Source organism: Rattus rattus, chromosome 14 (assembly GCF_011064425.1).
Source record: "Rattus rattus isolate New Zealand chromosome 14, Rrattus_CSIRO_v1, whole genome shotgun sequence".
In the NCBI taxonomy this organism is placed as follows: domain Eukaryota; kingdom Metazoa; phylum Chordata; class Mammalia; order Rodentia; family Muridae; genus Rattus; species Rattus rattus.
The window spans coordinates 457,041-528,362 of record NC_046167.1 but is presented as its reverse complement, the minus strand read 5'-3'; the positions used below and the strand labels follow the sequence as shown (position 1 = coordinate 528,362).

Sequence of the window (71,322 nt, the reverse complement as noted above, 5' to 3'; positions counted from 1 at the left end):
GCAAAACAGCTGTCTACAGGGAGCTTAAGAAATGGCTCAGTGGTTAGAGCACTGCCTGCTCTTCCAGAGGTCCTGAGTTCAATTCCCAGCAACCACATGGTGGCTCACAACCATCTGTAATGAAATCTGATGCCCTCTTCTGATGTCTGAAGATAACTGCAGTGTACTCATATGAATAATATAAATAATCTTTTAAAAAAAACCCAGCTGCCTACAAGCTTGACAACCTGAGTCTGATGGCCACGACACACCTGATGCCCAAGACATACATGATTCGAGAGAGGACCAGCTCCTACACGCTGTCTGCTGATCTCCACACATGTGTCGTGTCACACTCACCCTTCATCAAAGAAATAAAAATATAAGCAAAAAAACCCTAAAATAACAAAAATAAATCTTTAAAAAATCCTAACTATCATAACCAATAAGTGTGGAAAACATTTTACTAGAGAATATGAGCAATATTTATATTAACACAGACTGAGGTAAGATGCCAAGGTAGAAAAATAGGAGAAAAATGAATTTCCTTGTAGAAGCTGAGTTGAGGTAACCTGACTCCCTGCAAACTATACCCAGTACTGCCTGAGTGGGTGCAAGGGGCTCTCAAGCCAAAAGTTCCTCTTAGAGGTCGGGGGCTACTCTCCAGACAGGCAGGAAGACCCTGTGAGAGAACAGGCCAAGTGCTTAGAAACTGCAGTTTATGTCATATTTACCAAAACAAAACGAAATGATACTCTGATATTAAAAAAAAGTCTGGTCTGGTAGTGGTAGTGGTGCACACCTTTAATCCCAGCAGAGGCAGAGGCAGAGGCAGAGGCAGAGGCAGAGGCAGAGGAGGCAGAGAAAGAGGCAGAGAGGCAGAGGCAGAGAGGCAGAGGCAGAGGCAGAAGCAGAGGCAGAGGCAGAGGCAGAAGCAGAGAGGCAGAGAGAGGCAGGCAGAGCAGAGGCAGAGGCAGAGGCAGAGGCAGAGGCAGAGGCAGAGGCAGAGGCAGAGACAGAGGCAGAGCAGAGGCAGAGACAGAGGCAGAGGCAGAGAAAGAGGCAGAGGCAGAGAAAGAGGCAGAGGAAGAGGCAGAGGCAGAGGCAGAGAAAGAGGCAGAGAGAAAGAGGCAGAGGCAGAGGCAGAGACAGGGGAAGAGGCAGAGGCAGAGGGAGAGGCAGAGACAGAGGCAGAGGCAGAGGCAGAGGCAGAGGCAGAGGCAGAGGCAGAGGCAGGCAGATCTCTGAGCACCTGAGTTAAGTTCTTAGCACCCACTTAGTGGAACACAACCATACAACCATTTATGACTCCAGTTCCAGGGGGTCTGATGCCCTCTTCTGACTTCTGTGGGCAACAGGCACACATGTGGTACAAACGCATTTAGGCAAAAGCGCTCATACACATAGAATAGATAAATCTAATTTCATTTTTAAAGACTTCCACCCCATTACATTACTACTTAACTATAGAAATGAGTCTAAACTGCTTCTCTAAGCAGTAAGGCTTACATGAATTTAAATTGTTCAGTTGGTGAAAAGAAAAACCGAACAGGTGTAATCAAGGCCCCAAGTCTACACATTTACAGGAAAAGAGGAACAAAAACTACAAGAGTGAAAATGGGAACCTTGCAAGAAAACCACCTTGTTTCTTTAGTAGGTAAATTTCAAGTGAGTGAATGACTTGGGGGTTGGGGGGTGGGGGAATGACATGGGGGGGAGCTTCAGATCTAAACAAACTGTTACAAACACTTATGTCAAGGGAATTTTAACAGATGGGACATTAAATACTAAGGAATTATAGTTAGTTTTGGAGGTGTGTTTATGATACTGTGATGTTATTATAAAAACATAGTCATGATCTTTTGAAGCACTAAAATGCTTACACGATAAAATCGTAGGCATTCTGAGATTTGTTTCAAAATAATCTGGTTGGGGATGTAGTGGATAATGACCCAAGGTTAGCTATGAGTAGTCAATGACATGTGAGAGGTACCTGGGGGGGGGTTGCTGTGCTGGTCTATGTCATTTGTATGTATCTTATATGTTTCACATAAAAGACAGAGGTAAGCACATAAGGATTTAGAGAAATTCAGAGGAAAATTTGCTTGTGCTTAGTGATGATCTAAATCAAGTACACTGGCAGTTTAACGACAGATGAGATAGTATTGCTCATTCTTAAGTGTCTCAGTTTAGGCCAGATATGGCCTATCTAATGAAGGTCATATACTGGTTATGTAAGTGGAATAGTTGCTCTCTGAGATGCATCTTCTGTTAATTCTGGCCAAGGGCCAGCTGTATTCTTCAGGCTGATTAATCAACAATAGCCACAATGATTATAAATATTTTATAAAATTTGGTTGATATTTTTTGGAATCTTGTAAAGTTTGAACTTTTAAATATGGAGTTCTAAACTTATGAACTTCCATACTAAAATTTAAAAATAAGTAACAAAGACCCATGATACAATGCCATAAATTAATAAAATAGAATTCATCCAGGATTAGGGCATTCTGTGAATTTAGGTGGTCTTTTACCTGTACATTTACATCTGTATTGATGCTTCCATACACCTGTGAGCACTCTTTACAGTTTTGAATATTTTTTTTTCAGAGCTGAGGACCAAACCCAGGACCTTGTGCTTGCTAGGCAAGCGCTCTACCACTGAGCTAAATCCCCAACCCCGGTTTTGAATATTTTTATTCCTCTTGCGCCTTAATATTCTGTCATGTTGCATTAAGGCCCTCAGAGCCTCTACCCCGAATGGCTGGCTGCACAATATTCCATGTAGTGAATATTAGTTACTCTGCCATTTCTATGTTACTCTATTATTCAGAGTTCTCTAAGGGAACAGAACTGATAAAAAGAATGAATATATATATTAATAAACATACTCTTACATTTACGAACTGTTCTAAAATTTAAAGACAAATGATACATGGATTATAAGATTGAAAATTTATCCAACATTTGTTCAGTAGATCGGGCCTGTGTGTGTGTGTGAGTGTGTGTGTGTGTGTGTGTGTGTGTGTGTGTGTGTGTGTGTAATCAGTTGTTGTTCTACATATCTTGGTAGTCTTAATCTGGTAGTTTTAACCTAGTCCCTGAGGATTCCAGGAGAGCTTCTGGTTTTCAGTCAACATTGGAATCAGGAGGAAGTAGGTCCTAACTCTAGTGAAGAAATGCCTGAGGATTGGCAGAGTTGACAGTGAGAGAGCAAGGGCAACCCTGGGAAAAGCCAAAGCTTTTGTCTTGAGTGGCCTTTCATGTGCACTGGCACCAGAAGGTATCGGCCGGATTTACGGTAGGTGTTCCCACCCCAAATGATCCAATCAAGAAAACCTCTCACGGGTGTGCCCGGGTGCTTGGGTTTTAGTTGATTTTAAATGCAGTTAGCAACCCAAGATCAGTGTACCCCTTGACACACAAATCACATATCCTTCTGTTACGCTTAATTTCCAAAAGAAAACAATAGTCAGGTCATAATTCTACCTAATATGATATAACTATCACAAATACAACTGAAAATGCATTATGCATTTTGGAGAAAGGTGGTGATGCCCCTTGAGTAACACTTAAGTCTCTTGGTGACTCATAAGTTACATATGATAATTACCTTTGATACCATCTCAACTTATGTTACACTACATGATAAAGGAACAGAGGAATGAAAACACAAACATGTGCTCTATGTACCAATGCACAGACACATCCATAACAGAATAAAACAGGAGCATCGTGTCTACAGCTTTGCTGTTTCCGTGCTTTCCACAACCACTGCTTAGAACCAGATCCAAGTCTCTTTCCAGATCACATGGGTTCCTTGAGAGTCTCTGTAAACAGAGCGTTCTTACTGAGAAGTTTTACAAAGAAAGTACAATTTCCAGGGAATGTTATACTAAGTCTAAAACGTTTGAGCGCCCCCCTCTGGAATCCAGGTGCGAAACGCTGGCCAGCCCTGCGTAGGCTTCGCTATGCTGGGAGAACACTTTAGATTATGAAAGCTTCGCTCCCAAGGGCAGAGACAGGCTGGTGGACTTGCCACGTGGAGCTGCCCGTGCTTGGGCTCTGTAGATGCATGTTCCTAATATTCTAAATGAGGTGAGAATTTGGTAAGACTACCACAGAGCATCGTTGTCCTTACCTTCTAGGCCTTACAACTGAATCTCAACCATCTAGTCTAAAAAGTGGGTACGAGACAATAGGAGAGAATTGAGAAGGTAGAGAAAAGTCGGATCTGTCTATTGCCTTTGAAATAATAAAAATAAGTCACCGGGCATGATGATACATGTCTTTAATGCCAGAACTTGGAAAGCAGAGGCAGGAAGATCTCTCAGAACTTGAAATTGGTATATATAGACAGTTCTAGGTCAGTAGGGGCTCTATACATAGGGAGACCCATTTTAAAAAAGAATACAGCTCCAGTGTTCTGATCTTTGTCTTTTTGTGTTCATGTCAGTTTCCCTCCTCCTTCTGTCTTTTCTTTCCCCTCCAGATCAAACACACACATTCAGTATAGTTATGACCAGTCTGAGTTTATCTTCTTCTGTCCTTTGCATTTTAATAAGTACAGGAATTGAGATTATAAGTAGCCACAAAATGTCCTTTTGCCAAATTCAGAAAGAACAATATTTACTACTGGGCTCAAGTTCTATTTCCTGCCTACAACAGAAACTAAACTCAGTCCTCGGGAAATGCTTGCCGCAAAGTTGGGCCACCAGAGGTAAATCCACAGTGCCACCTGGTGGCCTCCAGGAGAGTGACACAGAGCCTGCCATTCATCCTTTGACAGCTTTCAGCCACCTTTGTAGCTTGTCTCAAAGCAGGGTCAGGTCATGGGTCTGCTTGAGGTCACAATGGAGCCCCCAGTTCAAAACAGTGGTGTTTGCCAGACACTCAGCCTTACGGACATCAGCCCACACTCCACATCAAGTTCTAAATACTTCCCTGTTATGGAAGAAAAATTTTCTAAATATGATTCACAAGGTCTAGGGAGCCACCCAAGAGCAAATAGCAGTCCTGATAGGAAAGCATTTGTCTCTAAGTGCCCGCATGTTTAAAAACAAGAAAACAAAGAAAACTCAAATAACTTAATGATGCACCTTAAAGCCTTAGGAAAGTCAGAACAAACCAAACCCCAATAGGAGATGAGGAGAAATACTTAAGGGCAGAAATTCATGAAATAGAAACAGTGAATACAAAAAAGAATCAGTGAAATGAAGTTATTTCTTTCAAAAGACTGACAAACCCTTACCTAAATTAACTAAAAGATAGAGAAGACCTAACCTTGTAAGAGCAGAGATGAAAAGGGAAGACATTGCAATAGATTTCACCAAGATACAGAAAATCGTTAAGAACATACCTTATAGTTTTAGTTGTGAGCCTAGCCTTTAACAGCTGAGCCATCTGTCCAGCCCAAGAACATACCTTATGAACCTATATTCCACTAAAATTTAAAAATCTAAAAGAAACAAACGAAATCGGTAGTCATATGACCTATCAAAATCAAATCAAGATTTAAAAAAAAACCAACTTAAATAGTCCTATATATAGCAGCAAGACTGGCACAGTCATAAAAACCTCCCAAGTGAAGAAAAACCCCAGGTTCAGATGCATTTACTACACAGTTCTATCTATCCTTCACAGAAGAATTCAGACTAATATATTGCAAAACACCCTATAAAGTAGAAAAGGAAGGGAAACTTCCAAATCTTTTTTTTTTTTTGGGGGGGGTTCATGCTGATACCAAAATCAGGCTGAGACAACATTAAGAAAATTATAGACTGATCTCTCTGATCAACACAGATGCAAAAGTTCTCAATGGAATACTAGCAAACTAATTCAAGATCATATCAAAAAATATCATTCACTGCCATCAAATTGACTCCATTAAAGAGAAGATTCAACATGTAAGTGGACTCAAGGATACAGGCCAAATAGATTCAGGAAAGATCTTTGACTAAATCCAGTATCTCTTCATGAAATATTTGCTAGATGGATACAGGGGACATAATACACAACATAATAAAGTCAACACACAACAAACCCACAAACAATGTTATTCTAAAGGTAGAAAAAGTTGAAGCATTTTTACTAAAATGAAAAACTTTCTCCATTCCTATTCAACATAGTGCTTGAAGTCTTAGAGCAGTAAGACAAGAGAAAAAATAGATATAAATAGGAAATAAGTGAAAATATTCGTTTGCAGATGAAATGCTTTTAATATAAAAGATACTATCCACTCCAATAGAAAAACCCCTAGAACTTTCAAAGTGTTAGGTTACAAAATTAGCATGTAAAAAAGCAGAAGCTCTTACACACCAATGCCAAGCATGCTGAGAAGTCAATAACCTCATTCACAACATATACACACTCACACACAGTCACACACTCACACATGCATTCACACATTCATACTACCTTGGTTGGAATAAATTTAACCAAGTGTCTTAGGATCTTATTGCTATGAGCAGACACCAAGACCAAGGCAACTCTTTTAAGGACAACATTTAATTGGGGCTGCCTTAATGCCTTAGTGGACAGAGGTTCAGTCCAGTATCATCGAGGGGAGAACGTGGCAGCATCCAGTCAGGCATAGTGCAGGAGGTGCTGAGAGAGTTCATCTGAAGGCTGCTAGCAGAATACTGACTTCCAGGTTGCTAGGACTAGGATATTATAGCCCACACCCAGTGACACACCTACTCCAACAAGGCACACTTTTTAATAGTACCACTTACTTGCCCAAGCATATTGGAACCATCACACCAAGTAAACAAAAAAACTTTCTACAAGAAAACCTTTAAATAAGGACACTGAAGAAAGAAACTAAGGAAGAAATGAGGAGATGGAAAGATGTTCTATGTGTATGTATTAGAATTTAATATTGTCCAAATGGCCATCTTACAAACAGAACAGATGTTTGCTGGCTAGTCTTTATGTCACCGTGACCCAGAAACTAGGGTTATCTGAAAGGACGGAAACGTAGCTGAGGAAACGCTTCCGTAAGATCCTGCTGTAAGACATTTATTTTCTTCTATTTTTTTTTAAAAAAAAACTTTTTTATTTATGTATGTGAGTACACTTTACCTGTCTTCATGCACACCAGAAGAGGGCATCAGATCCTATACAAATGGTTGTGAGCCACCATGTGGTTGCTGGGAATTGAACTCAGGACCTCTGGAAGAACAGTCAGTGCTCTTAACCGCTGAGCCACCTCCCTAGCCCCAGGCATTTTCTTAACTGGTGATTGATGTAGGAAAGTCCAACTCCTTGTGGGTGGTTCCATCCCTGGGTCAGTGGTCCTGGCTTCTATAAGTAAGCAGGCTAAACAAGTCTTTTTTTTTTTTTTTTTCCAGAGCTGAGGACCGAACCCAGGGCCTTGTGCTTGCTAGGCAAGCGCTCTACCACTAAGCAAGTCTTGAGAAGCAAGTCAGCACCAGCTCCTGCCTTTAGAACCTTGCCCTGTTTGAGTTCCTGTCCTGACTTCCTTCAATAGAGAACAGTTCTGTAGCAGTACAAACCAAATTAACTCTTTCCTCCCCAACTTCCTTTTTGGTTATGGTGTTTCAAGACAGTAATAAAAACTCTAACCTAAACTTAAAACACAGATGCAGTACAATTTCAGTGAAAATTCTAGAACCATTATTCAGAGATGAAGAGAACAACAACAAAATTCTTAAAACGAATCTGGAAGCACAAAAGATTTCCAAAACAACCCTGAACAAAAAGAACACTGTCAATGGCATCACTGTACCTGACTTCAAGTTATGCCATAGTAATAAAAACAGCATGATACAGGCTCAAAACCAGACATCTAGATGAATAGAATAGATCTAAGTCTATGCATCTTCAGCCACCTGGTTTCAACAATGTTGACAAAAATATACATTAGAGAAAAGACAATCTCTTAGCAGGTGCTGCTGGGAAAAGTATATAGAATGAAACGATTCTCTCTCATTCTGCACAAAAATTAACACCTCAACACAGAACCTGCAACATTTAGAGGAGAAAGTAGGGACTCTGGGGCTAGAGCGATGATTCAGTGGTTAGAATCACTAACTGCTCTCCCTGAGGCTCTGTGTTCGATTCCCAGTATCCAGAAAGTGTCTCCCAATCTGTTCTAGAGGGCCTGATGCCTTCTGGCTTCCATGGTGCACAGACATACATGCAGGCAAAATACCCATAAACATAAAATAAAGATAAACATTGTTAAAGAGTACATGTCACCACATAGTCATAGATAAGAACTTTATGAATAGGATTGCAGTTGCATGGGAAATTAACAATTAACAAATGAGAGCTTGAGAAAAATAGTTTCTGTACAATAAAGAAAAGTCAACCAAGAGAAGAGCAGCTCACAGAATAGAAGAAAATCTCTGACTGCTATGTGTTTGATAGAATATATATTGTCTAGAATATACAAAGAACTATGACAACAACAAAAACATACCAAGAAAACAATGGGTAAAAATGCTGACCACTGTATGTGGCAGACTTTCCCTAGGGAGGGGCAACATACTCACCCTCCAGAGGGAGCCCAGAATAGACTGATGTATGGACCCTACCAAAGTCCAACTTGGTGCACCAATGAGTTTTATTGAGGATATTTACAACATGAGTGAGGAGTGACAGGAGGAGAAATGACCCAAAGATGGCTGCATAACCAAAGCCCACTCCAGTGCAGATGACAGCTCACAAAAGCTGGAAACTTGGATCACACGTTAGAGCCTGCAGGCAGCTCAACAGGTGGGAGTGTCCTATCTGGGTGCCTTGGTTGGTCTAAACCTCTTCCAGGAACATCTGCTGGTTTCTGCTTCCAGGTAACTGGTCTAGTCTCAAAGCCTTTGTAGCTTGGTTTGTCCGAGAGTAACTCTCAACAGTCTGTATTCTTTAATCCTGGAGGGAGGAGTCTCATGAATCCGGTCAGTTTCAGGGACTCCCTTCAGGTAGTTTAAATTGTTTACCTTCTGTCTCAAAGCACTTACCTGCAGGGTGGAATGTTTCAATAAGGAAATTGCTACACAACACTACCCAATTTCCGTCCCCAGGGTCCATATAGTAGGAGAATTGATATATTGTCCTCTGACCACAACATTTGCACTATGGCTTGTGAGAATGTGAGTGTGTGTGTGTATGTGTGTGTGTGTGTGTGTGTGTGTGTGTACACAAACCCATTAATTTTAAAAATAACCCATTTTCTGTTTACTTACTTGTTTATGTGTACAGATGTTTTGCCTATGTATACCATATGCCTGCCTGTTGTCCACATATCCTAAAAGAAGGTGGTAGATCCCCTGGGTCTGGAGTTAGAGATAGTCAAGAGTTGTCATGCGGGTGCTGAGACCTAAACTTTGGTCTTCTGAAAAAGCAGAGAAGTATTAACTATTGATAAGTGTTCTTTTTTTTTTTTTAAAGATTTACTTATTTATTATAAGTACACTGTAGCTATCTTCAGACACACCTGAAGAAGGCATCAGATCTCATTACAGATGGTTGTGAGCCACCATGTGGTTGCTGGAATTTGAACTCAGGACCTCTGGAAGAGCAATCGGTGCTCTTAACCACTGAGCCATCTCTCCAGCCCTTGATAAGTGTTCTTAACATCTCTCCAGCCCCATAAAGCATTGGTTATGGAACTGTTTTAGTTTCATTCTGTAGTTTTCATAAATACCATGACCAAAAGCTTGGAGGAAAGGATTTATTTGGCTTGTACTTCCAGGTCATCATCTCTTGGAAGAAGATTGGGCAGGAACTCAAGGAAGGAGCCTGAAGGTAGGAATCATGGAGGGGTGCTGCTGACTGGTTTGTTCTATGCCATGTTCTGGGACTTGTAATCAGCTATTTCCCATATTGCTCAGGCCTACATACCAAGGGATACTGCTGCACGTAGTAGGCTGGGCCCTCACACATCAGTCTCTTACAGACATGGCCACAGCTCAGTCTGATCAAGGCAATTCTTCAGTTGTGATTCCCTCTTCCCAGATGACAATCAGGACGCTTCACTCCTTGCCAACTTAGCACTGCAAACAAACCACTGTAAGCTATAACCTTTTACTTCTTGTTTGCCACCATTTTCTCATGTTAGCATAATGTAAAATACAATTTTAAAAAAGCTGTCTTTAAAATGTTCAACTGTGATGCTTCAGCAGGTAAGAGCATTTCTAGAGGAACTGAGTTCAATCCCTAGCAACCATGTCAGATGTAACTCCAGATTCAGGGATATCAGATGACAGATACAGATGTTTTATAGATCCTCCGCTCTCCAAGACGCACACGCGCGCACACACACACCCTCTCCCTCTTAAAAATAAAACTAAAGTTTAAATATTCCAGTGCTTTAAAAGTACAATGAGTCAGGCTTGAGAGATGCTCAGCAGATGAGAGCACTGGCTACTCTTCAGAGGTCCTGAGTTTAATTCTCAGCAACCACATGGTGGCTCACAGCTATCTGTAGCGGGATCTGATGCCCTCTTCCGGTGAGCCAGTGACAGCGTACTCATATACATTAAATAAACAACTCTTTTAAAAGCACAAGGTTTCTTTTAAAATCTAGTCTTGCTAGGCATGGTGACACATGCCTTTAATCTCAACACTCAAGAGGAAGAGGCAGAGGCAGTCGGATTTCTGTGAGTTTGAGTGTGAGTTTGTGGTCTCATAGTGAATTACAGGTCAACTGAGGCTTCATAGAAAGATCTTATCTCAAAAATTCATTCATTCATTCATTCATTCATAAACAAACCCGAAGACCCTTAAATATGGGCTCCTGTGGAAAGACAAATGATTTTCTTATTCCAAAAGGGAAGAAACAAGACATAAACAAACAACACACTTAAGCAAAACCAAAGTCTAGCTGTGTAGAACAACGTCCAACATCTGGTCCTCTTATACTATAGTCTGTGCTCTAATGGGCTCTCCAATTCTGCTATCCCCAGCATGCACAGGCCAGATTCAATCCACACTTGTCACTGTTCTTAGCAGATGCCTTAGCTTCTCCAATATCCCAGGTTTTCTGCTGTAAGTCATGTTTTGCTCTTGGGCCTCTGCAGGCACCCCAATCCTGCCACTGGGTGCCAGGCCTCATCTTTTTTTTTTTTCCCCCCCGGAGCTGGGGACCGAACCCAGGGCCTTGTGCTTCCTAGGCAAGCGCTCTACCACTGAGCTAAATCCCCAACCCCTCATCTTCTTTTTATGATCCCTTCAATCAAGAGCTTTCCTGCCTTTAAAACCAGTAGCGGGTGGGTGACTCTTACACACTGCCAAATTCAGCTAACAGGTTGACATACAGATTTGACCCCATTAGACCAGTTTCTGTGTTTATCCCTAGTAAGTACTTTCCAGATTTTATTTCAATGATAACAATCTATTAATCACAGCTGATATTTTAGCCCCAGATGACCAGAATCCGTGTCCTGGTTATGGATGTTGTTATCTTGTTAATCATAGCTTGATTCTTCAGCTCTAAAAAGCAACCACAGATTCTTAATCCAAATGGCCTGATAGTCTTTCTTCCTTCGAAGGCACCACAATCCAGGTCTCCATAGACTCCATGTTTTTTACAGCACTATCTTCCAACCTCCCACAGAACAATCCATTAAGTTCTGAGCACTCAATGGTTTTCCCAGCTCAAAGTCCTGAACACTTCCCCACTCCTTCTACAAATCAACACAGGTTCACTGAAACAACAACCCCACTCTTGGTACCAGTTTCTGTTCTACTTCGCGTTACCAAAAGCATCACAGGAGAGCAAAGAACCCTTTGGCTTACACTCCAAGGTTATAATGCCTCACCGAGGGAAGTTCAGGTAGCCACTCCGGGCAGGAAACTGGGACGAGAATCCTGGAAAAATTCCAGTTACTGTCTTGCTCACTGGAGCATGCTCAGCTAGCTTTCTTCTCCTTTCTTTGCTACAAGCACGTTTCAAAACTATTTTTTTAAACTGTGTATGCATGTATGTCTGTGTGCCATGTGTGTGCAGATCCCCATGGAAGCCAGAAGAGTGTTGGATCCATTGGAACTGGAGTTATAGGCTATTGTAAGCCACCTAATGCAGGTTCTGGAAATCAAATGTTAGTCCTCTAGAAACACTCTTAACTAGTCAAGACATTTCTCCAGCCCAAACTAGCTTTCTTATACAGACCAAGCCCCACCTGCCTACGAACAGTGCTGCCCACTAGCTAGGTCCTCCTCTATCATCAATCAAGATTTCTTACATCTCTGGCCATCCAGACACATCTGGTTGCAGACATCTGTGATAATGGTTTCTTCTTCCCGTGTTACTCCAGGTTGTCAATTTGACAATAATAAAAGAACAAACAAAACCAACCAGGACAGGAACAACGAGCAGAGTTTCTCAAAAGAAATATAAATAGCTAGTAAACACTTTAAAAACGATTTAGTATCCTTAGCTTCCAGATTAAAACCACTTTGAGATTCCACCTCCCACCAGTCAGAATGAACATCAAGAATATAAAAGGGCAGTGGTGGCGCACGCCTCTAATCCCAGCACTCAGGAGGCAGAGGCAAGCAGATCTGAGTGTGAGGTTCAGTCTACTGAACAAAGTTCCAAGACAGTCAAAGGCTGTTACACAGAGGAATCCTGTCTCGAAAACCCAAACAAATGATCAAGAATACAAATGACAAGTACTGACATTGATTTGGGTAAAGGGGACCCTTACACATTATGTTGGTGTGAGTGTAAACTAGTACGCCACTATGAAGTCAGAATGGAAATTTATAAAAAAAAAAAAAAAAAAAAAAGCAAAAAAAGCCAAAAACATCCTTTTTATAGGACCCAGCTATACCATTCCTAAAGAAATTTATATCCCAGTAGAGTTACTTGCATGTCCACATTTATCCACAATTTTTGAGGAAATGATGTCAGGCAGATGTTCACCAATTGAAATTGATGATGAAAATATAGGACATGTACAAAGTAGAATTTTATTCAACTGTAAATAAAAATTAAATTGTGAAATTTGCAGGGCTTAAACATAGATAGGGACATAGTGACAAAGAAGTAGAAGGCTTGATTAAAACTGAGGGTATGGGGCTGGAGAGATGGCTCAGTGGTTAAGGGCACTGACTGCTCTTCCAGAGGTCCTGAGTTCAATTCCCAGCAACCACATGGTGGCTCACAACCATCTGTAATGGGATCTGATGCCCTCTTCTAGTGTGTTTGAGAACAGATAGTGTACTCACATACATAAGATAAATACATCTTTATAAAAAAAAACAAAACAAAACAAAACAACTGAGGGTATATGAATAAGCCATGTAGAATCCAACCACTTGATAAATAGAATTAAACAAAAGTTTGAATGGAGATACCCTGCATGGACGGAAAGATGATCCCAGAAGCCATGGGTTATTAAACAAAACAAATCCCAGGGTCCAGTATGGGACGCCTTCCTATGAGTTATTTAGGAAGGCCCCAGAGCACCCCTCTGCCCCCAAACAATACATGATGTTGCCATTGGTCTTAATGCTCCCAGAACCAAATGGTAAAACCCTGATGAAGACAAGCATACAGGGTGCCTCACAACTGTCTATGACTCAATCTAGGAGCATGACACTGTGCTCTGGCTTCTGTGGGCACCTGTGTGCGTGCAGACAGGTAGACAGACAGGCAGACACACGCACACGTTAAAAAAGGAAAACAAGATGTGTGTATTATTAGCCCTAGAGCAAATTACATAATTCAGTTCTTTCCACCACACAGGTCCAAGGGATAGAACCCAGGTTGTCTGGCTTGGTGGCAAGTACCTTCACCCACTTAGTCCTACTTTCCTTATTCTTAAAATATAAAAATACAGAGCTGGAGAGACAGCTCAATAGTTAAGTGTGTGGCTCTTCTAGATGACCCATTTGACAGCTCATAGCTACCTGTAATTCCAGCCCCAGGGGAACTGACGTCTGCTTCTGGCTTCCCTGGGCACCTGCATACATGTGGCACATGTTCACATAAACACACACATAATGAAAAGTTAATTTCAAGATAAATTAATATATCCAGACAAAGAAAGAGAAATTATTAATGGTTTTATTTTTCATTATACATATACTTGTATGTGGGCATGTGCACGTGCCTGTTGAGGCCAGAAGAGGACACTGTATCCCCTGGAACTCGGTTACAGGTGAGTGCTGGGAATCAAACTTAGATCCTCCACAAGAGCCGTACTTTCTTAATTGATGAGTTATCTCTCCAACCCCCAAGGGAGAAATTCTTCGCAATCTGTCATGCTTAGAGAAGACACGGTGTAAGAAAACGAGTCCTTTACATTTCTTTTTAATAAAACAAACGTGCCACAGCTCCAAACCCTGGCCCCACATCAGTCTTTCCGCAGGGGAACAGTCTCCTCCCTGATGCCCTCTTTGGTCACGATGCAGATCCTGAGGGCGTCTCCAGTGTACACATCCCTCTCGGCTGCAGAAATGAAGACGTCTTTCACCAGCCTCATGGCTCTGTCCAGAGTCAGGGGGACATGCTCCACATTCTGCATATTTTTGAAGCCAACCTGGAGAGACAGAATCTCATATGAAGCATCATGTGACCCTACGACCTAAGAGGCCCCAACCTCCCACCGCATACATCTCCATGTCCCAGGATTTGAACTGGATGTATCAGGATGTCTTCCAGATTCAGGATATTCTAGACCCAGCTCAAACACAACGGAAATGGGGCAAAGCTCCCAATTTCTCAAAAGCACAAAAACATGGAGGCAGATATACTGTAAAAAATAGCAAGGAGGGAAAGGGGGCCAAGACAACCCATTAGTACACAGCTGCATCAGAAAAATGTGGGCAGGGTTATGTAGGAAGAGGGGGCTTCAGCTAAGAAAATGTCTCCATCAATGTGGCCTGCAGGCAAGTCTATGGGATATTTTCCAGATTAATGTTTGATGCTAGAGGACCCAGCCCACTGTGGGCAGGTGGTCACAGCCTGTACAAGGAGCAGGTCGAGCCATCGACAGGTAACAAGCCAGTAAGCAGCATTCCATCCCTCCATGGTCTCTACTTCAGTTCCTGCCTCAACTTCCCTCCATCACAGAGTACAAGCTGTCAAACTGAAGTAAACCCTTTCCTCCCTAAGTTGCTTTTGGTCATGGTACTTTTATAACGGCAGTGAGAAGGCATGAAAGAGAAGAGCGCCAATTGTTCTTAATTAACGTGCGGGATCAGACAGGAGGAGACAGCATTTCAGGAAAAAGAAGAGGCCGAGTGTGCCAGGTGAGGAGAACACAGAGCAGCAGAAAGCAAGGCACAGGAGCCATGAGCAGCACTGAGCGTAACTGAGTGTGGAGGCCGAAAGCATTAGGAGAAAACCCAATAAATGCAGGACTGGATCAAAGTGGTAGCTAAAAAAAAAGGAGGGACAAATTAAAAGTTTGGGAAATTGACTATAACCCAGACACAGTAGGGGAAGGAAGGAGGCATTGTGTGATGGAAGGTAAAGATGGCGGGGGATAGATGAGACTCAACCAATGGCTACAGACAGTCTACAAAGCCATGGGCACGTAGGTAAGCACTAAAGGGCACTGGCAGAAGAGAAAAAAGCAGTTTCAGAAGAGCCCAGCTGCATGTCAGCAGAATGAGAACACGGGAGGTTCCCGTAGCTGCCCATGCTGCCTCAGGCAGAGGCTCCAGCGCATTACCTGGTTGTCGAGCAGCGGCTGCAGCATGGCACTTGCTGAGCCTCCGGCTTTGAAAGAGTCTCTCTGGTAAGAGCCTACTGGGTCAAAGCTGTACACGGCTCCCTTTCCTTAAAGAAGAAAGAGTACATACAGCACTATGAAAGGGAAGTCAGAGTGATGCTGCGTGCTATCTACTTAGCGAAATTTCTGACAAAAGTCAGAACAGACTATTCTTTATGGAATGAGGTCGGAGACAAGAGGTTCACATCTTAGTGACCTAACACTGGTCAACTTGCCTAGAACTAATGTCATTGACAACTGTCTCATATCCATGGACAGGCAGGCCATTCAATCTCACTGGGTAATGATCACAGGCCTTACCTGAAATCCTAACCAAAACCTTCATGCTATTCCTAACAAGTAAGCTTGTAGAGTTTTAGCAGAGGACCGACAGTTTAAATTTTCCTTTTAAGTAATAATGCCAAAGAATTATTGTATGTATTTAGTATTAAATAAGCATACTCTTTACAATACATTGTAAAAAGCCAATGTATTAACTAGTTTTATGTCAACTTGACACAAGCTAGAGTCATCAGAGAGGAGAGAACCTCAACTGAAAGCTGCCTCCCTAAGACTGGCTGTAGGCAGATCTGCAGTGCATTTTCTTAGCGACTGATGCAGGCGGGCCCAGACACTGTGGGTGGTGCTCTTTCTGGGCCAGTGACCCTGGGTCCTATCAGAAAGCAGGCTGAGGAGCAAGCCAGTAAGCAGCACCCTCCATGGCTTCTGTATCAGCTCCAGCTTCCAGGTTCCTACCTTTGAGTTCCATCCTGACTTTGTTCAATGATGAACAACAATATGAAAATGTAAGTTAAATAAACTTTCTTCCCAAACTTAAAACCAAACCAAACCAAAAGTAAACTTTCTTGCTTTTTGGTCATGGTTTCACTGGAGCAATAGAAACCCCAGCTAAAAAACCATGTTTTAGGCTAAGGCAGGAGGACAGTAAATTCATGGCACTCAGGTACAGAATGAGAACCACCCCTGCCAAATACCACCAAACCCTATTTAATGGCAATATTTAATTATTGATTTAATGTTTAATAAAGGGTTTTAGCAAAAACACAAATGTGTACCATTAAAAGCTTTGTTTTGCCCAAAATGATGCAGCTTGCTTTGAAATATTGGAATAAGGAATAACTTAAAAAATAGAGAATGGGAATGTCTACATCATATGTATTAGTATCCATAGGGCCAGAAGAGTCCTTGGGACTGAGTCACAGGCAAGTCTAAGTTACCCACTGTGTGTGCTGGAATCCAAATGGTCCTCTGAGAGCACCAAACACTCTAAATGCTAACCCATCTCTCCAGCCCAAGAGTAACTTGTTTTTGGTAAGAGAAACACAACTCAATACAACAAACCAGCGGTCCCTGCAGACTCCACTGAAATCAAATTGCTTCTTTTGCAGAAGTCATTTGGCATCAGTAGCTGTTCAATGCAAACAGGCCCATACGCATAACACAACAATGATTGTACGTACAGAGCAGGATCTATCCTAAAAGGTAGTTGCATATATACATTTCTTACATATTTGTAAGAAAAAAGTAAACCAAAAGCAACTGGTAAGGAAATCATTTTCCTCACTCTTCACCTTCACAGCCATTGCCAACTATGCCAGTTAGTGATGCCGAGTTCTCACCAATGGGATCAGGCACCGCCACCAAGGATAAAAAGAACCAACCAAAACCAAAACAGGATAAAAACAACCCTGGTGTGCTGCCAGCCTGGCTTGGGTTCTGGTGCATCTTTTGCAAAGAGAACTGCCTTACTAAGCTACTTTGACTTTGTGTATTCTTTGTGAAACACTGAAATTACTGTGTGTTTCTAACAGAAGCAGATATTTCTGCAATATTAAAATAGCAAAAAAACCCAGACATTTTAAAAGTTATTAGAAAGGTGGCACTCACTCACAAAAACACACCACTGCCTAAAAGCTAAAGAAAGCAAATCTTGGAGCCAAACTGCTCCATCCTGCTGTAACTTGTGGTTTCAGTTACTGATCAGGTCAGTACACTCAACTTCCTCAGAGGTTAGAATGCGCTCAGAATGAGTCAGCATTGGTAAGACTGGGGCCAGGGCCAGAAGCTGCTGACTTGAACTGGACCCCCAGAACCTACCTGGTGGCAGGCAAGAACCAGCTTTGGAAAGTTGTCCCCTGACTTTCACAAATCTGCACCATGGCAAACACACCCGACCCAAGGAGCTAACTTTAAAACAGAACTTTAAAATTTTCTACATTTGAGAAAAATTGGAATGTACCATAAGCTTATATATTGCTTCAACTATTATCAAAGAACACGTCACTACTTTATTTAGATAACGTTTTTAAAAACTGCGCACGAGTGTTTTGTTTGCATGCCGTAAGCACACAGCATGTGTGTAGTACCTGATGAGGCCGAGGAAGTCGTAGGACTGATTCCCTTGGGACTTAGGTTACAGACCTTTGTGAGATGTCATATGGGTGCTGGAAACTGAACCCCTGGGTTCTCTGAAAGAGTAGCAAGTGCTAAGCCATCTCTCTAGCCCTTAAAGAGGTCTTTTAAAGACAACTATGGAGTCAAGTGTGGTGACTGCTGTCTGTCACCCCATCAGCTAAGAAGATGGAGTTGGAGGACAACAACAAACTTAAGGTCAGCCTGGGCTACAGAGACCTTAAAAAAAAAATTCTCAAACCCAAACCACAAAAAAATCACAGACCATTTACAAGGTCTGACTTAAGAAATGGCAAGACTGGGGACTAAACCCCTGATGAAACAAGAGATGATCACAGAAGCAGGCCTCTAACTTCAACAGCCGCAGAGAACACTAAGAACAGACTGCAGGGAAAATGTGTCCCATTTTCCCTTCCAGCACACCAAGGGGATTTGAGAACTCCTCTTTCAACTCAGCTCTGATGTACCAGCAATTTATTTTGCAAATATCCCCTTTATCTCTTATTTTCTATTATTTAATTTCTCTTCTTGCATATGTGTCATAATGGTTTTGCTTTTATTTGTATATAATGTGGGGTTTTTTGTTTGTTTGGGTATTTCAAGACAGGTTTTCTCAGTCTAGTCCTAGCAGCTCAGGAACTCCCTCTGTAGACCAGGCTGTCCCCAAAGACAGTATTTTATTCTTTAGCCATACCTCATACACCCTTCCACTTTAACTCCTACATCTTCCTGTCCTTGAGTTTCCCTCTTTTGACGTAATTCTCAATTTCCATAACTTAAACAATCTCTGAGATCTGCAGACCTCAACAGTTCCCTAGCTTTGCCTCCTGGCCACTTCATCCACCTTGAGAATGAATGACTTCAAGGTGACCTAATATTTAATCCTTATCTACTCTACTTCCCTCCCACTCCTAATCTTATTAACTAAAACCCAACAAATATGCTGGGTACTAACAACCCTTGTTTATTTACCTCCAACAGCTACTGACGTCTAAGAAGACACCATTATTAAGTGGCTAGCACAATTGCATAGCAGAAATATCAAACAGTTGTGGCTTCTCTCCCCACATAGTAGCCTACTCGAAATAAGATGGAGCTTACATGAGGAACCCAGAGCTCCTGGTCTAAGGAATTGTTTTCTGAATTATATATTCAAGACTACCATCACTCACATTCCACCTGAATATTCAACTGAAAGAATATAGCTGATAAACAAAATCAGCAAAACATAGACATGGAAAGCACAAAATAACCAAACTAGAAAAATGAACACAACTCCAAAAAATATTAACCCTGTAGCAGTCACATCAGAGTGAGTTAGATGAAATCCAGAAAATTCAAAATACGTTCAAAGGTTCAACAGTTGAATAGAATCAGGAAAGGTTGGAGAGAGTTCAACACTTACTGCTCTAAGTTTGGTTTCCGACACCCACACGGTGGATCACAAATATAGTTCTGGGGGATCTGATGGACTCTACAGCTACCAGACATACATGTGGTACATATGAATATATGTAGACAGTAACATACATAAAATAAATCTTAACAAAGAAATCAAGTAAGTAGTGATGGTTATAAGCAAAGAGGAAGTCAACAAGGGATAGAAATACTGAAGAAAAACTAATGTAAATAAAACACCAGAAACAAATCACAGTAAGTTAATTTAAAAAAAAAACAAAAAACAAAAAACAAAAACCAAACCAGTGGAAAGCCTCAGCACAGAATGGATCACTGAGAGAACAGACCATCTGAGCTTGAAGACAAGGTAGAGAATTCGACAAAGACAATATATAAGAAAGTACTGGGGGCATAATCTTATGCTTGTCTCCAGCATAACTGAGATACTAAGACCAAATCAACTGTTCAGGGTTGCACAGAAGAATTTGTTCTAGTGGCAAAGAAAACATTCTTAAAAGAATTGTAACAGAAAAGTTCCTGGAGTTAAGAAGAAACAGTGGTGCATGCCTTCAATCCCAGAGCTTGGAAGGCAGAGGCAGGTGGATCTCTGAGTTTAAGGCCAGCCTGGTCTAAAGAGGGAGTGCCAAGATAGCCAGGGATATACAGAGAAACCCTATCTTAAGGGGGGGAAAAAACAAAACAAAACCCACCTAGTATCTAGAACAAATAGAGTATACGGAATGTGGTAAGAAAAAAACAGGTAAACCCATCAGACAAAAATCAGATTATTCAACTGAAATTTTGAAAGCTAAGAAGGCTTACTTCAAACTCTTAAAAGGTAAGAAAACTATACCCAACCCCTGTCCTACTACCTAAAAGCCAGTTAAGTCGTTGGAGATTTTAGCAGACTTGGTGACCTAGGCTGAGTGGACAGGAAAGAACAGAAGCATGAATCAGAAACAGAAAACTGACCAACAAAAAGCTGCAGCTGTAAGCCTAGAAGACTAAAGATCACTCATCCTGAGGTATATGGAAACTGTAATGTATTATGTGTATGTATGAAATTATCACAGAACTAAGGTATTAAAAATTATAGTAGTAATAATAGCACACTAGAATATTGTTTAGGACTGCTGAAGGAAGAGCCCTAAATTAACACCCCATTAGAATTAAGAACACCAATATAAAATACAGAATACAAGAATTAAAAAAAAAGAAAGAAAAAGAAATGCAGAGAACATAGAACTCCTAATAAAGCAACAAAAGTAACGAAAACAATTTTAAAAAACTTAAAGACACTAGAAATAAAAGTAACAATGGAATTTAAAAAATAAACGGGGGGGGGCATTTTTCACCATCGCAGGCTATTTGATCACACTGGGCTGTTTACTGGAAACACCTGTTTCTAGTGCGGTGCGGCTCAGCCTTAGCACACACCTTTAATCCCAAACAATAAAGGTAAAGTTAGCTTTAGAAGGAAGCACCCATATTTGAAAATGATGTCAGTGAGTGGCAGAAAAGGAACGAGTAAGATTTGACAGATTAGGATATGCTAACTCTCATGAGAACAGAGGAGAGAGAGATGACTTCAGAGAGCAGTGCAGAAAGAGAAGACAGTTTTACTGGGACAGTTGTACAGAAGAGAACAAGGCAGAGACACAGGTGAGGACAGAACAAGCCAGAGAAGGAGGAGCCAGAAGATTAAAACATTGCCAAAGTTACTATGAGGTCAAGCAGAGCACTTCAGTCAGCAGCTGAGAGAAGCCAGTTTGAATTAGCGTGGAGTGTTGAGCCAGCCAGAGTTCAGAAAGAATAGGAAGGGTGAGTTTATTCAGCAACAAGTCTCAGATGCTGAAAACATTCTAGGCCTAGGCTAGATGCTTCCAGGACTAAGACTAAGTTAGCAGACAGAGGTAGCAACCTTCTAACATCAAGAGAATAAAGTTACTTTTGTACCGGACAAAAAGATGGACTATCCACAAGCAACAAGTAAGAATGAGGAACAAATAAGCTGCAATTGTGGAGAAAATCAGGACAGACACGAGAGGACGACGAGGACAAGGAAACAGTGAAGAGGATCAATCTGAGAGTCACCGTGAAGTGTCAGAACCAAGCAAAAGGACCCAGCAGAGATCCAAAACAGCATCCCACCCCCACCAGACCAGGGGAAAGGCATACACCACCAAAGCAAACATAGAAAGAAAGCATGAAAAATGGACTCAAAACAAGGGACACGGCAAAGGACTTGTTTGTGATGGTCAGAACAATCCAGGGAGGCACCATGTATCAGGCTCAGAGGAGCCATCCACCCTGGAAAGAGGAAAGGCAGGGGTAAAATGTATTAGCCCTGAGCCAAAGTCTTCAGCTGCACCCACATTCCATCCCCAGAGCCCCTTGCTGTGACTCAGGTAGGAAAAGACAGATCAGTCTCATAGACTGATTTCTCTTTAGAGGTGCTATTAAAAAAAATTAGATACTGGTCGTATAATTTTTATAATTTAAATTACTTGTTTGACAATTTTATACATAGATATAATGCACTGTTTTTACACCCCACCCCCCACCCCAAAGACTAACTTTTCTTAAGTCTTAGCTCCAAACTTAAAACAACGAATATCTGGACTGGAGAGATGGCTCAGTGGTTAAGACTGTGTACTTAGTGCTCTTCAGAAGACGGAAGTTAGGATTCCTAGCACCTGCTGGGTAGCTCCCGGCAGTGTCTAATAAACAGCAGCTCTGACACATCCGGTCTCTGAAGGCACTGTACATGCATATCACACTCCCACACACAATGAAAAGGGCAAAGGGCTTCTGAAGATTGAGTTTTCATTATGTGTATTTATATGGGTGGAAAGATTGCGAGGTGGTGGTGACTACAAAGGAACTGTTTTCTGGACACTGAAGGGCACTTCCACACAGAAACTCACAGCAGTTGTCATTTGTATACAAGACCTGAGCAAGCTCAAGCCAAACAAGCATCCCAGCATAGAGAAGTGGACAAAAAGTACATAGTACATTGGTAGAGGGAGTCAGTTTTAAGGCTGTGTCCCCTAGCAAGCTAACCACATTCTAGTGGAGGCCAAACATCCAAGAGTATGAGTAACAAAGACTGTACTTGCTGGTTTAAAGATGAGAACAAAGAGGATAGGCAGTTGGGTGGTAAGGAAATTAGGGAGTGGTGTATCTGGAAGGAATAGAGGAGGTGGGTGATTATGATCAAAATACACTGCACAAAATTCTCCAGGAACTAATAAAACATGAGACGGGGGAGCAAATACAGACACACAAAACCTTTCGTTGTTTTGTTTTTTGGGATTCCTCTACAGAGCCCTAGCTGCTCTGGAACCTGTAGACTAGGTTAGCCTCCTCTACATAGCCCTAGCTGCTCTGGAACCTGTAGACTAGGTTAGCCTCCTCTACATAGCCCTAGCTGTTCTGGAACCTATAGACTAGGTTAGCCTCCTCTACATAGCCCTAGCTGCTCTGGAACCTGTAGACTAGGTTAGCCTCCTCTACATAGCCCTAGCTGCTCTGGAACCTGTAGACTAGGTTAGCCTCAGACTCAGAGTCTTCTGCCTTTAAGTGCTGTGATCCCATGTGCCACCAGATCCAGCCTAAGTCTTAAAAAAATATATCCTATCTTACTCTGACAGAATAAAACAAAAGATACATACCCTGAGAGCACTATAGGTACTAACTAACCCAAGTCACCTTTGTTTTTGGAGTCAAGGTCTTTAATAGTCCATGAAAGATACAATCCTGTTTTAGCTGCCAAGTGCTGTGGTTATAGGCACATATTACCATACTACATTTTTAAAAAAACAAAAAACAAAAACAAACGAACAAAAAAACCAGATTTATTTCTATTTTATGAGTCTATATCTTTTGCCTGAATGTGCAGTAATTAGCTGAGCTGCCTGGAAATGTGTCACTCAACTCAACCATCTACCTACAAGGGACATTCTCCAACCTGTTGAACTATCTGCAGGCTTTAAGTGTGCTCCAGGTTTACAGCTTTGGTGATGTAGCTGCCTTTGAGCCATTTCTGTTCCCGTAAGTAACCCCTCCCACAGTTCTGCAAGTAATCGCAATAAAACTCATTGGTTCACCACAATGGACTCGGCGATAACTATACTTTGGTCTGTTGTGGACTACCCATGTGGGTGAGTAGATGCTTGTGTTATCTTCCCAGGAAAATCTGTTACACATCAGTATGAGCACCACATGCACACCTAATATCCTCAGAGGTCAGATCAGATCCCCAGAGGGCATCAGACCCCCTGGGACTGGAGTGACAAATGGTTGTGAGACACCATGATGGTTCTGGGAACTAAATTCAGGTCTTGTGCAGGAGTGATAATTGCTCTTAACCATGAGTTCCTCCAGCCCCAGAAATTCCTTTTCAAGAACTTTTTGAGGGGACTGGAGAGACAGCTTGGCAGTTAAGAGCAGTGGCTACTCTTCTTCCAGAGGACTTGGGTACAATTCCCAGAACCCACATGGCAGCCCACAACTGCCTGTAACTCTTATCTCCAGGGGATCCCACACCCTCACAGACATACATGCAGGCAAAACACCAATGCACATAAAATATATATATATTTTTTAAAAAAAGAACTATTTGAATTAACTATGTTATGTAAACTGTAAGATGAACGATACTAACTTTCAACAAATCCCAGATCCCAAGATCCTAAACAGATAACTAACAGGTCACCAGGTACCATACACAGTACCTGCTGTGTGCCTCTGAATGGTATTTATCTCTTAGCTTCAGTTTGTTCTACTTTCATGATCAAAAGCAAAGCTGCTGGACTAGATAGCTCAACTCCAGGCAGAAGCACACACTTATGAAATAACACTTTGACGTCTGCCAGAAAGCAAGATGTTACCTTCTTCATCAAGTCCTCCAATGATGTTGTAGACATAGTAAGGGAAGAAACGCCGTGAGTACAGGATGGTAGACAGCATTGCGGCAATCGCCCCTGTTGTCATGGCCTTGTTATTGGAATGCTTGTACATCTTCGTGGTTTTTGAGTAGGTTTTAGGGGCAGGGCACAGGAGGGAGACATAACAAAGAAGCAACAGGGAGATTCAGTAGAGACAAAAATCTGTCAACCTTCAATAACAATCAGTACATACTACAGGTATTCCTTACTGAAACACAAAAGCTTATTTCTTTTATGGCCAAATAATACAATGTTACTAACATAAACTAATATTTTATTACATATATTTCAGGTGGTCAGTAGCACGTCTTTCAGATCAGAAACATTTCCTGGAAAAAAGGAGCAAGGATGTGAATGAATCTGACCCATGCAAGGAAAGCTAAAACCAGTAAGATTCATGAGGGCCTTCGTCAAGGTTATACAAACAGTAAACAATTGCTGAGAAGATGTATCACTCAGCTGCCTGTATGTTGATGGGAGGGATTTCAAGGGAAGCAGCCTTCCTGAAGTGTCATCTAGGCTGGATGAGCGTATGGTGATGCAGCTGCGTTCAGGTGCTTATGCTCCATTAAGAAAGGCCTCACCCACCAGCTCCTCTCTAAACCAATGAACTCATTGTTTGTAGAGTTATTACTCTGGTCTGTAGTGCTTCTCTACCTTGAGCAAATAGACAGTTATCCCAGCATTAAAGAAATGAGTTTGTGACCAGCCTGGTCTACACATCAAACTCCAGGACAGTCATGACTACATACAGACCCTGTCTCAAAACAAATAGTTTTTAAGGGGAAGAATGTCAAGAAGGTTGGTTTAAAGAACCTCTTATCTTCATCTCTTCCTTCAGGCACTACTAATTCAACAACATAATATGCAGGGCATGTGAGGTAATATAAAGTGAGCCTGGGGAAGGTGTTCCAAATGCATCTGTTCCTGCACTATGCACCCCAATGATAGCAGCACCAGGAGCCTGACCTGCTACATGCTACTGCAAATAAAAATTTCCTCAGGTATAGCCAGGTTGTTTATGCTGCCTTCTCAATCCAACTTGGCAGCTGGACAGAAGTGAAATGGCCCTTGAGTTTAAAATATTTATGACCTGGTTTCTTACAAACAGAAACCAGTTGACTGCATCATTTGGGGTCCTGCTTTTTTTAACTCCTGGACAAACAAATCATTGAGGGGCAGCAGTCTTGTTTCTCAAATTGTCTACCAAGAAAACAGTATAAAACATGACCATAATACGGACTGGAGAGATGGCTCAGCAGAGCACTTGACGCAAACCTAGGTTTGGTTCCTAGCACCTCCATGGCAGCTGACAACTGCTTACAGACTGTTCTAAGGGATCTGGCACCATTTTCTAACCTCCTTAAGTACCAGGCATGCCCATGGTGTACAAACATTTTTGTAGACCAAACCCCCATACACATAAGATAAATAAATGAAATGATTAGGCTAAAAGTTTCCACAAAAAATGTAAGCATAAAATGAGTTAAGTTCACCATTTTTGTTGTTGTTTATTGAGACGGGGTTTCTCTGTGTAATAGCCCCCATGGCTGCACTAGAGCTCACTCTGAAGACCAGGTTGGCCTCAAACTCAGAGATCTGCCTGCCCATCTCTCGATTGGGATTAGAAGTGTGTACCACCACACCTGGCTGAGTTGTTTGGTCCCATGGCAAGCATTTCTAAAACAAAGCCTAAGTACTGTAAGTCAAGGTCAGAGCATGGAACAATTACAAAAAGCTGTATGATTAGAGACAGACAAACGCAGAATAATTTCTAAGATAAGTAAAATATGAATTAGAAGGCATGATATATCTGCTAATAAATGTAATAATTTTCTGAAGCTTTCAATACTAAATGTTCTAAAATACTGTGAAATAATTTCTACACAGCCCCATAGCAAGTCCAAGTAAACATTTCATGACTATGTGATGTATCCCCTTAAGTTACCGAAGTGGCCACCCTTAGTCCCCAAAATGTCCCTATCACACTATCCCTACTACAGAAGCCTGTGTCACACCATCCCTACTACAGAAGCCCGTGTCACACCATCCCTACTACAGAAGCCTGCCAAATGATGGGCTGCCGCCCCGCATCATATTCCAGAACAGTTTTTCCTCTCTGTGCTGTCTACTAGAGTGGAAAGCTGTGGAGCAGGAAAGGTCAGCAGACAGGTCAGCAGACGTGCCCCATCTAGCAGGTGCCCAGGCTATCTTCTGCCATACAGATCTGACACACGTCAGAAGGAGATGCTTCAGAAGAGCCCTGACAAGGCACAGGTTTAGCAGGCTGAACTAGCTGCAGTTCCCTGCTACCTGAATGACCTCAATAGCCAGTGTTGGTCCTGCTCTAGTTCTAGGATATGCTAACTCACCTGCTAACTTGCTCTCTCCCTCAATGCAGCTGTCCTGTGAACTGTTTCAACATGGCAGACATGTTCAAGAGCACCTACCTTTAATCTTGCTTCAATAATCTTTGTCAAGGTGAGACAATCTCCATGAAAGCCACTGCAGCCAATTACTGTTTTGTCTGTTCTGTAAAAAGCCAATTTCAGGAAAATGAGTTGATAAAGCAAGGCTCACAAACTGACAACTAGTCAGTGCTTTTGAGGCATGGGAGCAGACATACCGACATCTCCTTATACCAAATTCATTTTTGGTGGGCCATAGACTATGACTAGGCTAAGGAAAATAGGGTGACTATTTTACAATCTGGGGCTGGAGAAGGTGAAGCATGGTGCAACCCAAGGGTCATATAGAAGCTTCATAAACTGACTGCTTCTACAGATATATGGACATATGACTAACAGTCTAATTCTAATTTCCTTATGAAAGAACAGTTAATACGTTAGAAAAATTGGGTAGCTGGGAACAAGGAAGACAAGACTTCACTGCTTCTTATGGTAGATGTGGGCCATGCTTAGAACCCACACACAGCTAAGCTGTTTTCCTCGTTTTCTATTCCTTATCGCTTGAAACCTCTATGGAGAAAACTCAAGTCTTGTGGTTGCATTTCCATTTCCATTCTAGAATAACAGTTTTGTGATTAGCCACTGAAGAGATTGTCCCAGCTGCCACCAGAAAGGGAAGTGAGATGTCTTTATGAGTATTTCCTTATGAGCTGGAAAGATACTCAATGGGTAAGAGCACTGGCTGTTCTTCCACATGACCTAGGTGGGTTCAATTCCTAGTACCCACATTATATGCAAACATATGTACGAGCAAAACAAACATGTACTTAAAATAAATCTTATTAAAAAATGAAAGAGAGATTTACTTACAGTTTGTAACATTTGGGGCTATCTCGGGTATGAATTGAAAACCCTTCACTCAACCGAGTGTCTGAAGCAACGATGGAAAAATCTTCTCCAGCAATTGCCAATACAGTACTGATGGAGGGAGGGAGGGAGGGAGGGGTGGGGAGAGGGAGAGAGAGAGCGAACATTAATTCTTCAAGGTAGTAATTCTGTCCCTTCAAATAGTAGTCTTCACTTCAAAGAGTGTGTCCTACAGGCCCTATCTGGGTAAATTTACTAGACATAAAGGCCTAATTCAAACGAAAGACAAAAGATTGGAGGAAAGGATTCCTGACTACATGTCATCCTGAAAAATCCCTAACCCAGAGTCTACTAGAGCCTTCCCCATTAAGCAGTTATAAGCCAGTGGGCAAATAAACTTCTGAAAGGCCTCAATTTTCTGATATGTAACACAGAATGTAAAATGGGACATACTGTTCCAGTACCTCACTGAGATAATAGGAAAGATACCAATCATACCTTCATCACTAAAGAACAAAAATATTCATGTAAGCAAACACTGGTATTACCAAACAAGCTGTTTGTAGTCTTGAAGACCAGATATAAATAACAGTCCTACAAGCAAGTCAGTTCAGACCAGAAGGACTATCTCTATTTCCTCACATGAGAGGTGCAAGACTGCGTTATTAAATGAATGGTGTCTAGAGCAGTCTCCTCTCAACCAAAATATCCCTTGTCGGGTAGGAGGTTCATGAAACTCCTAAGGTAAATACTTGAGGGAAACCAATTTATATCCAGGGGAAACTCATGAGATTTTTGGAGCACCCCCACCCCCATCCCCTCAGCCCCACCCCTGCCACACACACCTATGCACACCTTGAACTCTGGCATTTGAAGGGGAAAGGCAATCTCTGTGAATTCTAGGCCAGCTGGGTTACATAATGAGACGCTGTCTTAACTGTTGGGGGAGGAGATTCTGACCAGCCAAGATATAAGAAGACATTTTTCCTACTTGTGGGCTACCTACAAGTTGTACAGAAATCCAGAGCCACAGCTTTTACAAGTTGTCAACTCTACTGGGGTAAACTTTTTTATGATACAGTTGATTCTGGGTCATCCTTGCTTCTCTAAATATCTCTTAACCCATGTTCCTATCGTAGTAATCCCAATAAAAATTGATTAGTTCTCCAAATTAAACTTTAGCCAAGGGGTTGGGATTTAGCTCAGGGGTAGAGCGCTTGCCTAGAGGGGGCAAGGCCCTGGGTTCGGGCCCCAGCTCCGAAAAAAAAAAAAAAAAAAAAAAAAAAAAACTTTAGCCAATCACAGAGCAGGTGTGTATGTGTCTTCCCAGGAAAAGTGGTCATACCATAGTCAAAAAACAAGATTTTCTTTTTCTTCCTGTACAATTTCTGTTAACTTGCTGAAGAGCCCCAGAGAAAAAACACAAAAGTAGAACCTAGATATTAATGTTTTCCCAAGCAAATTACCTAACTTCTAAAAACTTCAATTTCCTTAAAATATATGAGATTACTTAACAGTAACCATCTCATGTTAGCGTGCTGACAGGATTAAAGGAGTTAACTATAAAGTGCACCTGACATTCGCCTGTTCTTCTAGGAAGTGAACAATAACCATGGTAAAATACAGTGGGACTGCACTATGTGATAACTAAGTACCTGGACACTGGAATTACTCATGCCACTTATTACCTGTGTGACTTTTAAATCTTCATGTTCAAACTGATGGTAATTACGGTATTGTTGTGTTACACAGGGTGTGAGAATTAAACACACAAGTTACATAGAGTACCTAACATATTTCCTTCTTGGAAATAAACATCCAGAAAACATTACCTACTATTTTTACTGAGGCAAGTTTTGTACTAAAATTCCAAAGCAAAAAAGAATGGCATTCCAAATACCTATGAACAGCAACAGAAGGAAAAAAGAAGTATCACCACAGGCCACTCAGGCAACTTAATTAAGGTGGTCATTTTTGTGTAACCAGAGACATAATCCTCATGTGATGGACTGTGCCAAGCTAGAGTTTAGAATTTTAGCAAGGAGTCCTGAAGGTTACAAAGAACAAGAATGAGAATGCTCCATTTGCAAAGTGAGGTTTTAAGACAATTCTGACAATAGTACAGCATGTGAAATGGGACACAAATACTGCTCCAATACAAGTGGTGAAACAGAAGGGAGAAAGGATGACAGGGGAAGAAGGACAAATTCAAACACAATACCACTGTGTGCAACCAAGGTTTTACTACTCCCTAAATGTGCTTAGTGAGGAAAACAACATACCCCACCCCTTTAAACTGACCCAAGCAGGGTGATGACATACATCATCACAAGGGGTCCGTTCAAGGAAGGAGTAGCAGTAACTACCTCGCTTATTTTGTTTACTAACTTGAGTTATGTTGAGAACTGAAAATGCAGTTAGAAATGGTTTTACAAAGAGGCCAGAACTGAGGGGACTTTTGAGAAATAAAGTTACAGAAACAGACTTGGGAATTATGTTCCCAGGGATGAGGCAAGTAAAGGTCTAAAGTAACAAAACCTGGAAGCTACAAAGAGAAATTAATATACTGTAGAATCAGAAGCTGCATGAAGGGCTAGTTGCAATAAATGCTAAAAAGGTATGAAAGAGAAAGGAGAAAGGTTATTTAACAGGCAGGTTTAAGTAACTATGAACAAGGTGACAGATAAGAACTGTGAGTTAAAAAGTGAATCGTGAGTACTGCATTCGAAACACCTTGAAATTATATTAACACACCTTACGATGTAAGTACTTAGTGTTCACGTGCAGAGTTAAGCAACTGGAAAAGCAAACCGAAACTGGACAAGGCTGAGAACGCTATGAACTGAAAACTGGTTCTAATTCACACCAGCTCTATGACCTGGGCTGTTTAAAATGCCAAGAGCCAAGAACTAAGACTATAAAATATTCACTTAACTGCTTGAAATTTACAAAAAAAGAGTAACCACCTTGAGTCTTCCCCAACCTATAAAGTAGCTCAAATAACTGAAAGGACCATCCTTTCGAATAAAACGGATGATTAAAATGCACAAGTAATTTGAGAGTAAAAATAAACACACACAAAGGGTCCGACTGTCTAAGGCTGGGGATGCAGCTCAGTAGAAACTTGCCCAGCAGACTACGTCTCTCAAGAGTAGAACAACCTTAACTTTTCATCCCTGAAATTAGGTCTGGCTAATTATGTTATTTTCCTTTTAATATAATAAATGATCAGACGACTCAGCGATAATAAACAGCTACTCGTCTAACAATCAAGACAATTCATAACTTCATGTTCACGCGCTGGCTTTAGAAACGTGTTCAAGCCCTACCAAACGATAGCCCGTAGAGCTAAGAGTTAAAGTGGGGCCCGCCCTGCTGAAGCAAACGGCACCAAGGGCGTTCATGCACAACTCTGGAGTGCCGGGCAGCAGGCTACATCTCCGCCATTCCCACACCCGCCCGCAGCGACCCCAGGCTCAACCAAGATGAGCGCAGCACACCCAGGATTTTACCCTCCGTTGAAGGCATAAGGCGAGAAACGCATCTGCACAGGGCCGGCGGAGCCCTGAGGCCCCATTACCAGCTCTCGATCCGGGTCCCGGTAAGCGGCAGTGGAAAGCATCGCGCCTAACTCCTGCTGTCTCACGGCAAAATGGCCGCTGGGACCGGTCCACTTCCGCCTCCCTCGCCCCGCCCCCTTGGGCTCCTCTAGCCTGTACTCGTCGCTGCTCTTGGAGGTCCACGCCTGCATCCAACTACCGCACAACCCGGATCTGCGGATTCTGAGAGACCTGTTTTATAATCCCAAGAAAACATTTGGATTTACTCATGGCGGATAGAAAATTAAAAGTCTGACTATACCAACAAATTAACCCAATTACAGAGTAACGACAACTCGGATGTCACATTGGTGAAGTGGCATAGCGTTTGGGAAGGGTTAGTGGTTCCTGCTGCATTCAAGGCCTGAGAATCGGGATGCATAGTCAACTGTGTGGTGTATGCAGCCATGAGACCCAGGAAGCAATACTAGGTTTCCAGTCAGAATCTGATGGTTAATATTGTTTCTTTTTTTTTTTTTTTTTTTTTTTTCCGGGGGTGGGGACCGAACCCAGGACCTTGCGCTTCCTAGGTAAGCGCTCTACCACTGAGCCAAATCCCCAACCCCCAATATTGTTAACTTCACAGAATTTAGCATCACCTAGGTAAAACCCATGGGCATGTCTATGCGGGCGTTTCAAGAAGGTTTAATAGAAGAGGAAAGACCCAACCAAAATATAAGCGGTACCACCTCATTGTCTGGATTTCCGGACTAAATAAAGAAGCGAACTAATATTTATCTAATTTATGCTTCCGATCTGTGGATGCAGTCCAGGTGTCATGCTCCCCTCTGGATTGTAGCCCCTCAAGCAGTAAGCCAAAGTTAAGTTTTCTTAATTCCCCAGTCTTCTGAGGTTCCCTGTACTTCCAAGAGAAAATGTTTCCTTTAGGAGAAAATAGATACACAATACTATTGTACTCATTAGAGTCTATGCATAATAGACAATCTATTCAACAGCTATACACAACACACAGATTCTCTTCTCTCTCTCTCTCTCTCTCTCTCTCTCTCTCTCTCTCTCTCACACACACACACACACACACACACACACAGAGCAGGGGTGGAGTGAGCACAACACCACATGTATATGCCTAGGTGAACCACGGAAGGAAAAAATTAAGATATGTTGGAATCAAATCAAGCATTAAGAACCAGTCTAAGAAACAGCTGACGTTTTCTTGTGACAGCAAGGACGAGAGCTTGGTAGTAGCAGAGCTAAAATAGAAATGAGTCTGTGACTACAAAGCCGTTTGTTTTGCTGTTCCTCTTTGGACGCAAGTTGACATTTACTGAGAACATAATAAGAAGTGTCTGCTTGCCATTCACGTTATCCAGCTCACAAATCTCTAAGAGGCAACTACTACTATCATTCAACTCTACAGAGCAAAGTGGAGGAACCAGTGAGCTTGCCAAGCGATCTCTTGAGTTCGAGACCAGCCTGTTCTACAAGAGTGAGTCCCAAGACAGCCAGAGCGACAAGGAGAAACTCTCAAAAAAACAAAAACAACACGTGGAAGATCGAGGATGTATACAGTTCAGTGGTAGAACGCTTGCTTGAGAATGATCCTCATAGCCACATCCCCAACACTGTTCCCGCTACACACTCTACATCTCTCTTTGACAGCTAGAAAGGGCGGTCAGAGGCCTGGTCCCGGAAATGCTGGGACACCAACCCAACCCCTTTCTTTCACGAGTGTCTCACAGTTTAGGCACAACAAGCCGGGCTCCAGTCCAGAGCGCAACTGGCGGAAGTGACGGCATCAGATGTGCGTCAGGCGTTCGGTGGGGTCGAGTCCGGTAGCGGTGGCGGGTATCTGCTGGCGGTTTGGCTAGGTTTCTGCGGTCGCGTCATTTTCTCCGCAGTGCCCAGGTAACGGTTCTTTCATCCTTTTCTCTGCTTGGAGGCCTTAACAAAAGCGACTTCTGCAGCGGGCCCCTGGAGTTTGCCGGAGGAGACGCGGAATGGGCGCGCGGCCGGGCGGGGAACGGTCCTCCGCGCGGGCTGCGGCGGCTCCGGGAGTACCAGTCTCTGGACCACCGCCTCGGCGGGGTCATGAAATCCAGTGCCAAGTGTGAGCCTCTCCAAGGGGCTGGCACCGGACAGCTCGGCGCACCGTACGTCTCAGCTGCTTCCCCCGGTGGAAGACAGTTTTACCCAGGCCTGCGGCTGCTCGTTTTGTCCCCAGTAAGAATAATTCTGTTAGGAAGCGGTTCTTGAGACGGAGCATCTCGTCAGAAGCTCGAGATTCAAGCTCAGTCGAGCTTAACATAAAAACGCATGCTTCTTTATTTACACGCTGTCAGTCTTTAGGTTCAAGTTAACGTGGTTTTCCAAAACTCCGAGTAGGCTTTTCTGGGAAAAGATACCGGATTGGGTGAAGCAGACGCTTGAAGACTGTGCAGAATTGGTTTCCCAAATATTCAGTTTGATGACTCAGTTTCCAAAAGTTGAAAACAACCTAAAAATAAGTTTGTGCAGCGATTATTGCGGTTTTAAGATGCAGATGAGAAAAGGTAGTTTAATATCGTCTGCAGGTGTGAGATGACCTCTGCGAAGGATACTACACATTCCCCAGTCTTATATAAGCGAGCGTTCAGTAAACTTCGTTTGCAGAAAGTGATCTGGATAAATCTCTGGTTATACTTTGGACATTAAATCCAGCCTTTCTTTTTCTTTTTCTTTTTTTTTTTTTTTTTTCCCAACCAAAACAGTGATCTCTGAAATTGAATTTTCAGTCTTCAGTTTTCTCAGATTTATCCGCTCTTGGACCAAGAAGATATTCAAACTGCACCTTAACATCCTTTAACTGTTCCCATTGTCTGTGTAGTGACATCTTATACCCTGAATTATGCAACCCTATCTACAGCTAGCTGCTTTGTCATCTTTTGTAGTGACTTTACATTCTAAGCCTGTCACATACTACATGCAAGGCTTTGTCCCCCTTTCATGTTTGTGACTTGTACTGCGATAGTGCTGATTTGTGTGGTTTTGTTCCTCTTGCTAGACCTGTGTTAGATTGTCCCTGCTTTGTGAGAGCTCAGACCTCTGGAAAGGGTACTTCAATTCCGTCTTAACTTTTAAAAGATTTACATATATGACTGTTTTGCTTATATGTCTTTATGTGTATCACGTGCATGCCCGGGGCCCATAGAAGACAAAAGAGAGCTTTGGATTCCCTGGGACTGGATTTATAGCTAGTTGTAAGTAGCTATGTGGGTACTAGGAATCAAACCTAGTCCTTCTGAAGAGCAGCAGTGCTCTTGACTGCAGAACGTTCTGCTGCCTCTTGACTCTAATCTGTACTCTTCCATAACATTCATTCATGGTCACAAATGCCGAGACCAGTCATAGGTAGGTGCAGGTGTCTTGAAGACACTAATGCTGGTTTCAGCTTTCCAACATCTTGCCTTACTTTGTAAACGCCTGCAGTTTTAGTGTTTGCTAAGTACTTATAGTTGTCTCCGTATTGTTTTATACTGAACTGTTTGATAAGGACCGTATCCTCTTTATCTTTGTATCTGGAATGTTGATTCGTTCACTTCTTATGGCATCTCCGAGCAAGCCATTGGTCTATATGAACTGAGCTGATTTTTAAAAAAAAGTATCTTTAAGGAATTGAGGATGGGCGTTTGCCTGCCATTTAGGAGGCTCTGGGTTTTATCACTACTGCCTTTACAAAGAAAAAGAGAGCACATTTCATAGTCTCCTAATCCATATTCATATTTCACATCCATGACCACTAAAGAGCTGACGATTTAAGAAACTCAGTTCCAGGCGTGGTTTGAATTAATGTGATCTAATGAGCTAATGTTTCATCTGTTGTTTAGCCTGCCTTTAATTAAAATTAGAACACACAAAAAAAATGATTACCTAAAGCATATTGTGTCCAGTTCAATATGATACTTTAAGCTTGAGGTATTGGGAATGGTATAAAACCAGAATTGACTTAATAGAGCTGTACAAACAGTGCCTAGTAAGTGTTCTTTTCTTACAGTACAGTTTGCTTACAAATTAGTTTTCCCTCAGCCTTTAGTTTGCCAAGGCCTTTGCTGGGGGTGGGACATGAGGGTGAAGGTGGTACAAAGGGCTGGTCCCTGATGCTGGTTCTTAAAGAGATGGCTCAGAGGTTACAAGCACTGCCTACTCCTCCAGAGAACCAGGTTGGAACCATCTCTCACACCCTACAATTTGATCTTAATCTAAACATTTTTTTTTTTTTTCGGAGCTGGGGACCCGAACCCAGGGCCTTGCGCTTCCTAGGCAAGCGCTCTACCGCTGAGCTAAATCCCCAACCCCTAAACATTTATTGTCTAAGTTCACAAAGAACACACAGGTTTCAAAGTTACAAGTTGTATATCCAAAGACCCATGTTTATTTTAATATGATGCCATGGTGGCTCAGTTCCAGGGCATCTGACTCTCTCTTCTGGCCTCTGCAGACACCAAGGCATGAAAGTGATATACAGGCATACATGTAGGCAAAATACCCACACATATAAAATCAATTACCTTTATGTGAGGAATCAGCTTGTGAGAGTCTGTTCTCTCCTTTCACCATTTGGTTAAACTCAGATTATTAGGATCTGAGGATCTAGGCAGCACATGCCTTTACCTACTGAACCACTTCTTACCAACCTGTTCTCCAATAATTTTTACTATTGATCTCGATACCTTAATTTTCAGTACTATTAGAATATTTAGAATATTTAAGCACACAGCAACATAAATTTTTGGTTTTGTTGGTGGTTTTACATGAGTCACAGGAAACATAGACTAGGCTTTGGGAGTAAAGGATACATATATTCATATGGTGTGTGTGTGTGTGTGTGTGTATTTACACATTTACACACACACTCCAAAACAGTTCTATGTGTTTATTTTGTGTGAACATGAAACCTGTGTCCATTAAACTTAAAACATATTTTTCCAAGCAGCATCACTGTTTCATGGTGCGTGAAGATAACCCAGAAAGTCGAAGAAGTTTCTAAGGAGATAAGAGGATGCTCTAGGAAAAATCTGAGTACCGAAGAAAGTGAGAATCATGGACCAGAACAACAGCCTTCCACCTTATGCTCAGGGCTTGGCCTCCCCACAGGTAATAGAGCAGGAGGGAAGGGAAAGGAGGGCTGGCATTCCCTTTAAGAGAAAGCAAGAGAAAGTGACATGTAACCATGCAGTATTGAACATGGGTTTGTAAGTCTTCAAGCTTGTTTTACTTTGTGAAAATTTCTGATTTAGGTAGATATGATGCTCTTTTGTTTGGGAAATTTATTTGGAACCTAATTTATTTAGAAGACTGTTCCAACTATATGAGCTGTAAAACTTTTATTTACCCCAGAAGGTTCCTTCTTGCTCCTATTGCAGTCACTTTCCTATTACAAAATTCTACCAAATCTGCTTTGAATTAAACATTAGTTTTGATGGTAAACGTGTGCATGTGTGTGTGTTTGCAATAGAATTACACCTAGATTATTACCAATTCAGTATAAACTTTACCATCTCTGTTGTTCTTCTACCTCCACATAATTAATTAAATCTACCTTATTTTTGTAAATAAAATTTTCAATTAGAATTAAATCTATATTTGTAAAACATAGAAGCATTATAGAAAAGGCAGTTGACAGTATATTACAGACTTTGTTGACTTTTGTTTTTAGTAGAGTAAATTGCTTTTTAGAGTAGTATGATAGAGGCGTCCATGAGCCTGTCATCTCGAACCTCTAGGTGACCATGTGATCCATCATCCAGAATTGACACAGTCTTAGTGGATAATGTGCATATACTGAATAGTACTTTGGAGGGGAGGTGTTGGTGTTTTGAGACAGGGTTTCTCTGTGTCATAGCAGCCCTGAAACTTGTGTTATAAACCAGGTTAGCTTCGAACTCACAGAGATCCACCTGCCTCTGCCCCCAGAGCTAAGATGCCTGGATACTGAGTGGTACTTTAAATAGGGACATATGCTTTTTCTTTATGGTCTAGATATGCTTGAGAGGCTAAGCATCTTTCTTACATCATATCATAAATAACAGCCAGATTTCAAATCCCAAGTGCTCGTCTACTGTGCTCAGTACTACAGAAGATAGTGGTGCATCTCAGGACACGGATTCTTCTCTACTACTGAATGACGTATACTGAAATACTTACCTACTAAGGAAAAGCTAAATGAGCCACCATCAGTCTCTTAGTCATTGCTCTCCTTGCTTTCCACAGGGTGCCATGACTCCTGGAATTCCCATCTTCAGTCCAATGATGCCTTACGGCACAGGGCTTACTCCACAGCCTGTTCAGAACACCAATAGTTTATCTATTTTGGAAGAGCAACAAAGACAGCAGCAGCAGCAGCAGCAGCAACAGCAGCAGCAACAGCAGGCAGTAGCAACTGCAGCAGCCTCAGTACAGCAATCAACATCTCAGCAGCCCACACAGGGTGCCTCAGGCCAGACCCCACAACTCTTCCATTCTCAAACTCTAACCACAGCACCATTGCCAGGCACCACCCCCTTGTATCCTTCACCAATGACTCCTATGACCCCTATCACTCCTGCCACACCAGCCTCTGAGAGCTCTGGGATTGTACCACAGCTCCAGTGAGTACCTCTCACTTGTGTACACACCGCCCCCAACCCCCTGTGTGTAACAGTGAGTGAGTGAGTGAGTGAGTGAGTGAGCGAGCAAGTGAGCGTGTACGTGTGTGTGTGTGTGTGTGTGTGTGCGCGCGTGCGCGGTTTTTCTGTTTGTGTTTCCTGTCCTGTGTCCCCTGCCCTATGTCTCTGCACCAAAAGAGGTACTCGGTGCTATTACACTATTTGCTTTCTGACAGTGGATTTACTTAAGGAAGTGACCCAGTGGTAATTCGGTTATACTGTGACTTCATTTGTTCTTGACAAGGAATTAAAGCTACATAGTGGGTCAGTGCTCTCAGCAGAGACTTTCCCTTAGAAGTGGAGTTGCTTGTGTTTATGTATTTTGGCCACTGAAATGCAAACTGACCTTCACTGATGCTGTGGACAATTCTTTATAGCTAAGTGGCAGAGTCACAGGCCAGTTGTATCACAGCCTCTGCCATAGTGTCAGCACAGGTCTTAGGGTCCAGGTTTTTCTTCAGTTTTGGCTGTGAGGGCTGTATTTATATCTTTGGAGATCTTAGTCACTCTTAGAGTGAGGATAGCAGTTGTCTTGAGGAATTTTTTGCCTCAGAGAAGTATTTCTCACATGTAAAAAAGGTGGAAGGTTCAGGCTTTTTTCTTTCTGAAACAGCCCAGACTTTCCAAACACCACTTAGTAACAAGAATATATATAGCTTTACTTTAAGACAGCTTAGTGGCTGATTAAACGGTTCTTCACAGACAACACTATTCGGTTTTTGTGTTTAATAACTCTTCCTTCCTACTTTCAACTCTGTTTCCCATTTCCACTTAGTTTTCTGCATAGATAGTGTCATTTGTAAGCCATGCCAGCTCCTTTTTTAAACTAAGTGGCATAACCTGACTATACCTTGCCTGTGTACAATTTTAAATTACTTTTGAGTTTAAAGGGATAAGTTCTGTAAGCACTCCTTTTGTCTGAACTGCTCTAAATTATTTCTCCATGCCTGCTTGACGTCCACAGGCATCCAGGTTTATACTTCTGATTAAAATCACTTATGAGGGGTTGGGGATTTAGCTCAGTGGTAGAGTGCTTGCCTAGCAAGCGCAAGGCCCTGGGTTCAGTCCCCAGCTCCAGAAAATCAATCAATCAATCAATCAATCAATCAATCAAATCACTTATGAGCTTAGGACATAACTTGTTTCAATATCCACAGAGCACGCAATTTACCACATTACTGTTTCCATTATCTAATAGTATTTCTTATTAGGTGTCAGTTCAGTAGACTTATAAAGAATTCAGGTAAATATTTAACTTTCTTTTTTAAATTTATTATTTTATTACCTACATTCCAAATGTTGCCCCCTCACAATATTTAACTTTCTAAAATAGGAATACATTTATCATTTGACTGACTAAATTTGTGACAGGTACACCAAAGTGAACCTGAAAATTCAGTTCAGGTATGGGCATGCTGAGTCAAACTCGTTTTTAAGTAAAACAAGAATTTTTTTCTTAGTGTTACCTTGGTTAGGGGGAAATAGATATTAGAAAAGCAAAAACTGGCTACCTGGCTTTATGATTATGTACTAGAGAAAACTAGTCTAATAAAATTTAATTTTTAAATTCAATTTTGGGGGCTATTTTTGAGACTATCTGATTTGACAAACCTGGCTAGCATGGTGCTGTTTATATAATACAATTCTTAATTTTTTGAATTCTTGATAATTCTCCTACCTAAGCCTCCCACATGCTGGGTTGCAGATTTACACTAATAAGTTTTTATTAAAAGTTCTAGGCCAGGTGGTGGAAGCCCACACCTTTAGTCCCAGCACTGAGGAAGCAGGGGTAGGCAGATCTTTGTGTTTTCCAAGACAATCTAGTCTACAGAGCAAGCTCCAGGATAGCCAGGGCTACCCTGAGAAACGGGTCTCAAGATGAAAAGAAAAGTATTTCCTAGAATACTGGAAGAATGGGATTCAGTGGCATGAAGCAGTGCTTTAGGCCCAGGTGGATAATGGTAATTTTTGCACGTGTGTACATGCACTTCCCTCTGTATGTTGGAGAATCTGAAGTGTTGTTTCTCAGGACACTACCCACCCTGGTTTTGAAGATGGGATTTGTCACTAGCATGAAGTTTGCTGGTTTGCTAAGCTGGCTTGTCATATGCATCCCAAGCCAAAGACAGTCCATTCCCGAGAGGCCCAGTGGATTGTCTGATAAGGATGTAATAGGTACCGCCTCACAGTACATTTTGAGTACTAAGTGAGAGTATCTGGTATGGGGCACCTTTTAGGGGCACATTTAAAGTCAGCAGGGTTTGGTTATGTTTTTTAAATTAAAGCTTGGTGAAAAACAATGAATTATCAATCTTAATCATGTTTTCTTTTCAAATTTCTTGTAGAAATATTGTATTCAAAGAAAAATCTTGGTTGCAAACTTTACCTAAAGACATTGTTTAAAAGTTATGTATTTTCACTAATCATATTTTCAAATTTCTTATAGAAATATTGTATCCACCGTGAATCTTGGCTGTAAACTTGACCTAAAGACCATTGCACTTCGTGCCAGAAATGCTGAATATAATCCCAAGGTCAGACCCATTTTCATGTATTTTATACTGTATGAGATAAACAGAAAATTCTTCCTAAATGTTGGTGAGAAAACTTGTATTGTGCTTGTTTCTTGATATCAGCAAAATGAGTATGTATCCTGCTTATCTTTAATGTTAAGTGCATAGGAAAAGGTCATTCTGGGATGTTTTCATTTGTTTGGGTTTCCTGTTTTTGCAGTATTGGAGTTTTAACCTAGGACCTTAATCACAATAGGGCTGTCCACTAAGTGTGTCCTCAGTTCTTTAACTTGTATTTTATTAAATACCTACTATACATGTGGCCTTCTAAATGTAGAAGTCCATACAATAAACTAAGTTTCTATACACTCACATTGTGGTGGGCACCCAGCATGAAGTTGGAAAACAGACTATTCCATTTAGATCCTGAAGCGTAGCTGGTGACATACTTGTAGTGTCTACTTTAGTAGTCCTGTGGAAGAGTTGGGCATAGATTATGTGGGTGGTAAAAGATTGGTCAGTAATAATTGTTGGCTATAAGTACAAGAAGTTTATTACATGTTTCCCTACCTTTGTATAACTTGTAAGGTTTTTTTTTGATCGACAAGATTGTCTTAGTTAAGATTTTGTTCCTCTGAACAGACACCATGATCAAGGCGAGTCTTATAAAGGACAACATTTATTTGTGGCAAGCTTACAGGTTCAGAGGTTCAGTCCATTGTCATCAAGGTGGGGATATGGCAGCATCCAAGCAGGCATGGTGCAGGCAGAGCTGAGAGTTCTACATCTTCATCTGAAGGCTGCTAGGAGGAGAGAGGGTCTTAAGCCTGCCCCCTACGGTGACATACCTACTCCAACAGAGCCTCACTTTCTAATAGTGCCACTTCCTGGCCCAAGCATATACAAACCATCACATTCCATTCCCTGGCCCCCATAGTCTTGTCCAAACATATGAGTCTATGGGGCCCATACCTAAACATAGCATAATGTAAATACATTTAGTCCAACTTCAAAAGTCCCTTAGTCTATAGCAGTCTCAACAAAGTTCAAAGTCTCTTCTGAGATCCATCCAGTCACTTAACTGTAATCCCCAAAGCAAGATAGGAAACCAGCTGGGCAAACTTCAAACTCTTGCATCTCCATGTGTGATGACAAAGTGGTTTTGAAATCTTCAACTCCTTTTTCATCTTCGTTGACTCAACACACTTCTTTCATTTTTGGGCTGGTTTTACTCCCTATTAGCACTTTTCCTCAGCAGATAGGTCATGGCTCTGGAATCTTGATTATCTTGAGGTCTCCAAGGCAACTTCAGTGTTACGGCTTCTCGTTTCAATGTGCGTGATCCACACATAATCTTCTGGACTCCTCCAAAGTGCTGGCGTCACTTCTTCAGCTCTGCCCTCTGAAGCACTCTAAGCTCAGGTTGATCTATTCCACTGTTGCTGCTGTTCTTGGTGATCATCCCATGGTACTTGCATCTCTAATATACTGGGGTCTTCTTCTGCAGCTAGGCTTCACCAGTAACCTCTCATAGGCTCTCTTCATGGTGCTATGCCTCAAATCCTTTGCATCACCCTTTCAGTCTCGGGCTGTCAGCTGCAACTGAGGCTGCACCTTCATCAGTGGCCTTCCATGGCCTCTCACAGTGCCCAGCCTCAGCTACTCTTCATGACCTCTTCATGACTTCAAAACCAGTACCACCTGGGCGACTCTTACAAATTACCAAGTACAGCTGCAGCATGAGGTACAACCTTGGCCATCTCTGGAACGCACGCAGCTTCTTTGTGCTCTTAGAAAACACATCCCAAAAGAGTTCACCTCAGTGATGCTGTTCTCTTCTTAATCACCACTATTTCGTAGCTCCAGCTAACCAGCACAATTGTCCCCATAGTCTCCTGTTGACAATAAAGCCAGAAGCTGCAGAGGTCTGCTGCTTGCAGGAGCTGGAACATACCTCCCGGTTTCATTATCACTAGCTTCCTCTTTTCCACTCCTTCACGGGGTAAACTTGGCTGTTCTGGATCTTGCTCTGTAGATTGACCTTGAATTTGGAGATCTGCATTCCTGTCTCCTGGGATTGAAGGTGTATACCACCATGCCTGGATTCAAGCTTTTCTTCACTTAGAGCTTGCTCTGTCTCATGTTGGTTTTGAACTCTGCTTGGCTTTTATCTCCTGGGATTAAAGGTGTGCCTGGATCTAAATTAGCTGGGAAGGATCTTGCCCCAAAGTCCCCCTCCCTTAATCTGCTGTCTCCTAGAACACAGGATTCAGATCCTTTTCACTTCCTGGTGCCCCTTTAATACTCCAACCATATATTTTGTATCTTTCCTTTCTAAGCTTGCTGCACTTGTTCACAATGCTCTTCGGGAGACCTAACCAGAGAACAAAGTCTGCTGGGCTTTCTTGAGACTTTCTTTTCAGTGCAGTTCACATAACTCTCTTCACCTTAGCCTCCGGTAGACTCTTCAGACAGAGGCAAAAGCAACTCCATTCTTCGCCAAAATACCACCAAAAACAGTCTCTATCCCACATTCTGAAATTCTTCTCTGACACCTCTTGAGCCAGGTCTACATATTTCAGATCACTCACAGCAGCAAAGTCCTGCATATTCCTACTAGGATGGCCCATTAGCCCCATTTATAGCATTCCACTGCTTTCCAAATCCAAAGTCCCCACATCCACATTCTTCCAAACAAAAACCTATCACAGCAACACCCCAGTCCCTGGTACCAACTTCTGTCTTAGTTAGGGTTTTACTGCTGTGAACAGGCACCATGACCAATGCAAGTTTTATAAAGAACAACATTTAATTGGGACTGGTTTACAGGTTCAGCAGTTCAGTCCATTATCATCAAGGTGGGAACATGGCAGCATCCAGGCAGGCATGGTACAGGCAGAGCTGAGAGTTCTACATCTTCATCTGAAGGCTACTAGTGAAAGACTGACTTCCAGGCAGCTAGGATGAGGGTCTTAAACCCACACCCACAGTGACACACCTACTCCAACAAGGCCACACCTAATAGTGCCACTTCCTGGACCAAGCATATACAAACCACCACAACAGCCTACTGTGTGTACCTGCACCAGTAGGAAAGATTTTTTTCTCTTTTTTTCCATAGGGAACATCTGCATGGCAGATGAGCAGATACTTGTGAGGTCTAGATGGGGAGCTGCCTGGGTGCCTAGATGTTGAAGGAGAAAGCTAGGTTGAGAAAATTTGTAGAAGTTTCCTGAAGTGGGAAGCATTCATCCAAGGACCATCTAGTACCTGTAAACCTATACTGTGGAAACCAATACCTCATAGGTTCCCTTTAATAGAGGAAAACAAGGTGTGTGTGGGTACACAAACACACACATGCATGTGCACATATATAAGTGTTATTAATGAAAAAGAAAAGGCAACAGAAAGAACTCAGAACAGCTACTGACAGCTGGTGGCCAGGAAGAGGCTAATCAGGCATTTTGTCCTTTTACAACTTGGTAGGTCATTAAGGAACACACAGTTCTAGTTATTTGTAAATTCTTCAGACACCTTGAAATTTTCTATACTATAACCTGGCTGTTGGTCTCAGTACCCTAACCAGTTTTGCTGGGTTAGCTCCATTTCCTTCACCAGTGAATCTCAGTCCCCCACCCCACACCTTTCATATATTTTTAGTGGACATTGGCCATGAGAGCCTTTAGTTTCTTCTGTGGGGGTGCCTTATGCATCCTCCTGTGAGCCTCTTGGCTTTTTATTCAAGGAATTAAAGGTCCACACAGATTTCAAACTAACAATTCCTTTATAGGCATTAGTTCAGGTCAGAAAGAAATAGACTGTTAGGAATGAGGGTGTGCTACATGAGCGAGAAAGGCCTCGAGGGCCTCAGATTCCTGGGATATAGAGAGCTACAGGAGAGAGGAGTTTGGTTATTAGGGGCTTGGCTTTCTACTTGACAAACAAGATCAGGTTATATAACGTGTCTATTGTGAAGTTGTGGTGCAGCTGAGTTTAGTGATGTGCATGCCTAGTTTGCATGGATATAAGATGGTAATAGGGGGTTCCCCATAAACGTTCACTCAGAGGACACAGGCATCCAAAAGTATCAGGATTAATCAATCACCACCCACCCACCACACACACCTTGTACTTGGCCATAACTGAATATCTGTGTTTGACGATAATCAAAGGAAGGAGAAACTTATTCCACTGTTCTTAAGTGTCCTGTGTATGTATGTATATATGTACGTGTGTGTGTGTGTGTGTGTGTGTGTGTGTGTGTGAGTGAGAGAGAGAGAGAGAGAGAGAGAGAGAGAGAGAGAGAGAGAGAGAGAGAGAGAGAGATCTGTGTAGGCGTGGGTCCTGAGTTTCTGGGTTTGGAGAGGACTGTGTGTGGATTGTGCATGCAAGTAAGGGTCTCAGGCTGCCAGGTTCATTATTAGCAGAAGGGCGTGTTCATAGCCCAAACCAAGTAGAGTCCTAGGTTGTAAAGCTGTTCTGTATAAACACTACCTACCTTATGTTTCTTCTGTCTCTGCCTTCTGAATGCTGGAATTAAAAGTGTATGTCACTGTTCTTTGTATTTTGTTTTGTTTTGTTTTGTTTTTTGTTTTGTTTTGTTTTGTTTTTTTTTTTTGGAGCTGGGGACCGAACCCAGGGCCTCGCGCTTCCTAGGCAAGTGCTCTACCACTGAGCTAAATCCCCAACCCCCACTGGTCTTTGTATTATAATCTCATTAGCTGTGTGTCATCTTAAAACTGGCAGTGTAGCAGTATCTGGAGGTTGAAGGAAAGAATGGTCTTAAATACAGGAAATGTGGGGTCTATTTCAAGTCCAGTTTTTTAGTTGAGTATAAGGCTAACTGGAAGATTAACGATAAGAATCAATCGGTCACTGGTCAGTTTCAGCTAACCAAGTTTTTATTGTTTTTAATATTTACAACTATTGTATCTACTTGGTGACCATTCACCCTTACAAAGATGTAGTAGCCTCATCTCATTTTTGCTTGAAGCCCACGTTGTCAGATGAGTGTAGTTACCCTGCTTGCTTTGTGTTTCTGTTTACTTTATTATTTTCCTTTGCATTCACTTTGAGTTTGCACAGATCTTTACTATTTTTTTTTTTCCCTTTTCTTTTTTTTCGGAGCTGGGGACCGAACCCAGGGCCTTGCGCTTGCTAGGCAAGTGCTCTACCACTGAGCTAAATCCCCAACCCCGAATCAGATCTTTACTATTGAGGTGTGTTTCTTACAGTCAGCAAATGGTGGATTAGAGTAAACAATAGCCTCTGTCTTGTCATTAGATAGTTAAGACTATTTTCATTTAGAGCTGTTATTGGGAAACTATCTGATTCCTGAAACTTTGATTTATTTTTCTGGTTGGCTTTCTCTCCTATTCTCATTAGGAATTAGTTGCTTTTCTGAGTCTGACAGGGTTGATTCTTAGTTCTCATGTATTCATCTGTTCCTCATAAGATTGATTCTTACTCTTTCCTGAGCTTTCATGTCTGACTTTTTTCCTTTGTGTGTAGCATTGCTTTAAGTATTTTCTGCAGTGAGATTTCAGTACTCGTGGGTTGCTTTAGTTGGACAAACTTGGGAAGTTCAAAAGAGAAGAAAGGAGAATTACAAAATGGTAGAAAGAAGATCAAGCATTTTAAAAATAAATTTAAAACTTTATAAAGAAATACAAAGAATAGATAAATGTAAGAAAACGTTAAAAAACGTTTGAAATGATCCTGTTTAAGTTCATTGATAGGAATGTCTGGTGTAGCGAAGATCGTGTGGCCTGGGACCTGCAGCACTGCAGCTTCGCTCAGGCACACAGACTCGTAGTCAACAGAAGAAGGCGCCCTCTGTTCACACCTTGTTAATGCTTCTTTCTGACCATTTTAGCGGTTTGCTGCAGTCATCATGAGAATAAGAGAGCCACGAACAACTGCGTTGATCTTCAGTTCTGGGAAAATGGTGTGCACAGGAGCCAAGAGGTATCCTTAAGAAATGCTTTGTTTATGGTGGATGAATTGTGAAAGAAGAAAGGCTCTACTGTCCTTGTGTACCAGGCTAGCACTTTTCACATTACTTTTGAATACTTTGCTCTAGTTACTTTGCATAGCTTTGCTGCCCCACACTCCCATTTTTTCTCCTGATCTCCTGTGAGATTCTGCTGTTCACATAAACTCTGAGTTGGAAAATCACAGTTTTATCCCATAGTGGGATCCTAAAAATGGATAGAGATTTGATGTAAAGGAAGATAGAATTTGTCTTCCTCAATAATAAACTTTACTAATTTTTTTGGTAAAAATGAAGTTTTCATGTCAGTAGAAAATATAGGTCAGAATGTGATCATGCTAATTGAACCACAGGCTACATGGAGTCCTTTAAATCCTAGGGCTTGGCAGGAATGTGCCAGATAGAAGGCTGAGTTTTGGTAGATTTATGGTTTCTGTTAAGGACACAGGAATAGTTTACTTTCCTAATTTAGACTCTGTTATTCGTCTAAATTATTCCATTAAGCTTCCGTATATAACTCACTGATTTTCCTTTCTGTAGTGAAGAACAATCCAGACTAGCAGCAAGAAAATACGCTAGAGTTGTGCAGAAGCTGGGCTTCCCAGCTAAGTTCTTAGACTTCAAGATCCAGAACATGGTGGGGAGCTGTGATGTGAAGTTCCCCATAAGGCTGGAAGGCCTTGTGTTGACCCACCAGCAGTTCAGTAGGTAGGTCTAAGAAGTGTGGGGAGGAGTTTTCCAAAGTCCATTTATAATCTTCTCAGGTATCATTTAGGATGAATTACACGTAAGATGTGCAGTTTCTAAGCATGTATGATGTAGTTGAAGTTAAATACTTGTAAACACAAGGTATTGCTACACTTGTGCTACTGCTCTCTCTACTGTTCTTACAAGTCCCATTTCCTTGTCACATGACACCCTGACTCTGTCACTGGAATGACTTAGTTCACTTCTGCTCACCAGTTGGTTAGTCAATCACTAGATGTAAATACATGAATTGGTAGTTTCTTCCATCACTTTTCTCCTGGTGACAACATAGCACAGTGTACAGATGAGCTGCAGAGGTGGACTGCCCAGTTTCCTCCTGGCCTTTCTCAGCCTGGGTATTTGCTTAACATCCCTACTCACAGCTTTATCTCGGCGTCTGTTTCCCAGTTGCAGCCACACCAGCTCACCAGTACCCTCACACTCACCAGATTCCTCTTGCTCCATGTCCTCTGCACATGACACTTTTAATCCTGCCATATTGGGTACCATTTTCAACATAGAAACTCCTGTTTGAGTTTCAGGAGTTCGCTCATGTTGCTCTTCCTCATAAAGACCTGTCCTGAGTTTATCTCCAGATCACTCCCAAGAAAGGCAGAACAAAGAAATCTGAGATCACTCTGTTAGAGTACATTAACTAGTGTTAATTCAGGTAGATGGTTAATGTTAATTTCAGATGTTAGAAAAACAGCTCCAGCATAGTTCTATTCAGGAAGGCGAGATGATTACAAGGCTGACTGTCACTCTTAGCTTAGGAATGAATAGTGAGGTATTGATAAGCTGCTATACCTAGACTAACTCAAAAGTGACTCTAAATAGCGATCAGACTGAGCATACAAGTCTTGTTTTCATCACAGAAAATCTAGAATCTGTGAAGCTAGCATTAAGTGATAGGAGAGAACCTGCAGTCAGTAATTAGTCCCCATGTCCATGATACGTGGCTCCTGACTGGCAGAGGTTCTCTTCCTACACCTGGATTGTTCACTCAGTACTTTCTGGCACATAGCCTCTTTGTATCTAGAAACACAAAAAACTGTTAATTTCTAACCTGTATTCCCATTTTCTTTCTAGCTATGAGCCAGAATTATTTCCTGGATTAATCTACAGAATGATCAAACCCAGAATTGTTCTCCTTATTTTTGTTTCTGGAAAAGTTGTATTAACAGGTAAGTTGAAAGGGAAGTGGTGTACTGAAACTGCAGAGGACGTTGGGATGGGATCTTCTGTGTTGGGACAGTTGTCTGCCCACTTGGAGGATGCTTTTGTTGAAGTTTTGCACCCCATCCTAACTTCATGAGAAGGGTGGACGAGTGAGAAGAGCAGCTGCTGTAGCTGTCAGCTACTTAAGCTCGATTGTGGCGGCAGGCAGGGAGGGAACACTGCCTGTTTTCAGTTGGCCCCTGCACTGAAATTATTAGAGTACAGTTCTGAGATAACAAGATTGAGAAGAGTTCACTTGAACATCAACTGTTGGGAGAGTAAGGTTTCAGTCCTCAGTGCTTCTCAGCTACTATGTCACTCAGGACCAAGTATGGGAAGGAACTAGACTAGGGGGTGGATATTGTCTTGCTGACTTGTGGACCCTGGCCTAGGACCAACTATATAGTGAGGAAATGATGGTCTAGGGTGTTTAAAGGTCACTAGGTGTATCACTTTTGAAAATACTAAGAAAATACTGTTCTAAAAACATAGCTGGAGAGCTAGCTGGACATGACCCTTAATCCTCCTAGCAATTGGAAGGCAGAGACAGGCCAGCCTGGTCTATTCAAGTTTTCAAGTTCCAGGACAGCCAAAGCTACAAGAGAAACCCTGTCTCAAAAAAAAAAAAAAGGAAGTGTGGTAGAGGGGTGCAGCAGCTAGGATTGTGATAAGAGGATCCCGCCATTTGTTTCAATGCCATTTTTTGTCTTAATTGGGTATGGAGAGAACTGTACTTATGTTTTAAGGTAATGATGTTACTTTCTATTTTAAGAAATGTTACTTAACCATCTCGTTTCTGTTCCAATGTGTCTTTGTAGGTGCTAAAGTTAGAGCAGAGATTTATGAAGCATTTGAAAACATCTACCCCATCTTAAAGGGATTCAGGAAGACCACATAGTTGTCTGCCATGGACTCCTGTCTCCCCTACCCACGTGTTTTTTCTTAAAACCAGTCAGTTTTGGTACCACTGAAGGTACAGTTGTGAGGACACTCAGTTACAGGTGGCAGCATGAAGTGACACTGTGTGTCCTACTGCAGGATACTGGAAAGGTTCCCTCCTCTGCACTGAGATCACCCTGCAGCATCACTGTGAGTTGCTTGCTCTGTGCTGCTACTTGGGCGGCACTGCCCATTTATTTATATTTAGATTGTAAACACTGCTGCTGGTGATTGTTGGTTTAAGGGACAGAACTTTTAAGTGTTCAAGCCACCTGTACAATTGGACTTTTTATTTTAACCTTTCCCACACAAGCAAGTTTTTATATTTCTACCAGAAAAGTAAAAATCTTTTTTAAAAGTGTTGTTTTTCTAGTTTGTAACTCTTAGGAGTTCTTTTTGTGCCAGATACATTCCGCCTTCCCAGTATTGCAGGACTGAATAGTGGTATTCATCAAAACAAATGACTGTACATACTTTTCTTTCCTGAGTACTCTGCACAAAAGTGCAGCTGTAAATTGTTAGATTTTTGTTATAAATGATACCTTGTAAGTCATGTGATCATACTGTCAAAGAAATTTATTTTAGATATAATGCCTGAGACCATTGTTTTGTTTGCTTGTCTGATTTTTGTAATTTTTGTTAAACATTTATTGTCTGGAGCAGTGAGAATGGACATGCCACTGATTTTATGATCCCCATTGAACACCCTCGTGTCCTAGATAGTCCACCTTGCTTGGGATCTTCACCAAATTAGTTGTTCTGTTCCTTTTCTGGCCTTTGCCAAAGCCTTGCCAAAAGTTCCATAGCTTTTAAGAGACATAGGAGGGCTCTGAGTAAGTAATTCAAGTATAGAAATTGGTGCCCTGGGGTTGGGGATTTGGCTCAGTGGTAGAGCGCTTGCCTAGCAAACCACAAGGCCCTGGGTTCAGTCCCCAGCTCCAAAAAAAAGAAAAAAAAAAAAAAAGAAAAATTGGTGCCCTATCCACAGATAGCTTCTTCTCTGGGATAATAATTTTTGTCATGGCTGTTTTCTCTTGAAATATCAGGTAGGCATTTATAAAGCCTTAGGTTATTTTGCCGGGCATTCTGTCCTTTTTAATTCTAAAAGTACATTTTGCAGTTCCAAGTATGTGTAATCAGAAGGAAATCTTTGTCTTCCTGGCCTTTCCTATCTCCCCAGGGTAACTTCCAGATTAGTGAGTGGGTGTCTTGTAACTCTTCATCTTCCACTATATTATGACTGAGTTCTCCAGTGTGCCTGATAGTGGCAGCAGGCAGGGAGGGAACACTAGTAAGTGACTGTCAGGTGGCTTGAGTGTCCTGGAACTTTGGGGTTACTAGAGTACTGTGAGACAAGACTGAGTAGAGCGCCACTGAATGCCAACAGCCAGGAGAATAAGGCTTTAGGCCTTCGTGCTCACCAGCTACCCTGTTCCTCAGGACCAAGTATGGGAAGGAACTATGGAGTGAGTGGGTGGGGTGGGTTTTGCCTTACTGTAAGTGTGCTATGGTGATGATGGACTAGAATGCTAAAGTTACCAGCTGTGTTGCTTTTATAATTTTTAATGTGCAAATCCGTCCTTTGGGGATGATTTTCATCTCATTTTTGGAAAAATACTGAAGCATATGTTCTCTTGTGACTTTTGTGCAGTCAGTGTATCAGCTATACTTCCACAATGCAATGTTATATCTTCTTGGATACCTTGACTTGGACTATTCCCCTAGCGATGGTAGTACACAGTTACAGTTTTTTTTTTTTTTTTTTTTTTTTTTTTTTTGTTTTTTTTTTTTTTTTCGGAGCTGGGGTCCCGTTTCTTTTAAAGTTTTATAATTCTTTTTATATAGGGCCTTTCCAATTCATAAAAGTTAATTATTTCATCATGGTTTCCTGTTTTGTTTGTAACATGTTAAGGGAAAATGCTGATGCATATTTAACTTTTTCCAATCTATTTGTTGAAGGTTTTTTTTACTACTATTAAGAGTTGATTGCATTTGAACCCTAAGTTCTAGGCATATAATAGTTGAGTAGTAGTAATTTTGTTTTTTCTTTCTGGTATTTCAACATTTCAATGGTTGGGACTTTAACATACCTTGTTTTTTGGTTTTTTTGTTTGTTTGTTTGTTTGTTTGTTTGAGACAGGGTGTCATGGCTAGAGTTGTGTAACCCAGGTAGCCATGAACTCGGTGATTCTGCCTTATTTTTTCAAGTAACTGGGATTATAAGCCACTAAAGCTCACCAAGGTCTTCATTTAACCGGTTCTGTATTATGCATATCCTTTTATCCTTACTGAGGATAAGAACACAGGATCTCATGCTTGCAGGGAATGGCCTCTGTAACTGACCTGCATCCAGAGTAGAACCCTAAGCATGTACTCGAATAGAATGTTAAGTGTAGATACCTAAATGACACATGCAGCAGACTTTTTGAAACTGTGATTGTCTTAAAATAACATGACCAAAAGCAACTTTTGTGGAGGAAAGGGCTTATTTCAGTGTAGAGTTGTAGTCTATGAAAGAATCCTCCTTGCTGGCTTGCTCAGCCTTCTCTTTCTCTTTTTTTTTTTTTTTTTTTTTATACTTTTTTCTTTTTTTTTTTTTTTTTTTAAAGATTTTTTTATTTTATTTTATGTGAGTACACTGAAGCTGTCTTCACACCAGAAGAGGGCATTGAATCCATTACAGATGGCTGTGAGCCACCATGTGGTTGCTGGGATTTGAACTCAGGACCTCTGGAAGAGCAGTCAGTGCTCTTAACCACTGAGCCATCTCTCCAGCCCTCCGCCTTCTTTCTTATACAACCCAGGACTACCTGCCCAAGGGTGGCAGCACCCACACTGAGCTGGGCTTGCCCACATCAGTCAAGACAATACTCCCCAGACTTGCTTACAGGCTAGTCTACAAAGCATTCTCAAGATTCCTTCTTTCCAGTTATGTCTAAATTTGTGTCAAGTTGACAAAAACCAATGAAGACAGTGGTTTTAGTGAGTAGGGATCTTGCTACCACTAGTCTAGGCTGATCAGGTACTCAGTTTGTGGCCCAGGGAAGCCTTCGATCTGTGGACTTCCAAGATTGACCTAGATGTACTCAAGTATGTGCCTTGCTGGGTACATTCATGTCCACCCTGCCTAGGGATATCCTCAAATAGCAGCCCTTGTCATTTATAAGTGCATTTACTTTTAAAAGCCCATAGCATTTAGAACTTTCTGTAATACATTCTGAGCAGACAGCATTGCTGGTAATTTGGGATGTGAAGCCACACACCTCTGTCCGAGTCTTTTCCTGAGTCATTGTTTCTACATGTTTGCCACTAACTGATGCAAATTCCTTCCACAGCTGTGGACTATACTACTAGTTCTATGTGGTTCTTATCAAGTTCCTCAAGTTAAAATGAACAGCATTCCCCACTTAAAAGTAGCTTGGTAATTACAAATGTTCCCCATAGAAATCTCTTAATGATCCCATTTGTCTTAATATACAAATAGGTGGTATGAACTCACAGTCAGAAAGTCAGTGTTGTAGAGTATGATGTGACCTCTTAAAATTGTGAAGGCTGGCTGGAGAGATGGCTCAGCGGTTAAGAGCACTAACTGCTCTTCCATCAATTCCCAGCAACCACATGGTGGCTCACAACAATCTGTAATGGGATCCAAAGCTGTCTTCTGGTGTGTCTTAGTCTGGATCTCTGAGGTTGAGAATTCACTTTTGAGTGACAATGAGAAACATCATTAACATCTTAAGATCTGGCCAGTGCTTGGCAGTGTGTCATATGGAGTACCCCACACTTGAAAGACGGCCCAGGCCCTCTCTTTACTCAGGTTACTGCTTCCAGGGCCAGTTTCTTCTCTGTTCACTTTCCTCTGTCAACCTGTGAAGACAGTTTGTGCAAAGGGAAGACAAGGGTCTAGTTTGTCAATCGTCTAGAAGCAGTTCCTTGGCTTTTCAAGGTTAGCTCTGAAGTAGGGTCTCAGATCCAGGCGCCCACCATCCCTTGTACTTCTAACTTTACTGGCTGCTTCTTTGTCCTACTTGGTCTGCCAAAGCTCAGTTTGTCTTTGCTCTGTACCAGACGGACTTTGTCTACTTCAGTCTTACCTACCTCTTTAACTGTGGAAATTTAAAGGTGGGGAAATGCTGTGGGTGTGGTGGTTTATAGGAAATAGATGTGTAAAGCTTCCCTTTCCAGACACTCTTTTTTTTTTAAGATTTATTCATTTATTATATATAAGTACACTGTAGCTGTCTTCAGATACACCAGAAGAGGGCATCGGATCTCTTTACAGATGGTTGTGAGCCACCATGTGGTTGCTGGGAATTGAACTCAGGACCTCTGGAAGAGTAGTGGTGCTCTTAACTGCTGAGCCATCTCTCCAGCCCCTTTCCAGATACTCTTAAGACTTTATGTGTATGTTTTGTGTATTTGAGAGAGATATGCCACATATGTATGCATGCCCACAGGGGCCAGAAAAGAGCATCAGATCCTCTGGAGCGGGTGTTACAGGTAGTCGTGTGCTTCCTGATGGAGCGCTATGAACTGAACTCGGGTCCTTTGGAAGAGTAGCAAGCACTCTTAGTAACGGAGCTGGAGAGCGGACTGAGAGTTAACTGAGCCCTAGCTATTTTTGCAAAAGACCCAGGTTTGACTCTTAGTCCTCACCCAGCTGCTCACAAGTGTCTTAATTCCAGCTCCACAGAACCCAATATGGTCATTTGGCCTCTGAAGACAGAGACACCAGGTACTTTGTGGTGCATATGCACGCAGACAAACCATGAATGTACTTAAAATAACAATAGTAATAACAAACAGCTGAGCCATCTCTAGCAGATTTTCTTTACACACATGAATATTTCTATAAAATTAACATGCCGTGAACATCAATGATATCCTGGTGTTAGTTATACCCCTCTTGATGTCTCTACATTTAGAGCGTTACTACTAGTGCCCTTTGCCATGGATATAGCTCAAATTTAATTCCCTATCATTGGACACTTGTTTTAGTAATGCATAGACATTATAAATCAACATCTTCATACTTCTGTCTTTGGTAACTGTCTATTTAGGATTAAGTCCTAGAGATGGAATTGTGAGGTAGTGAGGCATAAGGAACATTTATTTTTAAGAATTTAACACCTTTCACGGTGTCTCTGTCACATCCTGTTTCCACACAAATTCTTCTGTGTAGCCGATGCCCAGGCTGCAGCTCTCAGCACAGGTGAAGACAGCCAAGATGCCCCAGTCCACACTTGTGCCCAGTCTGTCTGCCTTTAGGTGGTTCAACAGCTGAGGCATGACCTGAGAAGAGGGCAACATAAGAATGTTTCAAGGAAGGCACTTTGGCATGCTGAGCCATCTAGAGCAAGTTTCCTAAAAATCCTAATTATTTAAGGTCATACCTGGAATTCAAATATTCTCTTGGCACCACATGGGCAATCTGGAATATCTTTTTCTTGAGGAATATTTTCACCAGAAATCCAGATGGGTTTAATACCTCTTCCATACCTGAGAATCTAAAAATCAACATATCTCATCTAAGAATTTCCAATGCAACCACAATCTAAGGATCGTTTGAAGAAGAGCCACATGGGCTCCTATACGCTGCCAACACCCCTAAACCTCAAAACCCATTATTTCACCTGATTTTCTTAATGATATTCCTCCCTAAAATGTCAGAATCTTCTAAGACAGTTAAAAGTTACTGTGTACATACATGCACATGGCAACACTCGAGTCAAAGTGTAAGTATGGAAGTCAGATGGTAACTTGTGCAAGTCAACTGCTTCCATTGTGTGGGCCCCAAGGATCAAACTCAGGTTATCAGTTCGGCCACAGGCACTGGAATGCTAGTTCTATCACTGGCCTAACTCAATACTAGAGTCTGCACACAAGATGTGGCCCACGGTAGCTAGTTAGCACTATCTTCATATAGTCAGGATCCTTAAATACTTAAAAAGGGACATCAGGCATGGGGTTGGTTAAATTGTTTTAAAAAGTAAATTCACTACAATCAGCTTCAGAGTGTTTTTCCAAAAAAACCACCTTAAGTGTTAGAGTCAGATCAAAGCTTCTGTTATCCTGGACACTTACTTGATCCAGTGTTTTAGGAAGCAGCCTTTAGTAATTTTTGTTTATGATAACGCAACTCAGTCGGGAAAACTTGACATCAATATCTCATGTACTTTTTTTTTAATACTTGTGTAAATATATACATGTGTACAGTGTATAGGCATGTGAATCATATAGGTTTTATAAGCCAAAAGTAGATGTGGCCATCATTTTGAGAACACAAGGAAGTATAAACACCATTTTACCTGCTCTGGTTCAAGGGCTATTTTGGATTTAAACTTTTGGAATATGTGATCCTCCTTGGATTCATGCTTTGCCATGGAATCTAGTTCTTCCTCAGGTACTCCCCCTGGGAAAAACAACACAAGAATTATGGAATGCTGGGATAATCCCACACTTTCACAGTTCAAATGTCTGGAGGGCCTAGTTCTAATTAGACAGCTTCTTCTACTCAAGTAACATTAGTGCTTATTTCTAGGTAACATTATGTAGTCATTATAAATCTAATCTTTAAGGTTTCAAATTAAAATGTGGATGCTGGTTCAGGACCACAGCAGTCCGTCTTTGGGGTGGGGCAGCGTTAACTAATGGCACTTACCTGTCATAAAGAGCCAGGATGCAGGGAAAATGGAAATCCCCTCAGAGTGGCTTTCTCTCAGGTGTAAGGCAAAACATGGATAATTTAGGGAACCCTAAAACTCCCAGAGGCAAACCTGTCTTCTCCCTCCCAGTCTTTCTCCTTGCAACCCAAACCAGTTCTCAGCTATGACACAGTAACTTCAGGGAAGCATAAAAATTTCATCTTGTAAATATTGCACATACACTGTAGTTAATTGTCAAGTACCAAGAATATGCTTCATATAAAATTTCAAGATCTCCAAGTCACTTCATTTTATCTACAAATAATCTTTGATGATTAATGAGATTTTTGTTTTTTCAGAACCAGGAATTAAATCAAGCGCCTGGTACACATTAGGCAAAATGCCCTATGCTGAGTTCAACCCCATGGCCTTTATTCTTCTAGATAGGGTCTCAGGAGTTTGTTCGGGCTTGCCTTGACCTCCTCTGGTAGTGACTTCAAACCTGCCTTAAGCCTCCCGAGCAGCTGGGATTACACATCTCTCACTAGACCCACTAATAACTGAATTCTCTTATTTTCTGAGAAAGGATTTCAATGTGTGTGTGTAGCCCTCCTAGAACTTACTTTGTGGATTTGCTGGCCTTGAACTGCAAGATCCTGCCTCTGCCTCCTTCATGCCGGGATTAAAAGCATGATAACTGAATCTTTTTTTTTTTTTAAGATTTATTTATGTATATGAGTGCACTGTCGTTCTCTTCAGACACAGCAGAAGAGGGCATCAGATCTCATTACAGATGGTTATGAGCCACCATGTGGTTGCTAGGAACTGAACTAGTTCGTAACTAGTAACTTCTTCAATTTCTTATAATAACCACTTTTTTCATATTGAGTATTTCCTCACTAGTTCTAGAATCAACCACCTCTCTAAATAGAACATTTTATAGATATGGAGTGCCAACTACAAGTAAGGTGACATTATTTCTAAACCTTTGTTGTAGATAAATGTAAAAAAGTTGCTGGCATCGTCCATTAAAAATTCAGACCTTCATCTTTTTGAAAATCTGTACTATTCTTTTCCCAGACCCAAGGCATAAATTTACTGAATAAAGTAACAGCAATCAACCTCTAATATTTGCTTTCTGGAGGTAGAAGCAGAAGTCAGTTCAAGGCCAGCTTGGCCTTCCTGAGAATGCCTCAAAAGAAAAAAAAAAACGTGCATTTAATTTTTCAAAGTTTTTTCCTTCTTTGAGAATATTTTAGTTAGGAATTTACTGTCAAATCAGTGGCTTGAATTAAGTGGTTATATAATTCAACTATTTACTTCTAGGGTTGCTTCTTATGTGATTACTTATATTAAGGATTGCCAGGTCCTACAGTCAACTCATGTGTACACCAGCCCTCCCATTAACATCCTCTCTGAAGGAAAACATTTTCATGACTTGCCACTGAAAACATGAGTAATAATACATACACGAGTAGACACAGTGTAGGTACATCCAGGTAGTTCCTATAGCACATGTATTTTTATAGAATGTTTTGCCCATATGTATGTAGGTATGTATGTGCACATCAAGGCTGGAAGAGGGCCTTGAATCACCTGGAACTGGAGTTAGGAAACTGCCATGTAGGTTTTAGGGACCAAACCAGGGTCCTTTGCAAGACTAGCAGTTGCTCGTCACCTCTGAGCCATCTCTCCAGACCTTCATTTTATCAGTCAGAAGACATTTTACTTGGCTAAGCATTCTGTGGTTTCCCTCCTAAGAAGAGCCCCCCACATTCACACACACACACACACACACACATACACACACACTTCTTCTGATGTGTATTTCTGTTACCAAGCATGTGCAAATGAGCCAGTAAACTGAGATTCTAATTTAGTTCTATAAACCTGATTTTATGGTTTAAAAGTTCAGATTCTACCGTCACTAAGAGCTAGATTCAAACTATAAAAACTAAGTTCTTTGTTCAAACACACGATACCTAGAACTTCAGTTTCTTCACTGGAAGCATGAGGCAAAATGTGTTGCTGGGTGTTTGAGCCCATGCATAAGCAACTTTGGGGCAGGGTGAATGCTGGATTGATGAGCAGCACTTGTGGGCACTTGTAGGTCACTACTCAGGTCTGTTCAGTGGTCACCAAAGACAGCGCTAGAACACGAAGCTAGAAGACTACATTACAAAGGACCTCTCTCGTCAGAGGTTCTGCAGTGACCTGGGGTCTACAATCTTCTACCACGACATTCTCTGCCTCACCAGACAAACACTGATGGTGCCTTTCCTCCCTGCCATTTTGTTTTCCCCAAGGTACATTTGGTCCTGTAAAATCAAAGCATAGACTCCTCCTTACCCATGCTTCCTATAACTTCAGAGTAATCCTCCATTTCCACCACCTCAGGCCCAATCTCGTCTTCTGTTTCTGTTACAATTTCAAATTCTGGAAACAGGAAGTTATGGTCTGGAACCATATGGTCTAAATGGTCTACAAGAAAATTATTAGCATTATTAATAAACAGTTTTGAAAACCTAAAGTTTTCCCATTTCTAAAGCGTAAGTTCTGAAATCTGGGTTGAGTGAATTTATCACAGTTTGAACATCAGAATTGCTATGGTAAGACAATAAATACAACTGTTGTGATACATAACTTCCTGTACTAACACTACAGGTCTGTTTACACCAACACAAGTATGAATAAAGTGAAGAGATACAGTCTATTAAAGTCATCAAACAATTCATTATAACCTTATCAGATTAGGGATGCATGTGTGTGCAGTCAACCAAAAGATAGGGAAGCTTTTTGGATGACCACTGTTAACCACTGTTCCCCTGCTAATAAAGCTGGTTGTGTTTTAGATTAGTAAAGTGTTCACGTTACCAGTTCATAAAACTTTTCAAGTATGTTTTCAAATTTCAACTTTAACCAGAAACTGAAGTACCTCAGTTGACAGAGGCAGTGAAGCTTAAACTGAAAACAAGGATGCACTTCTTACCTGACTGTGTACAAGCCTGCTTGTGGCCGAGCCGCCAGTCTAATGTCTGATGTTCCTTGCTGCAGTAATGTGCCTGTTTGCACCTAGAGCATGTCATAGGGGCCAAGCAACCACAAACCCTGCAGAGATGAGCTCCAGACTTAAGTTGGAGGCACACACATTCTGTATCCGAAGCTCCCGTTTCAGAAGGGGGCTCATATGAGTAAAATGCATTTTTCCTTGGTAGCTGATTACGAAAAACTAAAATGAAGAGAAAAAGGTACGTGAGTATTTTTCAGTGAAACAAAATAACTCAAACATCTGAACCGTCTTCAGTGCTTCACCTCATAAAATGTCACTTAAGTAGGAAAACTAAGGTTTTCGCTTTCAGGGGGCAGTTTTTATATGAGAGGGAATAAAAATGAAAACTAAAGAGCTTTAAAACCGTGAGGAGCTCCGTCTGACAAGAGTATCTTGCTGGCTCTAAAGAGTCCGTGCCAAAGATAGAGGAGCACGATTCTAAGACCGGAATTAAGACCACAATTCTGACACCAGAATACAAATCACCCGCAGGAACCAGTCGTCCTACGTCCGGGGTTCAGCCGCCGTGGCAGCCCTGCCCCGCGGCCGCTCACCTCGCAGGCCGGCGCAACACAGCGGCTCTCGACAGCAGAAGAGAAAGAGGCTACGGTGGAAGGCGTCGTCCCGACCCGGAAGCGGTGCGTACACTTGCAGCAGGAAGGCGAGCGGGCGGCCGCAACGCGCGCACGCCAGCGCCCCAGGTCCGGGCAGCTCCGCCAGGGCCAACCACGCAGGCCGCCCGCCCACTTTGCTGGGAAACTGCTCGCTGCGCAGCCTCCAGGCCGGTGCCTCCTCAACGAAGCCCAACTCCACCGTAACTGGCACATCGGCAGCCATGCTCCCAGCAGGACTCTACCCACCAGACCGGAAGAGTGTGGTCACGTGTTAGGCCGGAAGGCGGAAGGCGAGGTCCTGGAGCTGGGACCCGGATGATGGTGACTTACCAGGTGGTTAGCAAAAATGATTAAAGAATGCTGATGGGCCAGAAGGCCGGGCTGTCTTTCAGACCTCTGAGCTTAAGGTGTTGGTTCTAGGTTCTAAGGCTGGTGAGGGGAGTGGGGTCATACTCAGCACTCGGAGACAAAAGAAAAACTAATTAGTTCGCAGCATTAGCCTCCTTTAGCTATTGGGTAAGAGACTCAGCCCGATCAGAAACATTTCATGATTTTATACTGTTAGATATTATCATAATCTTTGTGATTATTTTAGGGTGGCCGTTTTCAAAAGAGGAATTTCCCGGAGCTGAGCAAGTTTTACAGAAGCGAATTTTCAGATTTCTATTAGGACAATTTTATCTTTAGCAAATGGAACTTGCTAAGTGGATATTGGTGGTAGTCAGTTCTTAAGGGAGAACAGACGTATGCTCCCTTTGGAAGAGAAAGGGGCAAGTCGGCTTCCCAAAGCAGAAGTCAGCAGTTAACTGTGTTGTCTTAGATCAGAGACAGTTTCTTATTCTCTTATCTTTATGAAACTGAATACATGGTAATGTCGCTAATCACAATTAATGTTAAAGTTTGCTATTTTCCTCCTCTCTTTCAAAGGGAGAGTCTGCCCTCCTGTGGAAGAATTGAGGTTGGGGGCAAACCGACAGAGACCCTTGAAACCTGTCCCCATGCAGTTAAAGGATGTTCAAAAATGGGGTGGAAGATGAACAAATACAATTGAGGATGAGCATTAGAAACAAATGTAAATGAAAAAGATCTGGTTCACATAGTTGGGTGCTCCCATAGTCACGTCCCTGTGTGTTGTTGGATTTAGACAGGATCCCAGCAAAATGGAAAGACAAAAGTGTTATTGGCTAATGTAAACAAGAATTCCTAGAAAGAAGCTGTTTGCAAAGTCGGGTCAACTAATAAAACTTTTTTGACTTTGAAGAGTTTAGAATCTTTAAAAATGATACTCTTTCTCCTTAAAGAGCCCTTAGTAGCCACTTTTGTGTCAGACCTAACACCCTGATAAACAGATAAAAGACTATTGGACAGTATTAACAAAATACTTTTCTCCACCAATCAAAAGGCTATCAGATGGCATCTGAGATCTTTATGTGAGATTCTTCTGAAACTGACTATATAATGTTTCTACCAATGCATTGTTAAAATACCTTCATTTCACATTTTCTTTGTTCTGTTACTGTAAAAACTCCATGACAGTGCTTCCACATTGGAACATTGTACTTGGGAAGACCTGAATATATGTTCCCGGGCCATGATCATTCGAATTCGGCTCCAAATAAAATTTAACTCCCTTTGAGGTGAGAGCTGTAGTTTTTTGCATCAACATTAGAAATGTAACTGAATGAAGTGGGTTCCCATCTTGGTGGGTGCAGAGACAAATAAAGCACACCCAAGACTGAAGAGTGGAGAAAGATTAATTCCTTTGAGTGAGCAAGGAAAGCACAGGAGTGATACGCAAAGCAGTGGTCTCTGAACAACAGAATCAAGGAGATTTTATTCATGTGAAGTATGAGGCTTTATTCATGAGGAATTCAGAAGGGCTGGCCTATTTCTAAACATGTTCAGTTAAAGAGTACATTTGCGGTCATTAAATCCTTCTCCTCCTTCTACCTTTTTCTTTCAGACATAGTGTTTTCATGGGTCGTATAAGTCAGACCTTGAAACCAAACCACACTTGGAGAGTTGGAGAATTTGTCTTTATTATGCTGTCAGGCCTACCTGGCAGACCCATAAAGCTAATGCTCTGAGGAACTCAGCCCCGATGCAGATTTTATATGTATTGTTAGCCCAGCATCATTTTCTACTTTTTCCAGTTATTGATTAGCTTAGCCTGTGACTAAAGGGAAAATGAATGTGAATTTTAGCCTACATGAGTAAGGCTCATGAGCAACCATATTTACAGAAGATGAAACTATGATGTTAGAACAATTATTTTGTAATTGTTTCTTGCCAAGAGGGGAGTGTTCCGCTGATAGATTATAGAAGCAAAACACGGGACATAAAGATATGGTCACTATTCCCTGCCTTAAGGTTATTTTCTTTCAAAAGAAAAGCTAGGAGCTGAAGAGATGGTTCAGCAGTTAAGAGCACTGGCTGTTCTTCTAGAGAACCTGGGTTCAATTCCCACAACCTGCATGGTGGCTCAGAACCTCTAACTTGTTCCAGGAGATGCAACACTCTCTTCTGGCCTTCTTGGGCACCAGGCACAAAAGTAATATTCAAATATGAATGGAAACAAAACACCTATCCACATACAATTTTAAAAGAAAAGGTAGACACATTTGGCCAGGGTGGGAGGTGGGGTACCAAGCTCAGTTCAAAGTCCTGGAGCACAGGTGTAAAGAAAAAGATAGGGGTGGGGTGGTGGCCCACATTTAATGCTGGCACTCAAGAGGCAGAGGGGATGGATCTCTGAGTTAAAGACAGCCTGTTCTTCAGACTGAGTTCCAGGACAGCCAGGCTACACAGAAAACCCTGTCTCAAAAACAAAAATGGGTGATGTCTTGGAATACTTCTGAGGGACTGCAAGTTAGATGGTGGGCAGAAAGAATTGAAGGGGTGCCATGGCTAGCCAATAAAGGTATCAAACTTCTAAGATTGCCAGCTTCACCCTCCTGACCTTGGTCAAAGTCTGGCAGCTTAAAGCAAAGTTGTGTTGTGTTTTGTTTTGTTTTGTTTTTTTCTCCTTAGCCGGCTCCCTGCGGATGGGCTGATTTAACAAGATTAGTCCCCACAACAATTGTTTGTGGGTGTCAGAAGCTCCAAAGAGCAGAGAGGGAGGGAGACAGAGACAGGGACAGAGAGAGAGAGAGAGAGAGAGAGAGAGAGAGAGAGAGAGAGAGAGAGAGAGAGAGAGAGAGAGAGACTGGGGGCCTCAGGGGTTAAGAGCACTGCCTACTCTTCCAGAGGTCATGAGTTCAAGTCCATGCAACCACTTGGTGGCTCACAACCATCGGTAATGATATCTGCTGCCCTCCTCTGATGTTTCTGACAACAGCTATAGTGTATTCACATACATAAAATAAATCTTTTTTTTTAAGAGAGAGAAGAGAATGGATTTTTTTGGTTTCCTAAAGTCCCCCTCTCTGCTTTTTTAAGTCCTTTCTCTCTATACCTACTACATGTGTGTGTTTCCTCACCCATAATAAAAGCCTCTCTTCAACTGCTGATTCTTCTGTCTACTGTTTGTGGTGTTTGAGATTTCTGCCTGTTATTTATTACACTTGAGATTTTCCCTTTTAATTCTTTAGTGGCAGAGAAAATAGACCTGATCAAGATCTCTAGACTATATAATTCCTGGTATGGTCAGCTTACACCTTAAAATTTTAGCTGAAGACAAAGGAGACTTTGTTTTATACATTGGGTACTCTCCCACTCTACCCTCAGCAGCTCAGTGCCAGCAGCTTACGTCATCAGCTGCGGCCAGGCTCAGCACATTTCCACTTACGTCATCAGCTGCGGCCAGGCTCAGCACATTTCCACTTACGTCATCAGCTGCGGCCAGGCTCAGCACATTTCCACTTATGTCATCAGCTGCAGCCAGGCTCAGCACATTTCCACTGTTGCTAAGTTGCATATTTTCCTATGCAACATGTGCTTTTAAAAGATCCCTCTTGACACTTATGGCCCACCCAATATGCACCGTGACCATGGCACCTCTTACAAAGGAAAACATTTAATTGGGGCTGGCTTGCAGTTCAGAGGTTTAGTTCATTGACACCATAGCAGGAAGCATGGCAGCATTCCGGCAGACATGGTGCTAAAGCTAAGCAAGCGCTCTACCACTGAGCTAAATCCCCAACCCCAGCTTGGGCTTTATAAATCTCAAATTTCTCACTCCAGTGACACACTTCCTCCAACAAGGCCACACCCACTCTAACAAGGCCACACCCACTACGACAAGCCCGAACCTTCAGTAATGCTGCTCCCTATGAGTATGTGGGGGCCATTTTCTTTCAGACCACCTCACTACCCCTGAGACCAAAGGTGAGTGCCTTTGTCCCACTAAATAAAGTGTGTTGTATTGGCTTATGAATCCTTCCATTTTCAACCTCTCGGTTTTCAGTGACCCTGTTTCCATGGCTTCACAGTTTGGACCTCACGGAAGGAGAAAGAGAAAGAAAAAAATGTTTAAAGCTGTGCACAAGCTTTTGTGTCATAACCATCTGAAATCCTCTTGGGGAGGTGTTCAATTGTTGACTTTTTTTTTTTTCTTTTTCTTTTTTTCGGAGCTGGGGCCCGAACCCAGGACCTTGCGCTTGCTAGGCAAACACTCTACCACTGAGCTAAATCCCCAACCCCAATTGTTGACTTTTTATTAATTCATGCACAATTGTCTTTTGTAAAAGCAGTGAGACAACACTTGCCACAAACAATTTTATCAATTTTATCAAATTTTCACATTCATCTGAAGGGCATTCTCCATGAAGTTAATGAATTTTGCCACTTCATCCACCTCACAGTATTTCAATATAGCCATTTTAACTTCCTCGTAGTCTCCTTAGAAGTAGGATGCAACTGATTTCCCTACTCAGCACCACCATAAAGTCTCAACATAAGATGAAGGACGAGCTCCTTTTCAATGCTGTAGTAAGATAAAGTGTATCCATGTTCCAGTTACTTAACAGCAAAGATCAACTTTACTGACTAGAAACAACTCCTTCCTTATCCAGCGCCTTGGCCCTTATATTTTCTATAGTGTTTGAAAGGTTCAATCCCAAGCATGATGAGCTTCTCTATACAAGTGTTTAATGCAACTGCCTTTTGGCAGCAGTTCTACTGCAGGTGGCAGACCAGAAGCAAAACAAAAGAACTTGAATCCCCTCCCCGCCAAACTTTAGAGACACGGTCTCACTTTGTAGCCCTGGCTGGCCTGGAATTCAATATAGTCCATACTAACCTTCAACTTAGAGATCAGCCAGCCTCTGCCTTCTGAGTGCTAAGATCATGCATATATCATCACCACTCAGGGCCTCCATCTGAAATCTTAGTAACATAACAGAAACATGATTTATTAGTTTGTGGTTCTTCAGGGTGGTGATTTGAGCTAGACTTAGCAGGGAATTCTTTTGGTCTGGGCTAACTTTTGCTCTCCAAGAGCCAAAGCTAATGACCACTGTGCTGTTAGTAACCCCAAAAATATGAAGGATCTGGAGACAAATCATTTTTTTTTCTTTTCTTTTTTTTGGAGCTGGGGACTGAACCCAGGCTAGGCAAGCTAAATCCCTAACCCCAACAAATCATTTTTTAACTCTTCTTCAAAGGTGTTCTTTCTTTGGTTGTAATGGTCCATGATTTGCCAGGAAATGATACCCTGGACTCAAATAGTATGTAAACACAAAGAATGTTTTATTCTGCAGAAGTTCAGCATGCTGGGGTCCCCCCATTACCAAGATAGAGAGATAATCAAGTGAGCTCTCAGGCCTGATTTAAAGCATAACAGGGAATTCTGGGGTAGGTGCCCTCTGTGTTAATCTGTTGGGTCCAACTCTATGAACATTCCATTACTGGAGTGTGGGGGCTGGAAATTTTCTGGGAAGCTCTGGAAACTGTTGGCTGAGGAAGTCTGGAAACTGCTGCTGACCCATTGTCCTTGCCTCAGACCAAGTGGTGGGGCAGCTTCTGAGGCCTGGACTTGCCTGGAATTCCCCAGTTCTTGGAAACAGAGATTTAGGCCTTGTCTCCTTAACTGACAATTTGAAACCTACCCTTCTCAGGTCACATCTAAACGTTTAAGGAATATGATTGTTTACAGGAAGATTAAGGAGCCTCAGGTTGCTAGGAAACTGTAAGACTAGGGGAGGGGTCTAGCGAAATGGGGTTAGGCTCCTGGAACTTTTAGAGTTTTCTTTCTACTGTAGTTGTCAGAGACTAATAAGGATGGCTGGAAGCAATTAGCAGGTCCCCACTATTGTTAAGTGACTGTGATGTGTGCTGATTGCCCCAGAAATTTTATTTCTCCTTGTCTTTACAACTTTGTCACAATTCGTATAGGCAGTCCTTTCTACCACATTTTCCTCTTGAACAGTGAGTATGTGATGGTTTGCATATGCTTAGCCCAAGGAGTGGCACTATTAGAAGGTGTGGCCTTGTTGGAGGAAGTGTGTTACTGTGGGAGCGGGCAATGAGACCCTCCTCCTAACTACCTGAGGATACTCAGTCTGTACCTGGCTTCTTTCAGATGAAGATGTAGAACTCTCAGATTCTCCTGCACCATGCCTGCCTGGATGCTGCAGTTCCCACCTTGATGATAATGGACTGAACCTCTGAACCTGTAAGCCAGCCCCAACTAAATGTTATCCTTTATAAAACTTGCATTGGTCATGGTGTCTGTTGAAAGCAATAAAACCCTAACTAAGACAGAGTATAACTGAACATGCCCATAAGCGTTTATCTTAAATTGAACATCTACAGCTATGCACACATCCCAAAATACCTTCCCAATCTTGTAGAAATTTATTAAACTCCCAGCCTGAGGTTTCTACCCCGCCTTTGCTATTTAAGTTCTTGGATGAAAGACACACATAAACTTTATATTTACAGTAAGCCTTAAACAACACAAGAGCTGGGCAGACAGTACTCTCTGTTGTTAGAATCTACTTTCCTATAGATAACCCCTAGTTATTACTTACTATGTTTCACTTGGACTGTCCTTAACTCCAGTTGGGCAGCTCTCAGGGCCGTGTTCTCTTGACTCCTAATCCATGGCAGCTTCTCCTTCCTCTTCCTGTACTCCCCTTCTCCTCATGGTTCTCCCTTTGATCCCTAAGCCAGGGAAACCTAAACCCACCTATGTCTCTTTTGCCTAGCTATTGGCTGTTGGCATCTTTATTTACCAATCAGAAATAACTTGGGGCCAAGGCGTATGCGCAGACTCCCTAGTTTTGGAGACAACCAAGTCTTGGGGACACACACTCAGCATTACGATGGATAGCAGAAGACCAAACCTAAACATCTCCCTATGAATATGTACAGGCTTCCCAACTAAATGTCTTGCCCTTTCTTTGTTCGGGGAGAGGATGCCATCTTTGAAAGCTATACGCTCCTGCTTAGAGGCAATGCGAATCTTCACTCTTGCATGGACTATGATTTTTGTCTTTGCACTCAGCGAACTCAGATTGTAAACTCACTGTGCTTCATGATACAACTCCTGGGACAATGGTGATCACGACGTATCACTCTCAGGGTTATGTGGTCATGGCATGTAACACTTGGACTTGCTGGTCATGAAGTTTCTGTCCTGAGGCTGAATAGTTAGCTGCTTTTATAACTGTTGGGTTGTTGGTATGCATTAGGATAGGCAGTGAGTGGGCCATAGTTCTTCCATTGTCCATGTAGAAGCTTTTTCTAGTTGTGCCCCAATTGGCCAGTTGGTCCAATAAACACAGAATCTGCTCTTTGAGGAGTTTCAAGTTCTTGTTGCAAAGAGGTAAATGAATGGAGAAGGAGCTCTTGGTTATGTTTATGGTGTACTATAAGAGTGAAAGGAAAATTATACAGATTTAAGGTTTAAAAATATGAAGTTAAAAGAATAAGTTTTAAATTCAGACTCAGGACTAAACACTGTGAAAAGCAAGCCCAGGCAGCCCCGCCCTGCCGCTAGAACTAACAGACCATAAAAGGAAAGGAATGCAGAACAGACCAGGAGTACCTGATCTGACTCACAGGCCACCTGGCAGGAAGAGATAAGCCCCCAGTCCCCGACATCCAGGATGCCCCAAACCTGCCAATGTGTGTAGCTATACCTTATTACCTCATCATGTGAAATAGCCAATCATATGTGAACATGTCTATGTGCCTGCTTGAATCCACCAATCCTGAACTATGCATCTGCTTCTGTACGCCCGCTTCTGCTTCCCCAATCCCTATAAAAGCCCAATGCTGGAGCGGCTGCGCGCGAAAGACCGCCAAAGTGACTCTGTGCCCACAGGTACCTGTGTTTTCCAATAAACCCTCTTGCTGATTGCATCCGAGTGGACTCGGTTCGGTCATTGGGCGCTTGGGGGTCTCCTCCTGAGGGAAAGGTCCTCTCCGGGGGTCTTTTCATTATGGGGGCTCGTCCGGGATTTGGAGACCCTCCGCCCAGAGATCACCGACCACCCACCGGGAGGTAAGCCGGCCGGCGTTTGTCTTGTCTGTTGTGTCTTGTCCTGTGAACGATCGATCAATAGGCTCAGATCTGGGGACCATCTGGGCATGGCCAGAGAAGGAGCTGACGAGGCTCAGACTTCTCCCCCGCAGCCCTGGAAGACGTTCCAAGGGTGGTTGGAGGAGAGGGAGATCCGGATCCGTGGCACCTCCGTCCGTTTTCGGAGGGATCCGCACCCTTGATGACTCCGTCTGAATTTTATTGGAGTAGAGGATCCAAGACCCTCGCTGACTCCGTCTGAATTTTTGGTTTCAGTTTGGTACCGAAGCCGCGCGGCGCGTCTCTTTGTTACTTGTTTGACTGTTGGAATTGTTTGTCTTCTTTGTGACCTGACTGTGGTTTTCTGGACGTGTTGGTGTCTGTTAGTGTCTTTTTGACTTTTATTTCGTGTTTGAATTTGGACTGACGACTGTGTTTAAAAATCTTGGATTACGACTGTGTTTGAAATCATGAAACTGTTTGCTTTGTTCGTCAAGAGTTTTACTTGGTCTCCTTAATGCTTAGTGAGTAAGAAATTTAATCTTGTGGACCCCGCTCTAGTGGCAGTGTGTTGGTTGATAGCCAAAGTTAATTTTTAATACCAGCACCTGTGGGGGTTGGGGATTTAGCTCAGTGGTAGAGCTCTTGCCTAGCAGGCGCAAAGCCCTGGGTTCGGTCCCCAGCTCTGAAAAAAGGAAAGAAAAAAAAACAAAACAAAAACATAGTGTTTTATCTGTGCTTGTGCTCGCAGCCAGCTGTGAGGAACTGGGAAAGATTTAAATTTTGCTTGGGAGTAAGGAATCTTAAAAGCGGAGTTTCAGCCGGTATGGCACTTAGTGCGTAGCTGCCTAAAAGATCAGAAATGCTGTCAACAGGCTATAAAAAAGGGACAGGCTGTGTTAGAAATGTTACAGGAGGAACTATCTGAAAAGGCTGAGAGCGAGGTGGGAGAGGACCATGAGGAAGACAAGAACAGGAAAGGAATTTCTGACATTTGCTCACAGAAGGAGAGCGCTCATTTAGGAAAGTTCCTTAAGGGAGCCTGCCAGGGGGTGGCCAAGGGAGGGGTTAATGTTTTTTTTTCCATGGGCCTTTAAACCCAGTGAGACAGTTTGGCAAAGGGCTGCTACTGAGATCCTGATAGCCCCAGGTGAACCGGTTCAACATTCTTTTTGTCAGCTTACTCTAGCAACCAGGTTCTAAATCCATCTCTCCATCCTTTTGTTATTAGTTGTCACTAGAAGCCTAGTGTCATTTGGAGGCTGGTTCTTTGAGAGAGGCAAAGCCACGGAGCTGATACTCCGTGAGGAAAAAATCTAAGTCTAGAGAGATAGTCGATTAACAGATCTGCTGCCTCTCTGCTCACCTTTCCGCTTTCATAGACAAAGCTTGTGCTTATTTGTACAAAGGCCTCCTGGTTTAGCTGTGACTAAATGCTGTTTGCCTCTTCTATTCTCAAGATTCTCTTGAGATGCTTGTTAGTAACTGTTACAGGACTTCTTTACCACGGAGGAAACCTGCTGTCTTCAGACGCCTGAAGGGAGTGCTCCAGGTCTGCCGCCAGGCTCAAGGGTGGGTCCCTGAGGGGTTGGAAAGTGCCCCACCAATCTGGCCAAGATAAGGAAAGGATATGAAGAGAATGTTACAGAAACTTGAAGGGTTAAGTTAAGTTGCTGAGAGTTAGTATAAGTTACAGAGAAAGTAAGGTTAAAAGAGAAAGAAGGTAAAAAGAGCAGAAAGCTAGGGAAGAAAGGAGACAAAAAGAAGAGGAAGTTAGAGAGCTAAAGAGAGATAAAAGACGGGAGAGGAACATATACTGGCCACAGTAGTTAGGGAACCTAGGAAGATAGTACCTGGCAACAGAAGAGAATTACTGGCTAAAGATCAGTGTGCCTAATGCAAAGAAAAAGGACACTGGGTCAGGGACTGCCCAAGAAAGAACAAGAGGGGCCACTGGAGAGCTTCTTGGTCCCAGAGTGCTGGCTATGTACAGAGATAGAAGGGAAGTGTGGATACAGGGACCCAATGCTCTGTGCTCCTATGCCCCCCAGTGGGCCAATATCCAAAGACCTTGAGTGTAAGGGGCTACTGGCAACTAACAATACTTATGGACTGCCCCAAGAACAGTGGACCTTGGCGTGGGCGGGTAACCCACTAGTTCATAGTCATCCCTGACTGCCCCTATCCCTTGCTCATGAGAAAATTGCTCCCCAAAAATGACTTTTGTGGGCTGAAATGGCTGGGTGAGGCCATGTATGCATATCTACAGACTGTGTATGTGGAGCTTAAGACCTGTCTCAGTGCACCAGTACCTGATGCTGGGAGATGAATGGCTTAGCGCTGTTCTGCTTGGAACATATCACTCCTGCCAGCCGGCACTAACAATTATCACCCAATCCAGGACTTAAACTGTGATAGAGTGGCTGATGTTTGCCTTTGAATAGAGTGTCCCAAAAGATGGGACCACTGGTCAGGCTGCATGGACTAGATTCTCCACCGGTGGGGACAATCTGGTCACCTTGCTGCCCAGTCCGGACCTGGAGCCACCACAGCACGAGTGTCAAGTACTGGCAGAAGCCCATGGGTGGAGGAAAGACCTCTCCGACTGGCTGATTGACCGCTTCTGAAAGCCGAGGACCTTGTCACAGACGGAACAGTTTCTTCATGAATGAAGGTCAGAGATAAGTGGGTGCTGCCATGGTGGACAAAACGATGTCATCTGGGATGGCTGAATTCACACCCCAGCACATCAGCACTGCAGATGCCTTTTGCCATCTCTTGGATGCCCTGGTGAAGCCAACAACTGTGAGTACTATTCATTGCCCAGGAAAACAGGAGGAAGAGATTCAGTGACATGGGGCAGTAAACAAAGCAGATAAAGTGGCTCGAGAAATGGCTATGCAGGAGCCTATCCTGGTTACAGGCCTGCAAGAGACAGCCACTGGGAACTGGGATTGACTAAGGGATGGCCTCACTTAGAATGTAAAAACAGAAGAAAAGGCCCAAATTGCTTAAACGAAAAAAAAAAAAAAGACAATGACACACTTGAGGGAAAGCTAAAGCTATACTCCCCAGAGAACAAAGAAAGACTCACTTTGCCAAATACAGAAATGGATTCATTTAGAGATAAAAAGTTTGTCCAAGTAGTTAATGTATGTAATAGACTTAAGATTTTA

At 42.2% G+C, this 71,322-nt stretch overlaps 3 protein-coding genes and 1 pseudogene across 3 annotated transcripts; 2 read left to right on the top strand and 2 right to left on the bottom strand.

The window, feature by feature from the left end:
* Positions 1-14,244: 14,244 nt before the first annotated feature.
* On the bottom strand, positions 14,245-31,513 carry Psmb1 (proteasome 20S subunit beta 1). The gene is made up of 6 exons (XM_032885141.1): positions 31,233-31,513; positions 27,724-27,831; positions 26,896-26,977; positions 24,389-24,518; positions 15,627-15,733; positions 14,245-14,489 (listed from the first exon to the last, which is right to left on the bottom strand). Exons 1-6 carry the CDS (start codon positions 31,469-31,471, stop codon positions 14,304-14,306), a joined length of 852 nt encoding a protein of 283 aa, XP_032741032.1. The 5' UTR covers positions 31,472-31,513; the 3' UTR covers positions 14,245-14,303.
* A 1,573-nt stretch (positions 31,514-33,086) lies between these two features.
* Positions 33,087-49,977, top strand: Tbp (TATA-box binding protein). Its single transcript, XM_032885140.1, has 8 exons — positions 33,087-33,188; positions 36,253-36,413; positions 37,530-37,906; positions 40,410-40,497; positions 46,352-46,443; positions 47,009-47,176; positions 48,305-48,399; positions 49,252-49,977. The coding sequence occupies exons 2-8, from the start codon at positions 36,360-36,362 to the stop codon at positions 49,329-49,331; spliced, it is 954 nt and encodes a 317-aa protein (XP_032741031.1). The 5' UTR covers positions 33,087-33,188; positions 36,253-36,359; the 3' UTR covers positions 49,332-49,977.
* Positions 49,978-54,190: 4,213 nt separating this feature from the next.
* Pdcd2 (programmed cell death 2) lies at positions 54,191-59,948 on the bottom strand. Its single transcript, XM_032885139.1, has 6 exons — positions 59,620-59,948; positions 59,006-59,245; positions 58,366-58,497; positions 55,681-55,784; positions 54,766-54,879; positions 54,191-54,664 (listed from the first exon to the last, which is right to left on the bottom strand). Exons 1-6 carry the CDS (start codon positions 59,900-59,902, stop codon positions 54,506-54,508), a joined length of 1,032 nt encoding a protein of 343 aa, XP_032741030.1. The 5' UTR covers positions 59,903-59,948; the 3' UTR covers positions 54,191-54,505.
* A 7,948-nt stretch (positions 59,949-67,896) lies between these two features.
* The window catches only part of LOC116883909, a 19,984-nt pseudogene continuing 16,558 nt past the window's right edge, over positions 67,897-71,322 (top strand).

Excerpts from the sequence above, each read along its gene's own strand:
- Pdcd2 (XM_032885139.1), bottom strand. The coding sequence starts at position 59,902 with ATGGCTGCCGATGTGCCAGTTACGGTGGAGTTGGGCTTCGTTGAGGAG. Across the intron at positions 58,498-59,005 it reads GCAGGCTTGTACACAGTCAG|ACCATTTAGACCATATGGTT; the intron begins GTAAGAAGTGCA and ends ATTTTCTTGTAG. Across the intron at positions 54,665-54,765 it reads AGAGAATATTTGAATTCCAG|GTCATGCCTCAGCTGTTGAA; the intron begins GTATGACCTTAA and ends CCCTCTTCTCAG.
- Tbp (XM_032885140.1), top strand. The coding sequence starts at position 36,360 with ATGGACCAGAACAACAGCCTTCCACCTTATGCTCAGGGCTTGGCCTCC. Across the intron at positions 37,907-40,409 it reads GGGATTGTACCACAGCTCCA|AAATATTGTATCCACCGTGA; the intron begins GTGAGTACCTCT and ends AATTTCTTATAG. Across the intron at positions 40,498-46,351 it reads ATGCTGAATATAATCCCAAG|CGGTTTGCTGCAGTCATCAT; the intron begins GTCAGACCCATT and ends TGACCATTTTAG.
- Psmb1 (XM_032885141.1), bottom strand. The coding sequence starts at position 31,471 with ATGCAGGCGTGGACCTCCAAGAGCAGCGACGAGTACAGGCTAGAGGAG. Across the intron at positions 27,832-31,232 it reads CCTTATGCCTTCAACGGAGG|TACTGTATTGGCAATTGCTG; the intron begins GTAAAATCCTGG and ends TCCCTCCATCAG. Across the intron at positions 26,978-27,723 it reads AGCCCCAAATGTTACAAACT|AACAGACAAAACAGTAATTG; the intron begins GTAAGTAAATCT and ends GGCTTTTTACAG.